This window comes from Azolla caroliniana, unplaced genomic scaffold, assembly GCF_043228905.1.
Source record: "Azolla caroliniana isolate FFs.n. ecotype wild unplaced genomic scaffold, voAzoCaro1.0.p SCAF_17, whole genome shotgun sequence".
NCBI lineage: Eukaryota > Viridiplantae > Streptophyta > Polypodiopsida > Salviniales > Salviniaceae > Azolla > Azolla caroliniana.
In genome coordinates this window covers 13,513,155-13,583,024 of record NW_028230452.1, presented here as the reverse complement: position 1 = coordinate 13,583,024, position 69,870 = coordinate 13,513,155, and the positions used below count along the sequence as shown (strand labels likewise).

The following is a 69,870-nucleotide window of genomic DNA, read 5'->3' as shown; positions in this document are numbered from 1 at the left end:
CGTGAGGCAACCAATAACATGCCATATGAACTAGAGGCCATATTAAAGACACAAGTTCGTAGAGGGAGAAGACACTACCTGATCAAGTGGTAGGGGCGATCATTGGCGGAAGCTTCGTGGGTTATTGAGGAGGTGCTACGGAAAGCAAGTTTCGAGTGGTTAATGGAGCCACTAAACCATAGTTAACACGGGGGGCTAAATGTTGTCACCATGCATTAGTTTCGTGGTCGAAACTCTCACCCCTGGTGATAGAGTGTTACATTCGTTAGGTATACCTAAAATAAAGAAATTGTTATAAATAAAGAACCTTGGAAGTACAAACGTTTCAATTAGTGAACGTTTGACATTTCAATGATTCCTATTTAATAGGAGCATAGGAGCCTATTTTTTCTCGAGGGGCAGACCCCAATTTTGGGAGTTAGTGATACTTATGAAACTTCTGTAATTCTTACTTTAATTAAACAATGTTTTTTAGTTAATTCATGTTGGTGGTGGTAACACACTCACTAAAACCCATGACATTAACCAAGGCGCGATTAAGACTTGGCTACCATGAAGGAGAAAGTAAAAGTGCAAGTAGAAAGCGAAAGGAGATATTTCATTTTTGGAAGCTCAATAAAATAGGTTGGGGAAGTGCATTAAAGAAGGGAGGGATGCTTAGGGTTTTATCTTATTGGCTTGCCCTACCCTTTCATTATAGAAAGGGAAGATAATACAAAAAACAAGTTTTCTTGTTTTGTATTTTGGGTTTTTTGGGGTTTGAGGAGAGAAAGGAGAGGAGCAAAGTGTTTTACGTGACTGAACCTTACAAAAAGAACCACAAATAGAGCCAACAAAAGCTGCAAACATGTGAGGATGAGCCCATGAAAATTGCCAACACACAAAGACAAGCCAACAAAGGGGGTCAACGCTTGAAGAGAGCCCATGAAAGGCCTCAAACACACAAGGGCCAATACACAAGAGAACGGGCCCATGAAAAAGAGCGAAGTCACCACAAATCCAAGTTCATGAGCATGAGTACCAAAATGGAGTGAACCCAAATGCATCACCACCACCAGATCAATGTGGGTGTTGACCTTTATTAAATATATGTTATATTATAGTTTCATATTTTATAATGGGCAACTCTAGGTTAATTGATATAATGTAGCCTAGAGGTACCTGTCACAATATGTGAGGAAATGATGACAAAAATTAAAGTTTTGAAGAAACTTCTCATGGTCATGTTAGAAGTTCACAGTCAAGACGAGCTCCATGAATTGGAACAATATGTATTATTACATCTCATACATGTTGGTCACATAATAGAGACACATTGGGTGTTTTTGGCTTTTGGTTAAGGATTGTCCATAGCATAGGATCTACATGTCCTTGGCCATTAGAAAGTCATATAAATGTCCTTTATACGTGGACTACATGGTATTTATTAGCTCAATTCACTAGAAGCATGGAAACATAGTCTTTGTGCGAATGTCACATCCCTAACAAAGCATGGAGTGGAACATAGATAGGGTGAACGAATATATATAGATGGGAAATTGTACTCTTGAGGGAATATAGTTGGCCTCGTCAATCACAGTCGAGGGAGACATAAACGACCTAATTGTGTCTTTATAGAACAAGTATTTGAGTAATAACCATATACATGAGTACATGAGTCTAGATGTAAATGTGTATGTTATAACGTCAACCACTAGATCATTAAGTGTTGGGGATGAGATTGTGACTAAATACCCTTGATGATGAGTAATAACCATATACATGAGTATATGAGTCTAGATGTAAATGTCTATGTTATAGTGTCAACCACTAGATTATTACATGTTGGGGATGAGATTGTGACTAATTACCCTTGACGAAGATGTGATTGACCTCTGAGCTAATTACATCTATTGTATCTAAACTAATACATGTTCCACTTGTAATTTAATGGAATACAAACTTCTCTTATGATCAAGATATCACCTATTAATTATTTTAACGTCTTTATATGTGTTTTTAAAAAATGTAGCAAAATTGTATTATAGATTCTTACAGACATCAACATGGATTATTTTTAACATTCTAGTGTTGAGTATATGATTCCACTACCCAAACAATACATGTCTGTCGTGAAAATGATAATGTCATTTACACTAGATTAAAGTGATAATATACAAGTAATGATGATGGTGGGCTAACATTGGCTCGAGCCTTGGTCTGGAAATTTGGCCAACTTTTATCTATATGTTAAAATGTTGGACAATCGACTAGAATCCACATGATATCATCGTATTAACATTAATGGAATGCCAACACTATATATATAATACCATAATCATCATAAGAAGGTCATAGGGAGACTTGAGCCCATAAACTTTATTATATATAATAAAGTTTTAATCATTAGGTTATCACTTATACTATTGAGAGACAAGCTCAACATTGGTTGCGTAAACGGGTACGTAACCTAGTACGTAGACTGGGTGTGTAAAACCGTACGCAAAATATGAATGTGGCGGTATTTAAATTGAAAGGCCATTAGAACATTATTCCTCGTAAGGAATAGTTTTGGGAGTTAGTGTAGAAGGCTCATTTATGAGCGGTCAAGTACTGTCAGTACTTGTGTCAGCCCAATAGTCGGGGCTTGTATAAAAGGTGTTCACTGAGTACGAAATATGCATAGAGAACATACAGAGAATTATTTTGAATATAGTTTTGTATTTTCTACTGTCTCTGTCTCTGTCTCTCCCTCTCCCTCTCTATGGTTTCTGTGTTCTACCGAAGTGTCGTACTACCGAACCGTGTACTCTATGTTCTTACGCATACGCTTCCGCACACGTATTCCTTTTCATGGTATCAAAGCGTGAGGGTTGATACTCCTGTGCAACTGATAGAAAAGCTTGCGATAAAGACAGAGTTAAGTTATTGTTTTTTGGAAAGGATAAGACATCAATATGGACAAGGGAATGGGAAGCTCGCTACCGACTAAGAAGCTCGACAAGGGCAACTACGCATCTTGGTCGTACAAGATGCACCCGTATCTGCTTGGTCATGGCTACTCGAGTTATGTCGATGGAGCTAATGATGCAACACTCGAATCGACACACAGAGACTTTTCGACTTGGGAACAAGCGACAAGCAGAGTTCTTTATTACTTTGCGTCCTGTGTGAGCGACCAGCTCTTGAGCTACATTCGGGATGCGAATACGCCAAAGGACACGTGGGTGAAATCTCAAGAGGATTTTTGCCGCTAGCACAATGGCCAGGAAGCTGCAGCTCAGATAGGAGCTCAGTAATGTCCGATAGAAAGATCTGTCTGTGGCCGATTACACGACCCGAATAAAGGAGATCTGCGACTCTCTCACCTCCGTCAACGTGAAATGGTCTAGGTTTTTCTTGGTGGGTTAGCGTCAAAGTTCGGAGCGTTCTGGACAACGGTCTACACAAGGGAGATTATGCCTTCGTTCTTCGAGCTTCAGTCGATGTTGCTCGAGGAGGAAAATCACGCAGGTGCGTGAACGAGTACGCGCACCGATAGCAAGATGTTGTACACGGAGGAAGATAGGCCCCGTAGTTGTGGCGGACGAGGTGGATCAACGCGCAATGGAGGCGGTTGAAAAGAGCAGAACATGAGGCATAATGGAAATTCCGGAAGCAATTCCGAACCCTCTGGAAGCAGGGGGAGTCATAGTGGTGCTGGAAGTCGGCATGAGAAGACCGCGACGGATGTTGGTATTGTGGCAAGAAAGGCCACAGGGAGAGCGAGTGTTGGAAGAAGAGAACCGATTTGGACAAAGCCAAATCGAGCGGAAGAGAGGCAAGAAGGCGTCAGAAATCACACTACGCCGAAGGCTCCGAACGAGTCGGAAATGGATCGGGCCTAGCCTTCGTAATGAAGCACAAGGCCAATTTGATGGCCATGAACACCTCGAAATCGAGCGAGGTGTGGTATGTTGATTCCGCAACGTCAAATCATATGACGAGTCATGAGGAATGGTTCTCGTATTTGGAGAAACCGGAAAAGCAAGGAGCGGTGAAATGGGAGAGGACACTCCGCATACCATCGAACATGTCGGAGAAATTCCTCTTAGCCACATCGGGCAAAAGGGAAACTTATGAACGTGTTTCACGTCCCCACAATAACCAAGAACCTGGTGTCAGTCAATCAGATCGTCGATTCACGCACCTCAGGTGCTACATTGAAGAGGAAGGGCAAGTTATTGTGCAAGGGCGTCGTGAAGGGAGGATGTTTATCCTCGACACCAATCAAGTTGGAACCACATTGTTTGCGAAAGGATAGAAGGTCGAGTCGGACATTGACCTCTAGCACAAGCGGCCATGTCAACTTCCCACGGCTTCGTGAAATGCAGACGAAGAATATTGTTTTCGGCTTGCTGAAATTTCGGGCCCCTAATGGCCAAGTCTGCGAAGCCTGCCAACTTGGTAAGCAGTGCCGACTTCCATTCCCCAATGAGCGTAATCGTAGTCGAAATCCGTTGGATTTGATCTATTCGAATGTGTGGGGACCGACATAGAATGTGAGTCTCGGTGGAAGCCGTTACTTCGTAACCTTCATCGATGACTTCCCTTGGCATACTTGGGCATGCTTGATCGCGAAAAAGAGCGAAGTCTTCGCATGGTTCCTGAAGGTGAAAACCCTTGCAGAAAGGGAAATTGGGCATAAGATCAAGTGTCTACGGTTCAATGGCGGGAAGGAATACTTCTCCAACTAGTTCACGAGTTATCTACAAAAGGAGGGAATTCGACGCGAATTCTCGTGTAGATATACGTCGGAGTAGAACGGCGTAGCTGAGCGGAAGAATCGGACAATCGAAGAAGCTACTAGGGCAATGCTTGAAGAGAAGCATATGCTGAAGTTGTACTGGGTTGAAGCTGTAAGGATGGCTATTTACTTATAGAATCGGACCTCTGCTAATGGAGGAGTGTGGCCACATGAGTTGTATTATGGCAAGAAGCCGAACATGGCACACTTGAGGATTTTCGGCAGCATCACGTACGTGCATGTGCCGAAGGAGAAACGGAGGAAGCTGAACGCCAAAGCTGAGAAGTGTATCTTGGTTGGCTATCCAGATGAGTAAAAGGGGTATAAGTGCTATAACCCCCGAACGAAGGAAGTTCACGTAAGCCAAGATGTCGTGTTCGACGAGTCCACTTCGTGGTACTTGCCTTCACCTCCAACACCTCAAGAATCCATTCTGAATTTTGAAAAGGAGGTCATCGAGGCTGAGATGCCTCTACATGATGAGGAAATCGGAGCTCTGACAGAGAGTCCGATCTCATTTTGGCTAAGCGGCCTGAATGAGGAGTTGGGCCGAAATGGCCAACCAAATGAAGAGGTGGCGAATAGTGGAGACTCGGCCATGTTGTCCTCACGTAAAGAACCGAGGAGACGGTTTAAGCGTAAAGGAAAAGGGAAGAAGAAAATGTCGGAATACGATTTCGGTAGTGCTGAGTCTGATCGGAGTGAATATGATTTTGGGGCAATCGGGAAGGAACCTCCATGGAAGGGGTCGAAATTGACCGAAAAGGTCATGAAATCGGGTAATCACGAATTACGCCGATCTACCCCCCTAAAGAACCTCGTAAAGAGGTATGGGTACAATGAATACATGAAGCACCATTACGTGTACATGACACGAGTGGCAGAAGTGCATGAGCCGGAGAGCTATGCAGAACCGGCGAAAGACGTCAATTGGCGTGCCGCGATGGAGGAAGAGATGTGTGCTTTAATGGACAATGAGACTTGGGACCTGGTTGACGTACCGAAAGGTGTAAAGCCGATCGGATGTAGATGGGTGTATAAGGTGAAATACAACACCGATGGCTCCGTCGAGGGAGAATTTTGGCGGCGGTGGCGGGAGGAGAGATGGAGAGAAAGAAAGGAAATTAAGAAAGTGAGGGAGGGAGAGAAAGAAAGAAACATAGTTAAGAATGAATGAATACGGAAAAGGAAAAGGATAATTGGGTTAAGTAGGAAAGTTTATTTTCTTTAACGAGAATCAAAATTACCGCCTCGCAAAAACACACACACACACATACAAAACATAACACACACAGACACTACGACTTGAGAGACCGATTCCGAAATTTGGTTCTTTTTTTCCTTGCATTTCTCTCTCTCTCTCTCTCGTGTGAAACATACAATTATATTAGTAAATGTGTGTGTTGGGTATTAGGATCGAGTATAGTCACCATTACACGGGTATTAGAACATGTTTTGTGAGTTTTTTCCTCAGATTGAGGGTTCCCAACAAATGCATTAACAAAAATAGAATGGTTGTTCTCTTCATTTTTATTTTAGATTTTAGCTCAAGTCATCAGTTAAGTCTCTCATCTCATTCCTTTCACCACATTGAAGCCAACAAAGAGTTGCATGCGATGCATTTGGAATTAAATAGTTCTCAAAAACTTTCGCAAAGAAAATTACTCTATCATGCCCTTTTGGAATATATTCTTTAATGGTATTTCACTTCTCAAAAATCAAAGATTGAAAGAACCGAAAGCTTACCATGGATTCTTTAGGAATGTTTTAAAAATGGCTTATATTGTATATATTTCCTAGTTTGATTGTATATATTGGTGTTGCCTCTACTTGTGCATATTTTCTCTTGCTTGAGATCATTCGAATCTAGTAGTTTTTGTGAGCTTTTTAACTTGTTTGCATTGTATTTGCATAGTACTTACAATGTTGTTTACTATTGTTATTAATGGCATAGCCTTATGTTAGTATGGTCCTGGTTGCCTATGCAAAAGGAGATTGTCTATTTTGATTATCTAAACCATGTATTCCTATTATGTTCTATTGCCAATTTTCAGCACTAAACAAATTCATGAAGAGGCAATTAGTTATTCCTACTTCCCAATTTGATATGAACATGCATGCACATGGCTTATAGGGTGTGATAAAGAATATGTAGATGTGTGTATGCAATATGACCATTTTAATTAATAAGAGGATGCAATCATGCATATATGAGTCATAGTCATGGTAGTTAGTAAGTTACTATCTTATGGACAAAATATGTGTATTATATACATAATTATGCTTTCTTTTTTATGTTTTATAGGGACAACATTAAATGGAATCATCTTCTCAAACTCATGCAGCGATGGACTCATCATCAATTAATGTTAACCATGGGCAAACAAGCATGTCAAGAAAAAGGCAGCGTACATCATGGACAGATGCTCACATCATATCTTATATGGATAATGGCACACCTCGACGACGATACCATCATTGTCATGTTTGTTGGTCTTCAACAACATCCACAGGTACTATAGCTAAACATTTAACGGAAAAACATCATCTATTAGAGGAACCAAATCAAAATTCAGGTATTTCGAAGATTATTCAATCTTCTATAGAGTCTACTAAAGTATCTCGTGTTTTAGAGAAGAAAATTGATTGTTTCATCACGAAGTATATTATCAAGGGAACTTTGCCCCATGCACATGTGGAATCAGATGCATTTAAAGAGTTCGTACACCATCTTGTACTTGGATATCAGATGAAGACAAGGCGCACGATTAAACGTTCCATCTTAGAAATGTATGTGGTGTTGCGCCATCAAGTGATAGATTTGTTATCAAAAAGTCAATCAAGATTTTCTATTACTTTTGATGGTTGGTCAAATAGTAGTCTAAAGGGCTTCTACTCAGTGACACTTCATTGGGCATGTCACGAGGCAGCAAGATCAAGGTCCATGCTATTGGATTTTGTGCATGTATTTCCAGGTGTTGTATCAGGGAAACATTGTGCACATGCCCTCTTTTGTCGACTTGGATCTTTTAATATTTCAAGTCGATTATTAGCTACAAATTTTGATGGAGCTAGTGATTCACAAATGGCTGCAAAGGAATTGAGCATGTTGTTACAAAATGAACATGGTAAGGAAATTTTAGCTCCCTCACACATGTTAAGGTGTATGTGCACACTTTTCAATTGGGCGTAAAGTCAACATTACAGATTATCTCACCCTCAACGGAAAAGTTGAGAACAGTGCTCCAAACTATTAGATCTAGCAAGGTTCAAAGGGAGGTTCATAGGAAGTATGCTATGATGGTTGAACATCGTGAAAAGGAACCTCCAAGGCTTGATGTTGTTACAAGATGGAATTCTACTTTGGAGATGTTTAGGCAAGCTATCAAGGATAGAGATATATTGAAATTTACAATTTCAGATCTAACAATTTCAAGTGATTTCAATGGTTATGTCTTGACCGTAGAAGATTGGAGTCACATACATGCTATGGAGGAATGGTTAGAAACACCTGCAGAGGTTTCTACCTTTCTAGGAGGATCAAGATATCCTACATTATCATTAGCATCACTAGCTTATAATTGTTTACTTAATCATTGTAATCAGTTTTTAGATTCTTCACTTCCGAGATCATCTAGATTCACACAAGAGGTGCTTCAAAAAGCGTCTGAGAACTGCTTACAATATTTAATTAAGTATCAAGAATCGTTAAAGTCTATTCCATCGCGCATTGCAATGTTTCTTGATCTCAGGTAATACTCTCCTTTAAGTTTTACAATTGTCTTCATGATTTTTGATATTTTATTTGAGTTTAATAATATTTTTCCTTTATAGATTGCCTATTCCAAATGACCATATCGAAAGAGAGTTGGATATTAAGTTGGTTGAAGGCATGATTGAGTCCCATTACCACTCATTCTCGAGTGGTGTTGAGCCACCTTCAACCACAATACAACCTATTGATAATAACTCTAAAATTTGGAGGTTAATGGGTGTACACAATAAAAGTCTTGTTTCTGATTCACGATTAGAAATTGAGCAGTTCATAAGACTTCCTTTAGCTAGCACAGACAAGGATCCTTTACAATGGTGGCATGATAATAAATCTGCAATGCCACAACTGTATAGGATGGCATGTGATTACCTTGCTATACTAGCATCATCAGTACTTGCTGAAGAGGCAAATTCAGCAGCAAAAATGACCTTTGATGATAGGATCAAACTACATTCATGCACATTCAAGGCCGAAATGTGTATTCGATCATAGATGCAAGTTTTGCAAGAATCGGATGTTCAAATAACAGATAACTTTCACATGGCTTATGAAGAACTAAAATTTAATCTAGATGATCTTGTTGGTGAAGACGAGGTAATAGATTACATGTTACGTGATAATCATGGGAGATCAGGTGTGCATACCTTTTAATTCATTCTTTAAGTTTATTTTTCATTACTAGTTTTTTACTTATTTGATGTTTTTTATATGTACATGGTATAGGAATCATGATACTTTTTCACAAGTCCATGAAATGCAAGTTGCAATTGGAGATCCTCGAAGACATTGTAATTTGTTATTACTTTTATGAATTTGTTATTATTATTTTATTACTAATTACTTCTTTTACATATTTTATACTTCCAGGAATCCGTAATTCAAGCTGAAAGTAAACATTGGAAACTAAAAGAGGAGCATTAGTTTATGTAGAGGTTTTTCACATTTTTCTTATATTTTTGACTTTGTTGTAAATGGTGGATACAAATTTAAATGTTGACGTGAACTGTATATGATCGATTGTTGGTCATAAGCTCTAGGATTTCATTCCAAAAAACTTTTAGTTTTTTGTGTATTATCTATACATTCTCCACAAAACTTTAATATCAAAAAATTTCTGATTATTATGGTATTCTTCTTCAAAAAACATTTAAAATGTCTAAATTTCTGTTTTTCTTTCTCTAATTCGTTTTGTTTATTATTATTTGTCTTTGGTTTTGTTTTTATGTTTATCTAACCTCTACTTATGTTTATTATGTCTAACGAATCTCTGGTTCTAGTTTAGATGTTGCAATGTCTTTTGTTACATTTTTTTAAAGTGGTTTGGTTTGATTTAGTTTTGGTTTTTTCGTAAATGGTTTTGTTTGGTTCTGATTTTTTCATAAATGCTTTGGTTTGGTTCTAAATTGTTCCTAAACGGTTTGGCTTAAATGGTTTGGTTTCTCATACTTCTTAAATGGTTTGGTTTAAATGGCTTCAAAATGTTCAAACGGTTTGGTTGGGTTTTTTTTCTTAATAAGTGATTTGGTTTGGTTTGGTTTGGTTTCAAGGCCAAAAAACCGAACCGGGCCCATTGCTACTGACAACAACGAATCAGCTCACTCACTTGACAGTGAGCTCAATGGCTTTGATGTGCCTATCACAAGGACACTTGGTGTAAAGAAATTCCTTGCCATAGCAAATGAAAAACTCCGACACTCTACCCGTGAGAAGAATCTAGTTAGATGATTCACCTACAATGACTACATTGCATACTACTATGCCTTTATGATGAAGGTGGCAGTTGTTCATGGATCGGAAACCTTGGCCGAAGCCACTAAAGATCCGTGATGGGTCAAAGAGATGAATGAGGAGATGCAAGCTCTCAGTAAGAATGAGACATGGGATCTTGTCCCCCACTCACCTCAGCAATCGGTTGCAGATGGATATACAAGGTGAAGTATAATGTTGACAGCTCCGTCAACCGTCACAAAGCTCGTCTCGGAGCAAAAGGTTACATACACACATGGAGTCAATTATGAAGAGACATTTGCACCGGTGGCAAAGATGACAACTATGCAGATTGTGATAGTGCTTGAGTAGTGAAAGGGTGGCACCTCCATCAAATGGATGTAAAGAACGGCCTTAAGCAGCATGGCACTCGAAGATAACACAATACCTTCACCAAATTGGCTTTCAAATGTCTAAATTTGACAACTCTCTCTATGTGAGGAGAAATTCCGGAAGCTTGATCTTCATCATCTTCTACATGGATGGCTTGGTGATTGGTGGAGAACACATAGCAGACATCAATAAGATCAAGATGCTTCTATCTGGAAAATTAAAAATGAAATATATGAAGGGGCTCCATTACTTCTTTGGTATAGAAGTAATTTGAACTCCGAACGGTATCGTGATCTCCCAACGACACTACATTTTGAACCTACAGTATAAGTTCTAAATGATTGAGTGAAAATATGTGGCAACTATTACCCATATAGGTGTATGGGAGGGTTAGGTGTAATGTGGAAGGTGGTGTGTAAGGTGTAATATGAAATGTGAATGTGTGAGTGTTAGGTGGGGTAAGTAGGTGTACGTCCATTCGGATTTTGTAATGATTAGATCTTATTCTATTTAAACCCCACCCATGGGGTATGAAAAAAGAGGAAAAATATATTGAAGTTACCCTCAAACCGTGTTTGTCTCAATTCTTTCTCTCTCTATCTCTCTGTGCATATCTCCCTCTCTCCTCTCTCACATTCAAAATCCCTTGGGAGGGGGGTGGACCCAAACTTGGCTCCACCCCCCACCCATAAACAACAACCCCTCTCAACCGGAACCTAAAGATAGTTGCAACCTTTGTCACAAAAGAGTGTGACCTGACTCATTATCGACAACTGGTCGGAAGTCTGATCTACCTTACCATTACCCGGCCCAACCTCAATTATCTGGTCGACCTCCTTAGCCAATTCATGCAAACACCTCGCGACATTAATTTCGATTGTGCTAAGCGAATGTTAAGGTATGTAAGTAGTATGATGGATTACAACATTCTCTACAAAACAGTTACTCCTATTCGACTCGAAGGGTACACACATGCCGACTGGGCCGGCTATAAGGCGGATAGACGATCGACCTCCGGATTTGTTTTCTCCCTCGGCAACAGAGCAATATCGTGGAGAAATAAAAAGCAGTTGACCATTGCACTTTCGAGCACAAAGGTAGAATACAAAGGCACAGTTGTGGCTATATGTGAAGCCATATGGCTTAAGCAAATCCTGAAAGACCTTAGCATCTCCATCAACGACCCAATTCTAATCTATTGTGACAATCTTAACATCCACTTGGCTTAGAACCCAGTATTTCATGCTCAGACAAAGCACATCGAGGTGCACTACCACTTCATACGGGAATGTGTCATTGTAGGGGATGTCGACCTTCAACATATCAATACCAATCCTCAAACAATTGACATCTTCACGAAAGTTTTGGGGACCAACAAGCTTCGACAATTTTCGATTGAGCTTGGCCTTTCGACCTACGACTTGTAAAGCTTGAGGGGGAGTGATAGCCGACCTAACAGCTAACTCAGTCATGACATAGTTGAGCTTGAAGGGGCGTGTTGAGAATCAAACTCAACCTAAGTCTAGTGTGTGAACACACCTTTTGAGAATGTATGAACATTCAAAGGTCACCACTACTTTCTATGACACATAACTAATGAGTTTCTATATTCCCCATGACACATAACTAATGAGTCTCTAGAGAGAGAGATAGTTCTAGTGAGATAATGTAGAGAGAGGGTGCCTTTATATAAAGGGAAAAGTACCAAGATACCCCTAGAAGTTCATCTATTTACCAGAATGCCCCTGGAAGTGACAAATTTACCAAACTACCCCTATATCCAAAAAATTACACTTTATAAAGTAATTATACACTCAAATCTTTGGTAAATAGGGCTAGTTCGGGTCCATTTCTTCTATCTTTGGTAAATAGGGCTTGTAGATTTGAGTGTATAATTACTTTATAAAGTGTACTTTTTTGGACATAGGGGTAGTTTAGTAAATTTGGAACTTCCAAGGGTATCTTGGTACTTTTCACTTATATAAAACACCTCCCCCCTTCCTTTGTATTTGGTTGATTGTTAGTTTGTTTTCTTATTCTTTGATTAATATACATTTGAGTCTTTTGTCTTCTACCTATCTTTTGTGTCTTCTCCTCTCTCTCTCTCTCTCTGCGATATGTTTAATGATGCATTGCAACATGGTATGCCGTACGATTGGACTACAAATTGGATCAAACCTTTACATAAAGGTGGAGATATAAATAATGTAAACAACTATCGAACCATCATGGTTGGCTCATTAATGGCAAAACTATTTGGATGTATAATGGAATCAAAGATAAGTGTATGGGCTGAAAAAAGTGGTAAGAGAGCTTATGGACAAGCTGGCTTTCGGAAACACCATAGCACCATTGATCACCTTATCACCCTTCGAGTATTAACGGAGGAAAGTCGCCTTAGAGGTAAAGGTTTATATTGTTTCTTTGTAGACTTCAAGAAAGCTTTTGATATGGTACCTCGTGAGCATCTTTGGAGGCGAATGGAAGAACTTGAGGTGCCAAGTGAATATATGCTTGCAATTTCCCGAATTTATGAGAAGGTTATATGTTGTGTGCGCATGAGAGATAAACTTTCAGATTTTTTCAAAAGCACTATTGGTGTTAAGCAAGGATGCCCACTCTCACCAACACTATTTGGTCTATGCATTGATGAATTGGAAGAAATGGTTACCAAGTTTGTAAAGGAAGAATGTGTTGAAGAAATTGTCATTGGGAATGTTGTGATTATGCTTTTGCTATATGCAGATGATGTAGTGCTTTTTGCAAATACTTTAGGAGATGCACAAAAGCTTATGAAGGCATTGGAAAAATTTTGCATGCATACTAAATTAAGTGTCAATAGCTCTAAAACAAAGATTATGCTTATGAAGAGCCAAAAAAGAGATAAACCATGCATTATGTACAACAATGAGCCACTTGAATGTGTGGAAAGCTTCAAATATCTTGGCCTTGAAGTTCCTTCAAATCATAGATGGAAGGAATGTGCTACACGCCGCTTAGAGGCGGGCAAGCGAGCATACTATGCATTTGAGAACACATGCAATCTTGGAGATATTAAGTGTTGGGTCCTCAAGAAATATCTTTTCGACACTTTGGTGACACCGGTTCTTCTCTATGGGGTGGAAGTATGGGGCGGTAGCATCCCTAAATCTATGTGGAAAGAGTTTGAAAATGTCCAAAAGCATTTTCTTACCAAGTTTCTACAAGTTAAGAAACAAACGCCCTACCCCCTCCTCCTCCTTGAGACGGGATCGCTTCCCATTGAGATCATGGCCATGGAAAGGGTTGTTGAATACATGCTTAAGGTTCAAAAAAGTCCCTCACATCGACTTCCTAGAATTGCGTGGGAAGCAAGCAAAAAGATCCAAAAGACGCATAAAAGCAAAATTTTGTGTTCCGGTTGGATGCAAGATATAGAAAAATGGTTTGGTAGATGGGATGCGAGACACTTGCTTCATGATGCATCATTAGATTCCTCTGTAAATGAGGCATTTTTGCAACGCCAATGTATCATGACATGGGACAAATGTGGAGGCTCACGCTTCACACATTATACTACACATGTCGCACCTAACTACAAAACCATATTCTTCGCGGAACGGGGAAATCGTACACATCCATACATGTTAGAGCCCATACCGTTATCTTCCATTCGAACCATTGCTTCCATGCGACTTAGCTCACATGCATTGCGATGTGAAACAGGGCGTTGGGGTACAAGTGATGAGAGTGGTCGGTTATGCGCACTTTGCCCTAAACAAGTTCGCGAGTCTGAGTATCACACTTTGATACAATGCTCTGCCTTTGATCATATTCGACCATGCTTTACACATCTCTTCGATCGAGCCCAATCTTTGCATGAATTCCTCTCACAACCACAATGTGCACTCTCGATTGCAACATTCATTGGTAAAGTTCTTGAACATCGAGAGTCACTACTCACTTTCACACATATCACGTGAAATGTAATATTTTTGGTCTCATAGGTCATATTTGACCTCCGAAGACGATAATATAATCTATCTATCTATCTATCTATCTATCTCTCTCTCTCTCTTACATGTAGAAAACATAACGGAAATAGTGTGATTGTCTATGTGCTACTTTCCGAAGGTATTTTGGATTGTATACATAAATTCTCACTTGGTGAATGGACACCGGAATCCAATCGTAGGCCAAGTTTATGTATTGATCTCAAATGTATGCATAGGTTTGATTGTGAGAAGGCTATTGAAGATAATAAACAACCGCACTTGAGCATGAACCTTAAGCAAGTGCCCATGTATTCCAAGATGGTTGAGGATATGTTACAAATGACCAAGACACAACATAGTGCCACACTAGAATGAAAATGGGAAGCTTTCAAGAAAGTCATTCTCTCATGTACAAACAAATGTTTTTCGACCAACTGCACATCTTGGAAATGCACCAAGAAACTTAGGAAAAACTGGTTTGATAAAGAATGTCGTGAAGCTCGAAAGTGCCTTATGGTTTTGGATGTAGTTAAGGATAAAGAGAATTACCAAAAGCATTTGCATGTGTATAAAAGGCTTATTAAAAGAAAGAGAAGAATATGGGAAGTTACTCAACAATTTATCGAAACGCAAGAGAAAGCACATGCATGTGCTAAATTTTGGGGAAATCTAAAGGGGAAACGTGTTGAGAGTTATGGTGACTTAACTATTCACGACTTGTCTATGCATTGTAAGAATTTATATGAGTTATCTCTTGCCGGAAAGATGATGTGTTATGGTTCTCTTTCACATATGTCTCCCTTCTTTACAATTGAAGATATATGCATAGGAATTAAGAAATTGGCCTCTCGAAAGGCAAGTGATCTTCAATGTATAAAGGTTGAAATGCTAAAATGGACAGGAAAAGAAGCACATGTATGGATAAGCGATATGTTTAATGATGCATTGCAACATGGTATGTGGTACGATTGGACTACAAATTGGATCAAACCTTTCCATAAAGGTGGAGATGTAAATAATATAAATGTTGAGAGATCAAGCTCAACTTAGTTTAGTTAGTTAGTCAACCATGTAACTACGTAGTTACCTAGATAGAATCTAGTTAGAAGTGTTGACTATAATGCCTTAAATAGGACCTTGTACTTAAGTGGGATATTCTAGATCCTCCACTCCTAAGTACATTTAATATAGGACTTACACCTTAGTACCTATATTCCACTCACACATGTGCACTCTTGCACATGAGATGTATATATACCTCATTGTGGGTATTTTTGTATTTGATGATGATAATGCTAATTTAATATAGTTACTCATCCCCCAGCTTGTGTTCTTCATAAGTGTATCTCTCTCTCTATCTCTCTTCCTCTCACACATATACACACACATATCACTTAATCTTCTGCTTATCAACTAATCACATAATTAAGTACTAATTAACCCATCCTTAATTACCTAATTCTTAACATGGTATTAGAGCGTGTGGTTTAGAAAATCCACTAAGCCCACCCGACTCCGTAATTGTGTGTTCGAGACGCTGACGAAAAAATCTAGCTATTGGCCACCATAGTGCCGCTATGTAGCACATGTACGCGATCGAAGGAAGAAAAGCAAAAGAAGAGAAGACACAATCAACATGAACACACAAATGGGTAGCTTGCTCCCTAGTGAAAAGCTAGATCGGAGCAATTATTCATCTTGGGAGTACAAGATGACCTAATACCCCGTCGGCCAAGGGTATTGGAGCTACATCAACGGTACTCAAGAAAATCGACCCGACTCAAAGAACGCCGACTACGCAACATGGGAGCAAGCGGTGAGTCGAGTCATGTATTGCTTAGCAACATGTGTCCACAACCACATGCTTAGCCACATTTGAGACGCCAAGACACCTAAAGAAGCGTGGGCGAACTTAAAGAAAATGTTCGCCACCAACACGACCGCTCGAAAGCTTCAACTCCGACAAGAGTTGAACAACATTCGGCAAAAAGACATGTCCATGTCGGACTACACCGCCAAGATCAAGAGCATTTGCGACTCACTTGGCTCCATCAAAATAAATGCCGACGAAGACGAGATGGTTCAAGTATGCTTGGGTGGCCTCACACAATGATTTGATCCATTACGGACGGCAATCTTGGCGAGAAAAAACCCTCCTTCATTTTTCGACCTCCAATCAATGCCATTGGTCGAAGAGAACCACGTCCAAACCAAAAGCAAGACGTCGGAAGGACAAATGTTCTTCTCGAATTCGGACGGTGGCCGAGGAGGAGGTCACGGCAGTAGAAGAGGCCAATTCGGCCCATCACACGAAGGGAATTCAAACCTTCACAGAAGCCATCGAGGAACCTTCAGAAGAAGGGGGAGCTTCCATGCCGAACATGCTCAACAAACGAGGCCCGCAACTTGCAAATAGTGCGGCAAAATCGGCCACTACGAGGTGGAGTGTCGGAAAAAAAGAAGTGAGTCGGCTTCAACAAGTCGACAACTCACAAACTACGCATCGAACTCCAACTACGACAATCATAGCGGAATGTTCACGAATCACGCATCGAATTCCAACTACGACGATCGTAGTGAAATGTTTACAAATTATGCCACGAATTCCAACTACGGCGATCGTGGCGGAATGTTCGTAATGAGGCATAGAGCGAACTCTATGGTGGCCTCTAACTCCGCAAGCACCTCCAATTCGGAAGACGTGTGGTTCGTCGATTCCGACGTCTCACATCACATGACATCCCACAAGGAGTGGTTCAATGACTTGCATACACCGGATTGACTCGGCTTCATAGAGACGGGAGATGACATCACGCACCCCATTCGGCACATTGGCAATGTCCCATTCGGGAAAGAAGGCGAGAAAACTTGCATCAAGAATGTCTTGCACGTGCCCACAATAACGAAGAATTGGTCTCGGTCGGCCAAATCGTGGAGCAAGGCATGCAAGTCCGCTTCAACAATGAAGGTTGTTTCATTGAGAAAGATGGCCGACTCATAGGTAAGGGGCGGAGAGACGGCCGAATGTTCATCCTTGATTCGAACGAGATGAAATCGGCAATGTATGCCAAAGGTCTCAAAACTGAGACAAGCATCGAGTTGTGGCACAAGAGAATCGGCCACATAAACCTCCAACGGCTTAGAGCGATGCAAACCAAGGGAGTCGTCCTCGGACTTCCGGCATTCGAGTCTAAACAAGTCGACCGAGTATGCGAAGTGTGTCAACTCGGCAAACAACATCGACTCCCATTCCCGAAGGAGAGCTCCGCAAGCAAAGGCCTCCTCGACGTCATACACTCGAATGTATGGGGATCGGCTCAAACGCCGACGATTGGCAGATGCCAATACTACGTAACCTTCATCGACGACTACTTGCGCTACACATGGATCTACCCAATGAAGAAGAAGAGCGAAGTGTTCTCCCACTTCCAAAAGCTCAAGGGGCAAGTCGAAAAAGAAACCATTCGGCACATTTGATGCCTACGATCAGATGGAGGCAAGGAGTACTTCTCCGACGAATTCACCTCCTACCTCCAAAGTGAAGGCATTCGGAGAGAATTCTCATGCCGACACACACCCCAACAAAATGGAGTCGCCGAAAGGAAGAATCGGCAAATATTCGAGGTAGCACACACCATGGTGCATGAGAAGCACATGCCAAACTTCTATTGGGCCGAAGCGGCATCCACGGCCGTCTATCTCATGAACCGGTGCACCACTAATGGAGTGCATGAGCTAACTCCATATGAGCTCTTGGTCAGAAGGAAGCCTATCCTGTCGCACCTCAAGGTGTTCAGAAGCATTGCGAATGTACGCATCACAAACGAACAACGACAGAAGCCCGACGCGAAGTCGAAAGAATGTATCCTCATAGGATACTTGTCTGAGAAGAAGGCATACAATTGCTACAACCCTTCTACCCGAGTGGTTCGGGTAAGTCGAGACGTAGTCTTCGACGAGTCCGCATCCTGGTACGCACTAGAGACAACTTCAACTCTGACTACGCTCGACCCGGAATCTGCCGAACAAGAGGTAGAAGATGGGCATCACTTCGAACAAATGTTCGAAGAATGTCCGATTACGGCAAGGCCTAGTGGGCTAGAAGAGCCCCCACGCAACCCAAGCACGTCGCAGCCAAGTACGAACTTGGACAAAGGCAAAGGTAAGATGCTCGAATACGAAGTCGACCACCCCGACGACAGTGATTCGGATGTGTCTGCTCCCTCACTAGACAGTGAGTTCGGTGTAACCATCATGCAGACACCCAGAGCAAAGAAGGCGCTCACATCGGCGAGCGAAAAACTTCGACGCTCATCTAGAGCTGAGAACCCCGTCACTCAGCACGGCTACAACAGTACATGGCCTATCACTATGCCTTCGCGATGAAGGTGGCGGCCGAACAAGAGCCCAAGAGCTCCACCGAAGTGACTCGTAATCCACGATGGGTGGAAGTAGTCGGCCTTCACCCACACACTACAAGCCTTCTTCACCGGCTTGAGGGGGAGGACCCGAGATTGTCACAGCAAAGAAAGCTGAAGGCCGGACGGAAGCCGCACAGAAGCCGACATCGAAAGCCGGACAACGCCAAAAGCCAAAGCGGATGTCAGACGCCTCACACTTGAGCTTGAGGGGGCGTGTTGAGAGATCAAGCTCAACTTAGTTTAGTTAGTTAGTCAACCATGTAACTTCGTAGTTACCTAGATAGAATCTAGTTAGGAGTGTTGACTATAACACCTTAAATAGGACCTTGTACTTAAGTGGGATATTCTAGATCCTCCACTCCTAAGTACATTTAATATAGGACTTACACCTTAGTACCTATATATCCACTCACACATGTGCACTCTTGCACATGAGATGTATATATACCTCATTGTGGGTATTTTTGTATTTGATGATGATAATGCTAATTTAATATAGTTACTCATCCCCCATCTTTTGTTCTTCATAAGTGTATCTCTCTCTCTATCTCTCTTCCTCTCACACATATACACACACATATCACTTAATCTTCCGCTTATCAACTAATCACATAATTAGGTACTAATTAACCCATCCTTAATTACCTAATTCTTAACAGTAAACAACTATTGAACCATCATGGTTGGCTCATTAATGGCAAAACTGTTTGGATGTATAATGGAATCAAAGATAAGTGTATGGGCTGAAAAAAATGGTAAGAGAGCTTATGGACAAGCTAGCTTTCGAAAATACCATAGCACCATTGATCACCTTGTCACCCTTCGAGTATTAATGGAGGAAAGTCGCCTTAGAGGTAAAGGTTTATATTGTTGCTTTGTAGACTTCAAGAAAGATTTTGATATCGTACCTCGTGAGCATCTTTGGAGGCGAATGGAAGAACTTGAGGTGCCAAGTGAATATATGCTTGCAATTTCCCAAATTTATGAGAAGGTTATATGTTGTGTGCACATGAGAGATAAACTTTCAGATTTTTTCAAAAGCATTATTGGTGTTAAGCAAGGATGCCCACTCTCACCAACACTATTTGGTCTATGCATTGATGAATTGGAAGAAATGGTATCCAAGTTTGCAAAGGAAGAATGTGTTGAAGAGTTGTCATTGGGAATGTTGTGATTATGCTTTTGCTATATGCAGATGATATAGTGCTTTTTGCAAATACTTTAGGAGATGCACAAAAGCTTATGAAGGCATAATTTGGAAAAAATTTGCATGCATACTAAATTAAGTGTCAATAGCTCTAAAACAAAGATTATGCTTGTGAAGAGCCAAAAAAGAGATAAATTATGCATTATGTACAACAATGAGCCACTTGAATGTGCGGAAAGCTTCAAATATCTTGGCCTTCAAGTTCCTTCAAATCATAGATGGAATGAATGTGCTCCACGCCGCTTAGAGGCGGGTAAGCGAGCATACTATGCATTTGAGAACACATGCAATCTTGGAGATATCAAGACTATGCTGATGTTTTCGACAAAGTCAAAGCTAGTGTTCTTCCAAAGCATCGGCCGTACGACTGTCCTATTGATCTCCAACCAGGAAAAGAGCCTCCGTGGGGTCCGATTTACAATTTATCACCCATTGAGCTTGAGGTTCTTCGAGAATACATCGAGGAAAATCTTGCACATGGGTTTATTCGACATTCAAAGTCTCCAGCTGGTGCTCCTATCTTTTTTGTGAAGGAAAAGGACGGCTCCCTTCGTTTGGTCGTGGACTATCGAGGCTTAAATAAAGTCACCATAAGGAATAGGTATGCTTTACCTTTAATCTCCAATCTCTTAGAACGCATTGGTGGGGCAAAGCATTTTACCAAAATTGATCTAAGGGGTGCATATAATCTTGTTCGAATTCGGCCAGGAGATGAGTGGAAAACATCATTTTGTACTCGGTATGGTCATTTCGAGTATACAGTCATGCCTTTCGGGCTCACAAATGCACCTGCCGTATTCCAACATATGGCAAATGACATCTTCCGGGATTTCTTGGATATTTTTCTAATCATCTACCTAGATGATCTATTGATTTACTCTAAAACACAGGGGGAGCATGATATACATGTGCGGCAAGTACTTGAATGCCTAAGGAAGTATGGTCTTTACGCCAAACTTGAGAAATGCAGTTTTGATTGCAAACAAGTCGAATTTTTGGGATACACTATTTCATCCCAGGGTGTTTTCATGGACCCGGCAAAAGTCCAAACAATATTGGAATGGAAACCCCCATGCTCAGTTCGGGATGTCCAGTGTTTCCTCGGATTTGCGAACTTCTATCGCAAATTCATACATAATTATTCAAGCATTGTGTTGCCCCTTACTCAACTCACCAAGAAAAATCAAGCATTTTTTTGGAGTATCAAAGCGGACAAGGCTTTTACGCAGCTAAAAGAGGCATTCACATCAACACCCATCCTAGCACATATTGATCCTGAAAAGCCATTTACTATTGAGGCGGATGCATCAGACTTTGCATTGGGGAGTATCCTATCGCAACCAGGCGAGGACGGGCAGATACATCCAGTCGCGTTTCACTCGAGAAAGTTTACTGTTTCGGAGATAAACTATGAGGTGCATGACAAGGAGTTACTAGCTGTGGTCGACTCATTCGAGCAATGGCGTCATTTTCTAGAAGGATCACCTCATCAGATTATCATTTATAGTGATCACAAAAATTTGTCAAAGATTATGTTCGCACTTGTGACACCTGCTGTCGCGCCAAAATACCCCGACATCACCCTTATGGCTTACTACAACCATTACCCCCTCCCAACAAGCCATGGCAGTCTATTTCTATGGATTTCATTATGGATCTGCCACCTTCCAAAGGCTTTGATACTATTTTAACAGTAGTGGATCGGTTCACCAAGATGGCACATTTTGTACCATGTGTAAAGACCATCAATAGTGAAGAAACTGCAGATCTCATTATGCGTGAAGTGTTGCCATCATGGTCTCCCGAATGATATTATTAGCGATCGAGGTCCTCAATTTATCTCACACTTTTGGAAGCACCTATGGGCAGGCCTCAAAATCTCTTGCAAACTCTCTTCGGCTTATCATCCACAAACTGACGGACAAATAGAGCGCACAAATCAAACGCTCGAGCAATATCTTCGATGTTTCATTAGTTATCAACAAGATGATTGGAGTAAAATTTTACATCTTGCTGAGTTTGCATACAACAACACGGTCCACTCTTCTACCAAAGTTACACCTTTCTTTGCCTACACCGGCAACCACCCTCGATGGTGTATACTGGATCTTCCCGAGGTGTCACGAAACCCTAGTGCGGCGCATCACCTCCACCGACTACAACAAATCCAGTTTGAGTTATCGTCACATCTTCAGAAAGCGCAAGCACACCATAAGACCAATGCCGATCGACATCGTCTTAAGTCTCCGTTTAAGGTTGGTGACCGTGTATGGTTGCTTCGTCGTCACATCAAGACTACCCGACCGTGTGCTAAGCTTGACTATCAACGCTTAGGTCCTTTTGTCATCACGGCGCAGATTAATGATGCAACATTTCGTCTTAACCTTCCTGCACATATGCGGCTTCACCCTGTCTTTCATAGCTCTCTTTTGGAACCTTGCCACACCTCTTTAATTCCTGATCGTGTCGTGCCACCATCGCCTTCTGTACAACTTGTGGACGGCCCCGAATACGAGGTAGCTGCTATTCTCGATTCTAAGATTGTGTGCAATAAGCTTTATTATCTAGTTGATTGGCTTGGTTATCCTCCGAGTGATCGCACTTGGGAACCCATCGATAACATTTGTAATGCTGAAGCTCTGGTCAACGACTTCCATCGTCACTATCCAAACAAGCCCGGCCCAACAATGTTAACACCGACTTCCACTCGGCGTTCTCGAAGGAGGGATAGTGTCATGAACACATGACCATTATGGCGTCACCCGGACTTGAACCTCGAACCTTGTAATTCATACTTGAAAACCTCAACCATTAAGATAACTTATTGTTATATGAAACAATAAAAGCTACTTCTTGTATTACATTGATTATTGTAAAAACTCTAGATTATTCTAGAATGTTCTAGAATGTCCTAGAGCATTCTAGGTCTAGAACATTCTAGAACATTCTAGAAATCTCTAAGCTATTCTATAGGAACCTATAAATAAGCGCATACATGTATTCTCAAATCAATTCGAATCAACACCAGTCTTTAGCTCTCATTACATATCTTGTATCCATTCTCTTTCTTTCTCTATCTTATACATCCATTCTTCTCTATCCTTCTTCCATCACTCTATCTTTTATCCTTGGTTCTGACAGAAATATCTTTTCGACACTTTGGTGACACCGGTTCTTCTCTATGGGGTGGAAGTATGGGGCGGTAGCATCCCTAAATCTATGTGGAAAGAATTTGAAAATGTCCAAAAACATTTTCTTAAAAAGTTTCTACAAGTTAAGAAACAAACGCCCTACACCCTCCTCCTCCTCCTGTTGTAGGTTTTAGGGTTAGTCCTCCTTGAGACGGGATCACTTCCCATTGAGATCATGGCCATGGAAAGGGTTGTTGAATACATGCTTAAGGTTCAAAAAAGTCCCTCACATCGACTTCCTAGAATTGCATGGGAAGCAAGCAAAAAGACACATAAAAGCAAAATTTTGTGTTCTGATTGGATGCAAGATATAGAAAAATGGTTTGGTAGATGGGATGCGAGACACTTGCTTCATGATGCATCATTAGATTCCTTTGTAAATGAGGCATTTTTGCAACACCAATGTATCATGACATGGGACAAATGTGGAGGCTCACGCTTCACACATTATACTACACATGTTGCACCTAACCACAAAACCATATTCTTTGCGGAACGGGGAAATCGTACACATCGATACATGTTAGACCCCATACCGTTATCTACCATTCGAACCATTGCTTCCATCCGACTTAGCTCACATGCATTGTGATGTGAGACAACATTGGGGCACAAGTGATGAGCCAACTATGCACACTTTGACCTAAACAAGTTTGCGAGTCTGAGTATCACACTTTGATACAATGCTCTACCTTTGATCATATTCGACCATGCTTTCCACATCTCTTCGACCGAGCCCAATCCTTGCATGAATTCCTCTCACAACCATAATGTGCACTCTCAATTGCAACATTCATTGGTAAAGTTCTTGAACATCGAGAGTCACTACTCACTTTCACACGTATCACGTGAAATGTAATATTTTTGGTCTCATAGGTCATATTTGACCTCCGAAGACGATAATATAATCTCTCTCTCTCTCTCTCTCTCTCACACACACACACACACACACACACAAACACAAACACAAACACAAACACACATCTAATCTATTCCACCTAACATAGATACTCAACATAATTATTTACAGGAATATATTGCATAATGTGTTGAATGTTCATGGATAATGCACAACACAGTCATCAAGAATTGACTATGGTGCAGTTAGATTTGGAGAAAGGTTATGATCATGTTAATTGGTCCTTTGTTTCTGGGTTAATGCATACAATGGGCTTTGGACCATGTTTGTCTCGCCTCATATTTTTATCAAGACAAGATGTAGTGTGTTGAGTCATGCTTAATGGGGGAATTACATAAGATATTACCGTCACAAGATCTTTTTGTCAATGATACCCATTTAGCCTATTGTTGTTTGCTATTGTTACTCATCCCTGGTTAGTGATGTTATCAAGGCTTGCAAAAAATGGTGACATTGTGGGTTTACGCCTTCCATCTGGAGGGCAACTAGTAGCACAAGCTTCAATAAATGATTCTTTCATGTTTCTACAAGCCTCACGAGAGAATCTTGAGAGGGCGATGCTTGTATGAAACAAATTTGCATTGGCTTTCGCATTATATATTAATTGGAGGAATTCTAGTCTCATCTCATGTACTGAAAGGAATTTGGAATGTTTAGGATGGCAAGGATTTGTGGTTAGGAAAGGCTCCATTTTTCGACACTTGGGATATCCATTGGGGATGAATGTTACAAATGGTTAATTGATTGAATAGATGTCTAGTAACTTAAGGGATAAGTTCATGTATTGGAAGTAACAATCTTGGCAATTTCATGTATGCTTGAAGGTTGTACATTGTATTATGGAACCCATGATATTATATTACATGTCATTGTTGCCATGGACAAAGAAGGCTTTGCAATCTGTTTTGCAACCTCTTTGATATTTGTTGTGGAGGAAGAGGGATAAGATGGGAATTGCATGGGTTACATGGAATCATCTAGCAACCCCTAAGCGCTTGGGCGGAGCTGGAGTATTGGACTTATCTCCCATTTATCTGGATGCATACGATGATTTGTGGATTTTCATTATTGCAAGACATGTGTTCAGACTCACAACCATGGATATCTATTGTCCAATACTTCATTGTGAACAAGGGTTTAACACATGGGAGGACAACAATTAACGCTTCATGGTGACAATTACTGAACGAATGTATTTCACTTAAGATTCTTGCCTCTTCATGTTTTCAACACTTGGTTATCTCATGGCAAGAAGCACTCTTGTTATGTATATAGAAACCAACATCTAGTAGAGAGCATTGTAATTCCTTGCAAAAAGATTTACTTGTGTCTTCTCAATTATATTATGTTGGCTTCGAAAGGAGAGATTAAGCTATTAGTTTAATCGTTTCGGGGTCAATGAGGTGAGAGATATAGTTGAGGTTCCATCTCAAAGAATTTGGAGTTTGTTGACGCGGAACAATTATTACTCATATCGCCTAATTATGGGTTTATCGGGCAATAACTACAACATATTGCATTGATCCAAGGTTCTTTACCTTTACAAAAAAAAGAACAATTGTGGATTGATTGGTGTTTAGGGGGTTAGACACCGGTTTACAAGTGACTACTAATATTCTGTATCATTGCACCATTGAGTCTCTTGGATGACTATCATCGACGACTGAAAAATAATGGAAAATACATAACTCTGATCATGGATGGTGGCAAATCTTAAAACGGAGTTGGCATTCTAAATTGCCACTTGCCATTGAACATGTTCCACTACCCATATAGTTAGTGGGTGACCTCTCTCTCTCTCTCTTATATTGTAAGTAGCTTACCCTAGTGGTAAGTTGTTACACAACAAACACTAGGTCTTGGGCTGAAACCCAATTTTCTCACCTCTCTATTATATATATATATATATATATATATATATATATATATATATATATAAATTAGCTTACACTAGTGGTAAGTTGTTACACGATAAGCACTAGTTCTTGGGTTGAAACCCAATTTTCTCACCTCTCTATTACTTCATACATATCTCTTAATTCAATACATGTCACTCTATGGAATTAGGGGTTGAACCCATGACTTCTCGGTCTGGGCATCTCTCTCCCTCCCTCTCGGTCTTTTTTTATTGTAATTAGCTTACCTTACTAGTAAGTTGTCACACTACAAGCACTACATCTTGGGTTCGAAACACAATTTTCTCACCTCTCTATTACATACTTCATACATATCTCTTAATTCACTAGATGACCTCCTGGTCTCCATTGAGCAACCTTACCAATTGAAGCGCTCTCTTGCTCTCTCTCTCTCTCTCTCTCTCTCTCTCTCTCTCTCTCTCTCTCTCTCTCTCTCTTACCAGGTTATGCTCTTGGAAACGGGTGTTCGACCCATAAAACTATTGGCACTCCAAAGAGTATATAAATACATTACAAAAGTCAAGAATATGCCGAATCATCGATTACCACATCTTGCTTGGAATGTTGGATGTAAGCTACAAAAGAATCATAAAAGTAAGATTCTCTCGTCTGGTTGGGTTGTTGACATAAGGAAATGGTTTAGAAGATGGGGTGTGGATGATCTTTTAGAGCTTTCGGGCAATGCTATGCAGTATGTAATGATTGAGGAAAGGTTGGTGGAATCATTAAGGATGAAGTGGGAGGATGCTAAGAGGACAAAGCTAGAATACTACATTGCAAATGTCAACCCTGAATGTTAGTCTCAATATAAAGCAAGAATGTCTATTGATCGTATCCAACCTTATCTCATTACCAATATGAGGAGTAATGCTCGTAGAGCCCTTACACTACTTCACACTCGATCTCACAAGTTAGATATTGAAGTTGCATCATGGCATCAAAATGTAACGAATTTGAAGACATGTAAAGTATGCAACGAAGGCATGGTAGAGGATGAACGTCACTTGCTCTTCACATGCTCGACATATAGTGCAATTCGTTCAAGATATGCTGACATACTAAGAGGGAGTGATAATTTAAGTGCCATACTTAAGACACCACCTAGAAGGTTGAGCTCATATGTGTATGCTTTACTAACACATAAAGACTTTGTGCTTCAACGTATGAATACCCCTTCTTAGGAAGGAGACATATATCAAGAACACATGTATACTTTGGTCCCATAGGTCAAAATTGGCCTCTTTATGGACGATAAAAATTCTAATTCTAATTCTAATTCTCTCTCTCTCTCTCTCTCTCTCTCTCTCTCTATATATATATATATATATATATATACACACACACACACACACATATTGTAATTAGCTTTGATCATATTCGACCATGCTTTCCACATCTCTTCGACCGAGCCCAATCCTTGCACGAATTTCTCTCACAACCACAATGTGCACTCCCGATGGCAACATTCATTGGTAAAGATCTTGAACGTCGAGAGTCACTACTCACTTTCACACGTATCACGTGAAAATGTAATATTTTTGGTCTCATAGGTCATATTTGACCTCCGAAGACGATAATATAATCTATCTATCTATCTCCGAATGAAGCAGAGATGTCTGGGACTCATCTCTCCGTCGGTCAATCGATCGGCTCCTCCTCCGACGAAAGGAAACTAACATGTAAACAAAAAAGAATAAGAAAAGCACACAAAACTATAACTAAAAAAACCCTACACACTCTTAACTCTCAATGAACACTCTTTTAACTTTTAATCAGAGAAGAACAAAATAGAAGGAAAGAAAGAAAGAAAGAAGAAGAAGACGCTATTACGCCTGCAAATCGATCCATCCATCCATTCATCGGCGGCGGCACAGAACAGAGTCCTCTCCTCTCCCTCCATCGCTCCCTATCTCTTTCTGTCTGTAATTTGTGTAGGGCTCCTGCAGTAGCCAGCACCTCCTGCGATGGCCTTCAGGTCCTCCACCAACACCCTTTGGCGCTCCCTTCTTGGCCGCCTTCAGAACCACCACCAGTGTCATCATCATCACCAACTCCTCCTCTGCCGCTCCATGTCTTCGGGAGTCTCCCACAAACTCTTCATTGGAGGTTAGTTCCTCTCTCTGTTTCAGGAGGACTCCGTTTACCATACATACAACCATAAATGCATACATACATACATACATACATACATACATACTGTTTCAGGGGGACTGCGTTTACCATACATACAATCATAAATGCTTACATACATACATACAAGGAAATTGGTATGCGATTATATCGACCATTTTGAAGAGGGGTTCAGTGGCATTTTCTTACAGACACACATACAAGTAAATTGGTATGCAAATATGGTGACTGTTATATGGAAGAGGGATCAGTGGCATTTTCTTGGATAAGATGAATCTTGCAGCAGCAAAATCTGCATCAGCCACAGAAATATAGATAAATAAAGAGAAGAAATGAAAAAAAGAGTGAAGAAGCCAAAGAAAGAGACAAGGAATGAAAGGACACAAATGAAATAGAAAAGGAATGAAGGGAAATGAATGATAGCAATAAAGAATGAAAGAAAATGAACGAAAGAGAGAAAGAATGAAAGGAAACAAACAAAAGAGAGGAGAAATCAAGGGCAATGAAATGAAGTGGATTGAAGAAATAAAAGGGAAATGGAATGAAAGAGAGAAGCCATTAAATGAATTGTAGTATCAATGTTTGCTAAAAGCTCAAAAGGTCACATGAGAGAGAAGAAAGGAAAGGAAATACAGAGAAGAAGTGAAAATAAATGAAATAAATAGAAAGAAGAAATGAGCCAAGTTATAATATTAGTATCGGTAAAAGCCAAAACTGGAATATGAGAATGCGAAAGGGGGTAGTTCAGATAAGGCTGTCTGGCAGGAACTGCAGGATCTTGACCTTAATATACGACTTACAATTAGAATATATATGTGACAGAGTGAGAGATTTGTTGAATTTAATTTTGTTTTGAAATTCAGGTCTCTCCTGGTCTACTGATGAGCATTCCCTGAGAGATGCCTTCTCATCATACGGTCAAATATCTGAAGGTATGCATGTTTTCTGGTAATTTCAACCTGTGTATTTGTTTTGTTTGTGTTTGCTCAACTAACGTAAGTACACCATCTTTTTGGAACGATACAGTCAAAGTGGTGCAAGATAGAGAGACGGGGCGGTCTAAAGGCTTTGGGTTTGTCAGTTTTATGTCTACAGATGATGCTGAATCGGCCAAGAAGAGCATGGATGGACAAGTAGAGGCCCAAGACTCTTCTATTATAGTGGGAAAAATACCAAAGTACCTCCTAATGTTTTGACTCCTTATGAGAATACCCCTTATAGTTTCTGGAAACTGTAAGGGATTTTCTGGTAAATAGCTCAAAAGTTAAGGGGATTGGGATTTTTTTCTCTTTATTGTATTAGTGCTAAAGTAATCTGGGTGAAATCTCAGAAATTCCCGGGGGTTTTCTGCATTTCCTTAAATGCCCTTAGGTTTTTGTTATTACTCACTTGAAGAAAGATGAATGGCCATATAATTGTGCATGTGGGGAGATCAGGAAAAAAACAACTTAAATACTTGGGGAAATAAAGTAAATTTCATGAATGTGTCCTATGGTTAATGGTCATTTGTCTTACTCAAATGAGTTTTTATATAGACTCTGAATGGTAGAAATGTTCGGGTGGATTTTGCGATCGAGAAAGCTCCTTCTGGACGATCTTTTGGTGGCTATGGTGGAGGAAGCATGGGATATGGAGAGTCAAGGTCTGGCTCTTCATTTGGTGGCGGTGGCAGTGATTCATCGTATAGCTCTTCATTTAGCAATGCATCTGCATTTGGGTCTGGAGGTTCTTCTGGTAGCCTTGGCACGGACTCTTCCAAAGATAGTTTTGATAACGACGACTCCTTCCAATCTTCAAGCAAAGACACTTTTGACAGTAGTGATTTTGGGAGCTCTGGTTTTGGAAAGAAATCCGAGAAGGAATCTTTTCCATTTGAGAACGATTCATTTGGAAATGCATTTGAGGATGACTCTTTTGGGGATTATAGTGATAGCAAGAACAAATATTGATACATACATGACAGGAGATAATTACTAAAGAAGGAAATGAGCCACCCCTAGGTATAAATGATCAACGACTTCTGTGATAATGAAGTCGATATGATTTGTAATGGATGTTGAAGTTTGTATCATTTTTGTGTGATCTTATGATATTCAATACTCATTAATGTGTTGGTGAAAATATCCGGATCTTTTTATTAAATGTTTTCTTTGTAATTCCAGAAAATTCTCGTAGATCCGAGTAATGAAAGCTTGTTGCATTGCTGTTTGGACCTTCAAAGTTTGATATATACTGTGATTATATAAGATTCTAATCATTAAGCTGGTCATGCCCAGCTTAGTTGTGTAGATGCCCTTGCAAGTTGTTTCAAAATGAAATGGTGAACCAAGACGAAATCATTCATTGTATTTGACTATGGATCTAAATCAAATGGGATTGCTTGTTGAACATCAAATTTTGAATGATCTCCTCTTCCTCCATCCGTTGGTTGGTTTCTCTTCTCTTCACTCTTGGAATGTCTTTCTCGTCGTCTAGTTCTTCACTAAATTCTGTTACTTCTGGCTAGTCTTCATGATACGTTTCAATCTTTTTGGATCATTTTGAATTAAATATAGCTACGTCTATCTAACCTTAATGATCTTTTTACCTACTTGGACCTCGTTGGTCTGTGTGGAACTTACCTTCAAACTCAACAAAAGGGAATATAACAATGGTCAGGAAGTTGTTTAGTTTTCCTGAACCTTATCCATGAAAAGGTGTTGGAAGGAGTTAAAAAAAACTTGGCATACATAGAGCATGAACCAAGAGCGAAGTCAGGAACTGAATAATACAATGCCCAAAATTTTCAATTTTAAAGTCAGAAAAGGGGAAACAGTATGTATTTGGGGAAATTTCCTACAATTTACCTTGTTCATAGATAATTGCTTTTTGTTAGTTTTATGTATGTATGTGTGAATATATCAAATCGAGCTATGAACTTAGTGGTTTCAATCAATGGTTTCCAAGTTCAAGCCAAGGAAAGAAATACCAGATTTTGTGTGGTCTGCGTATCCATGTCGACAAAGTAAATAAGATTGCTGGTAAGATCAGCAGAATACTTTTACTGTTCCGTTTCACTAATTTGTTCAGGATGTGGTGTGCCCGGTTTCTAGTTCATGCATTTGGGCACTGCTGCTGTTACCTGTATTGTGACACTGATACTCAGAATAAAATTGCACAACCTCATACCTGCTATTTCAGTAAAAATTCGCAATAACATTTTCCCATAAATAGGCATAAAATGAAACTAAATTGGACTTCATGGCCACAAGGATGACCGCTCTGAAGTAGATACAGAAGATATGACCAAGGTAAATGTACTGCGTGAACTCCATCCTAAACTTTCATGGAATACTAAAACTGGATCAAACCATAAGAATGAAGACCATTGTTCAATATGGGAAGTCCCCTTATTCGAAATCCTTGGCTTTGAAAAATTAAGCAACTGGTTTACATTTAGCAGTCTCTCTGAAGATGTGCCCCAAAAAGGGCATAGATTATGTTAAGTTTTTCTATTTACTTAAATACTAATGAAGGGTGCGAGAAGAAAGAGCAGTGGTGATTCTGTACTCCAGATGTTTCTGTTTGATGCATATCTGGAAGAGAGGGATCAATATGATATTATATAGTGCAAGAGAGGGAATCATTAGCAAAAAGAATCAGGGAACTCTGTTGGTACAATACTGTGCACACGCTATTACCACTTCAATCAAAGTGTACTCAATCCAACAAAGGCTGGAAACTGAACAGCACTATAAAAAGGCAACCACAAACTTGTATGGATAATGAACAAGATGACATCAATGATAAGGTTCAACATTCTTCTTGCTAGCCATAATACGCTTCAAATTGAATCAGTAATCAATGAATAATTAAATATATTATTCATATACTCATCGTTCATGAATTATGCAAGTTTTACAGGTAATTAGAAGTCTTGAGAGGGATACATAACAGATAAAGCATTCACATGTAACCCAACAACATCCTTATATCATTGATGATTTTGGAAAAATACATCATCTAATCTCATTCTGCCTTTCATTTAGCTACCCTCTTCCTTCATCCTATAGTCACATTTGGATTTCTGAATGACATCATCATAACATGTGCACGACAAGAGCTGCATGATGCAAAAAATGAATATAATCACCAGGTAACGGGAGTAATCTTCTAAAATTACTCAGGGAAATTATATTTGACTAATGGAGAAAAATGACCAAAGGAAAGATGTCACATCACAACTTTGCTTCTGAGTAAAAAATAACTGGTTTTATCTATAAGAGAAAATCCGGAATGACAGCTGCTTGAGGTGGCAAACTAACCGGACTTTTAGCCCTTTGTCGTGTTCTTCCCTTTCTACTGTTCTCCCCTTCAGACGTCACAGAAGAGGAAATTGATTTTCGTCTACTTTTCTTCTTCATCCCTTCTTCTACAATGTTCTCGGCACCGATAAAATCTTGAGCTGATCCATTCTTATCACTTCGTTGACCTTTACGATGACTTCTTCTATGATGATGTGAAACCATGCTCATTACTTTACCTTCACCTTCTGATAATTTCTTGCTTTTTTCTCCCACAAGAACATCCCTGATGGCACTAGATATAACATCATCCTTCAAGTCTTTCTTTGGTTTAATTGACGGGATCATTAAAGCTTCCTCGGAATCATCAAGCCTAATGATTACAGGACGAGGTGTAGTTCGACGAGTTTTCGACCAGAGAGATGGCTGATCTGCTAGCTTCATTATACCCTCAGATGCTGTTCCTGATGTATCAGGAATGTCGTCTGAATTCACCATTTGAGGCGGAGGATATTCATTACCTCTTGAGGATTCCTTCTCAACTGGTAAATAAAAGGTTCCATGACGCTGGCGGTGCTCAGTTAAGAGGGCCGATGACTCTTCATTCTTGGAAGAAACCTCACGTTTTCCCACACCAGATATAGAAGCCAATTCCCATTCTTGTATTAGTTGTGAATGTTCACCAATGCTCCAATCTTTCCAGCTTTCCCTGAGTTTCTCCTCATCTTTAAACAACACATCTAAGCTATTCAAATTCTCTTCTAGAACCAAGCCATCAGGTAGAGGGACTCGGCTCTGAGCAAACACTGATACAGGACCAAAATCCTGAGAGAAAACCTCCTTAAGAAAATCAAACAGCATATATGCCTTCCGAATTGAGTCCTCTCTGTTCAAAGAATTTCCCTTCACCTCTGAAAATATCATCTTTTCTCTCAATGCCTTCGTGACACCCTGAAGATTACAAGCTCGTTCTTGTACTTCCACATCATCATCACACAATGCAAGTGGGCCTACATTCATATCTAGGAGCTCCAATACCCTTTCAAGAGAGTCATTCACCACAGGTTCGCCATTCATACACCTGTTCATAGGCAATGCCTCATTTTCTTCCTGTTTAAGAGCCACATCGATTTTTTCCTCTGGCTTAATGTTATCTGGATCGCTTCCTTTATCAGAGAAAGTCGATGCGAGACTTTCTGTCATAATCGTCATTTCACTTCTTTCAAGGATGTTTCTCAAATACAAGAATGTGAAATGGACAAATACCTTCAGAACTGATTGGAGATAGACAGCACGGACTGATGATGGCAAAAGCTTAGTTCGCGGCTGAAGCAAAGCTTCAATGAGCTCAACAGGATTTGCAGAGTATCCAACATACTCGCCTGCAATCCAAGCAACAGCAGATAGAACTCTGTGCAAAGAATCATGCTCTAGCAAAGTTGGGTCAAGTAATATGCATCTTGAAACTGCAAGCAAATCCGCCCTCACCTCTTTAACTCTCATGCCGATATCCACAAACTGTCTCTCTATCTCTTTTCCATGTGTAGAGCCAGGTATCCGAGCAATGTTACCGAGTATAGAAACATACCAGCCAAAATCAGGAACAAGCTCATATAGGCCTCTGCTACAAGTTGCAAGTATGGCACCGATAAGCTCATTGCAAAACAATGGATGTGACTTCTCTGCATACTGCATTAGAATTTGAACAGTCTCTATAATATTAGTGTCTGTGACCATTCCTAGTATTAATTGAAGCGAAGCCATCTGAATGTTCTGATCTTCATCATTTAAGCTTCTTACAATGATGGACTTATTCTCTGCAACAGCCCAAGGATGAGACACCATCAGGGCTGCCAGTGTCTGAAGGCCTAAATAAATCAAGTTTGGATCATTCTCTTCCAATAGTAATCCTTTCAATTTCTCGACTGCGAGCTTCATAGCTTCGGCATGATCAGGGAGCCCTGAAATTATAGTTCGGATGCATTCTAAAAGCAATGATTTGGCATTTGTTTTTTTCATAAGCTCACAAAGAGGCTCGGCAATCTTCTTAACAAGCCTTGGCTCGAGAGGAGTCAAAACACCGAAGATCTTCACGATTTTGATGGTAAGCCAATTGTGCTTTGAATCAACAAGAAGCTTGTAAAATTCTGGAGCCAAAGGTATACAAGACCGAGGGTCTTTCAAAGCCATTTCACAAAAAACACAAACAGCAGCACACACAACCGTAGGGTCAGAATCTTCTAGTTTTTCCACTAATCGTTTACAAGCAATTCGGACGGCCTCGGGATACTTTGCAAAAAGCTTGAAGATGACTAGTGTGGCTCTCTTGCGGACATAAAGTCGTCCGTTAGCCAGCAATGTGAAAACCTCTGGGGTGAGTTCTTGTGCCAAGTCATGGGTAGCTATACATGACAAACATTCTAATGCGAGACCTGCCTCATACTCATTGGTGCTACAAAGATCCTTACGAATCTGATTCGTGGCGAGCAAAATCACGTCTATTCCTTCATGGAAGCTCTGCGATGCAGCCAAATACCCTATCTTCTTATGCTCAAATTTAGTCATACTCATCACTTCTATGACGTGAAAAGCTGCCCATTCCATATCCACACCTTGAAGCATGTTTATGTATGTAAGCTTTTGCAATGCAACCGCTTTTGTGTTTGAATCTGTGGATTTGATCTCTTTCCTGATCTCATCGAGATGATTAGAAATGTACCTGGATTCTCCGATCATTTGCACTCTTAACCCTTTCACAAGGTCTTCTAAGGTTCGTTGAAACAAGGATTCCATGATGGTGGAAGCCATGCCGGAATTATATAGTTTGATATTCAGCTTCTTTCCTTTTTTCCGCAATCCAGTCTTTTTCTAACAAACAAGAATCAATCTTGCATGATGTGAAGGCTAAAGGTTCTTACATGGGAAAAGTGTCCATGGATTCTCTGATCGGATCAAACCAGAGCGATGAGGAAAGGATCAAGGGGTGGGGGAGGGGGGGGGGTGCAGAGAGCCATGGATAGAAATTGAAGCAGGTGGAAACCTTACATGCGGGGGGAAAGCTCTGAAGTGGGCGATATACATGGCATGAGTCAGATCTACCTGATTCACCACAGTCAGGTCTTATATATGTATTATGTATATATACTGTTATACATATAGCTCTCATTGATTATGACTGCAACAAGATGGAGCCCTTAAAACTATAAAGAGGAGGCACACAAGAGAAGAAGATGTGAAGTGGTAATGCCGACGAAAGAAAGACCCAATCTTCGGACACAATTCCACAATACAATAATAGCCCATGGGCAGGGCACAGAGAGCCACTCGGGCGATGTTCCTAAACCTCAAGGAAAAACCATACTAACAGTGAGTGGCTGCGGATATACGAAGATCTGTCGCAGTTCGTAGAGTCGTACACGGCTTGCCAATATATGCTTAAATCCGAGACACGAGGATGAGATTCACCCAACCTACTCACTAGTAGTGTGCTACAGATGCATGGTGAACACAGTGGTTAGTGCCCATTCATTGGAAGACATAAGTGGTTAGTGCATAGGATTGGGGATTGGACCTTACGAACCAAGTTGAAGGGAGAGTGCTGAGAAACAAGACTAAAACATTTTCTACCATTCCGTATCAAAAGATGTCATTTGTCAAGGTCGATGTGTAGGTAGGGAAAATTGTGGATAATGTGGGGAGTTGAATAGTAATGAAGGAACGGAACTCTTCACACAACTAGGCGTCAAGCTTTGCCTCACTACAACCTTGTGGGAAGGTAGAAAAGAGGCCAAATTTGTTGTTTTACACCTTGTGCCAAGATACCACCACCCACACCACAATAACTAGGTTCATGGCAATAGGTAGGTAGTTTGTTTATTTGACTTGTGAGTTCATTTCTACTCATGAACACCAATTTGACTCAAACAATCAAATTGATTCTAAACCTATAACAAGGAAGTGTGGGCCCTTTAATGTCCATTATTGCCTCATTAACAATTCATATTAAGTTTTCAACAGAATCTTTAAATTCTTCAACTCCCGACATGTACTTACTACTGCTCGGTGGGTGAGGATCAAGCAGATAGCAACTAAGCGTACAATTAGGAAACAAAAATGGTGTTTAATCAAAAATAACAAATGCAAGTAGGAACTTGGTGCACATCATATAAAGTTGTGGCTCAAATGAGCAAAATTATGACCATTCCTAAGGAATGAACCTTAATCAAATTACATGATCCTCTCCCATAAGTACCATCATTTTTCAGAAGTGATGATATAGGGACTTGATCCATAAATGTATGGAAAAACATTTACCGACGCATTATCAAGTAAAAACAATATGTGGTTGAATATCTAGAAGAATTGTTTTTTGATTTCCCTACACTCAATATCCGTCTTCCACATTAACAACCCCTACATTAACAACCTGTTGTAGAGATAATCTCGAGGACATCCGAATTTTGACAAAGATGGGAGAGACAAAGGGGGAATACATAAAAGAATAAATGCATATAGTTTTCTTTTTCTTGTTCTCTCAGCCCACCCCATCTTAACTCAATGAGGCTCAGCTGGGAGAAGCTTTAGACTCCGCATCCATTCGCAAAAACTCAAATCATCCACATAGTAAAACTTGCTTTTTAAATTTGCCCTTTTCTCTGGCGTCAAAGTCCGCAATTGTGGAAATCTTGCTTCCTAAAAGAAAACGAGGAACGTGCATATTTCAGTAGAGAATTTCACACTGAAAGAAAAACCTTGAAACTAGAAACCCCAACTACAAATAAGCAAAAAACATAAGTAATTTCCTGATTCTCACATTAAACAAATAAAACCTCAAATCATGAGAAGATAGTTAAAAAATGTGAACAATTTTTAACCTGCCAAAGGACCTCACTTACCTGTTCATAAGGGGGATCTTTATGTGCAGGAATAAGTCTTGCTTGAAGATATCTTGCTTGTGAAGTACCTTCCTGCAAATCAAAGAACAGTATTGACTCTCTTAAATTATTATTCATGCTAATGTATGAAACAAGAAAAACCCATATTAGTTTCATCAAAGCACCGGCACAACAAAAAGTAAAAGAATTTAGTAATGTTTGCAACATGACCCTAGAAGGTAAAGCTAATGCATGATGTGAAAAAATGTGAACAATTTTTAACCTACCAAAGGACCTCATTTACCTGTTCATAAGGGGGATTTTTATGTGCAGGGTGACTGAATTGCCATTCGGCAATTGAATGGGGACCTAGCTGATCCTGCCCGTTGCCGAGTCAAACTGTGCCACCGGCTCCGGCCGAATAGTCCAAAAACCATTCGATGTCGGGGGTCATGTGAAATGTGGCCCAAAGTCCAACAGCCACGTTCGTGCGTCTTGCACGCTGTTGAGGACTTAACCAGTCAAGGAGTCTTCCAAGGAGAGAACTTCTCCAGACCGGGATTCAACAACATTGACTTGGTTGCCAGTAGGGGAATGATTCGAATCGGATTGTCCTTGTGTCCGATCGAATCGCCGACTGTTCTCCTTTCTCTTTATCAACCAGCAGTCGGAAACATTGTGGCCGGCCTTTTTGCAATGTGTGCAGAAGGTGTTCGACCGACTATTTCTCGACTTCGACCGCTGCCAATCTTCCTTCCTCTTTGGCCGACTAGTACTTCGGGCGGCTCTTCCGACTTTGCTCAGTTGAGTGGTGAACTTCTACCGAATCATCGATGGTGAGACCCATCGATCGTCGCCGAATGTTCTCAGTCAGGACTTGTCCGATTGTTTCATCCAAATTGAGATTTGGACAACTATTGGCGAATGTTGTGCAAAATACCTCCCAGCTCGCCGGCAAGCTCGAGAGGAGGGCAAGGGCCTTAACTTCTTAAAAGATGTTACATCTTTTTTTCTTTCCCTCAAAGAATACATTACATTATGTACTTTTTTCTGGAAATGTCTTATCGAAATCACGTCACAACTTGGTTATGTCTATCAGGTGCCTTTGGCAAGAGAGATCACAAAGATTGACACTTTGTGGTTAGCCTCTGGATGTGGCATAGGTTCCAGAAAATGCACATGTCTTAGCTTTAAATAAATCAGTCATCAATCACTTCCCTCTGGGGAAACAGTCATTTCAAACAGCTAGGATAGATTTGTTTTAGGTTAGATTTTCTATAATTACAGCTAGGGTAGACTTTATACTATGGCTAGATTCACCACAATCCCCTTCCTTGCACCAAACATTTCCAAACAGCCAACGTTTTCCTGATTTTTCCCATTCTTATCATTAGTGATCTATTAATTTACCCTCTGTCATCAATTACAGCAGCATATTTCTATAATTACTTCAATCTTGAATCGAATATTTGAAGCTACCGTAAACTTTATATGACATACTTGAATTTCAATATGTATTACAAATTGATATGTAGCCAAAAAAAGCTCCCAATTCATGAATATGTCTCCCTATATATACACCACATCCTAAACTCTAGCATATGCATCCTTATTCAAGGAGTTTCCTTAACAAAATCAGTTGTTCATGAAGAGATTAAATGACTAATATCATTCAGCAAATAGTTAACATCTGAAAATGTTGTTCCGCATTGGAACCATTAAATAGGTAAAGATTAATAAATGTTAAAACGTTCCATGATACCCTGGTTATCCATCAAGCAATTGGGTAAGGATATATATATAGGTATTCCATGGTCTTGCAAAAATATCGATATTTCTGTTAGATAATCATGTAGCGTCGTAAAGATTAGCTTGATTGAAACTTCCCCCGGTGACATAACTCCACTATAGGTCAGTGCGAGATGGGGAGGGCTCTGAAGCAAGGAAAGAATTTCAGTGTTGGGTGATAATGCTTGTCAATGAAAAGGGTGATGAGATCATGGTTCAGGTGGGCACAGCTTTGCTGAATGATAGATTGTTAATGCTCGGCTTATTGTAACCCATTCTAGAATAGCAAAGAAGTGCTAAACAAGTACAAATAAGATTGCAACCTACACCTTAGATACACTCATATCTGTAGCTAAATTACTATGAGGAAGATGAAATGTTGGAGTTTGTGTACATATGTCTATATTCTCATCATTCATGATCATTTTACATCTCTTTCCTATCCAAGAGAAGGGCGCTCAAGGGTGACAATATATATTTACATGATGATCTCATTCCAGCTCAAGTAGCACCCCCACAAAGAAACATGCCATGAGTGCTCAACACAAAAAAGGCAGAAAAATGGGCTGTATATAAAGACACAAAGATCATTTTATTATCTGTATGGCCTATGAGATGCATGACTATATGGAATTGCAATGGATCTCTAAGGACAGATGCCAGGTATTTGAAGATACCTTCAAGAAAATAAATATCGCTATATAGATGGGAATCAGTATGGCACCCCCAAACACGGATACCACAAAATACTAGAGGCTCGAGGGAATCTTAGAGAATTATATATTGCAATTTGCTACTTTCCACCTGCCTACTCGAGGTTTGCACCTCTCAGAGAATCACCATGTCTACCATGATATGATGATATCACAAAGTTTTGCTACTATGGGCGGATTTTGTACTATTAGGAGACTTCAAAGCACAAACTAAAGACAAACAAACAATTATGTTTGACACATGAGAGACTATGTATGGAGAAGTTATGGCAGAAGTTGATCTAAAGCACCAAACTCAAGATATGAGAGAAGTAACAGAATATGACATACACTTTCTAGCCTTGGGAAATGCACATGCATTTGTGATATATACTGGCTTGTCACAATGGCCCAGATCAGATGCTTTGACATTTGGAACCGAAAGGGAGATTCCAGCACAATGGATTACCTGATTTGATCTCCATCCCATATACCCGAAATAATGGAGTTCAATATCTCTGGTAGATCTATTGGCTTGGCAGCAGATCATGCATATCTATGCTTTGAGGTGAAGGATAGATGCACAACAGATGCATATGCTAAGAACGAGAGTGGGCTGTCTAAATACCAATTTAACTGGGAGACAGTTGATGCATATAGTTGTGGAATATACAATGGCATCCTAAATTTGGATCCTTTCACACCCCTAGAGGAAGTCACACAAGGATAGTCATTGCATAATGCACCCACAAATGCCTTTTCCCACACGATAAGCATTGAACCGAAACCTGGTAGAGTGATGCAGAATGTCATATACAAGGAGACGCTTGCAAGAGAAACCTTCCAACACCTTGTGAGGAAGAACAAGATATTATATTTGGCGAAATTTGAAGCACATGTGCATCACTTGTTCCAGGGCACCTTGTAAATCCATCTGCAGCCAATTGTCTTCTTGTGCGGTGAGTGGGGAACGAGATCCCATGTCTCGTTCTTGCATACGGCACGCATCTCCTTGTTCATTGCTTCGATCCATCGCGGGTCCTTCGCGGCTTCGGAAAAGGTTTCCGGCTCCCATACAATTGCTACCTTCATCATAAAGGCGTAATGGTACGCCATATACTCATCGTAGCCGAATCGGCTTACGGGGTTCTTTTCACAGGTGGATCGGCGGAGCTTCTCATTTGCAGATACTAAGGCTTTCTTCACTCAATTTGTCCGGATGTCATTACGTGTAACCATATGGGCTCAATCCTAGAGTAAGAATTGAGTTTATGAGCGGAGGGGAATGGCTGCCATTCAACTAGACAAGCAGGTTTTCTTTCGAAAGGCATTCCTGTCTTTTTTCAAATATGAACCCGACTCTCTGAGCCTTTATCGAGGGCAGCCCCCTTAAAAAAAATATTATTGCTACTTTGTAGATTCTGAAAAGCCTTTGACACTATCGCACGCTCCGTCATTTCAGCAGCTAGATGTTTTGGCTGTCCCCATAGATATGCAATGGTAAATCTATGCACTGTATGAATCTGTGTCAACAAAAGTGCGATCTCCCAATGGGTTGTGGAAGGCTGTGGCTAGCAGAACTGGAGTAAAACACGGATGCCCACTCTCTGTGGTCTCTATATAGAAGAGGTATCGCATTACATGGAGAGAATCCGCGGTTTGATGCCTAGCTGATATACCCATACAAATATTACTATAAGCTGATGATATTGTGTTCATCTCCAACTTTCCTAAGGTACTACAAAGACATCGAAACGCCTTTAAAAAAACATTTTGTAGCAACAAAGTTTTTCGGCAAACCTACATAGCAATAAAGTGATGGTATGTAATACTGCTCAAGCATGGGTAACAAGATCAGAGCTAGAATTCTTATTGGGAGAGGAAAAGGTGGCATACACACAATTCTACACATAACGTGCAAAGTACTGATGCCCCATGATATAATTTGGGTGGAGATGGGAGCAGCCCCAAGAATCACTGAGTCATTATTTTGATCAATGACCGGTATCGAACGGCTTTGGGAGTCAAAATAACTTGCTGAACATAGAGATATTCATTGTTGGTATGCTGAAAGGCAATATTTTTCGAGTCACGTGGCATAACCATAAATGCACTACCCCTATTCCAATATAGCTTGGATTTTTGTTGAGTCAAAAGGGCAGACGAGGATAAGGGAAAAAGAAAAATAAATAAAAATGTCTTCAAGCATGCTAGCTTGGTTGGTAGAGTGTCTTGTCAACACAACATAGGTTCAAATACAACATGGGCCAAAAGTGGTCATTTGCACGATTTGCAAAAGGGAAGGAAAATTAAGGTGTCTTACAGTCGATCTTTTGAGGTCTGGAATCAACCTAAAATGCTAGAATCAACCAAATTGACAAAAGGCTAGATGAATGTCTAAAACAGGGGGAAAAGCTGAAATTATTTTAGGAAAAATGCAAAACACCTATTCTTCAGGAATCATTTGAACAAAAAGAAGATTAAGGAGCACTAATCCAAGAGGATTAGCAAGGTTAACTACACAATTAGCACAAAATTAATTTGGTTTTCGATTTCTTGCTCTTCAACTCAATCAGCATGAAGCTAATTTATCTCTTCCTTGTGAGGATTAATATGCATATATCCTGTACAGATGCAATATTTGTGCATATTTAAAATTGATATTTTCATCATTCATGACTATTTACATCCCATGGGGAGCGAAACTCTATTTAGTATGTCTGAAACATTTACATACACTACATGATTATGAAAGTACTCATCCTAGACAACTCTCTCAAAATTTAAGAATGCAATTCCAGAACTGGTGGTTCCCAAGTTTTTCCATGCCTGATTGCAACCTATTTGACAGTCACAATCCAGTTGCTTGTTGCCCACATCATGATTATCAAGCCCACAATTAGCAATATAGATAAAAGAAATAGAGTGGAAATATTCAACTCTCCGCAGAAAAGAAGAAACTATAGATGGGCAAAAGAAGACATGGGAGTTAAAATGCATTGTGTCAAAGGTTCCTTCAAAAATGAAGATAATAGGAATCCCTAATATTTGAGTATATGTACAAAGACTTTCAAGAAACCCTATCTTGTGAATATTCTTTTTAAAGATATAGACATGAAAGGTATTACTTCCGACCTTATTTTCTTAAGAGAAGTAATAGGATACAACCAACATGTCAATCATATCTTATATAACTACTTGAACAATAATCCAGACTTCAAGAGGTGTAATTGAATCACATTTAAGCGGATCAAATTTTGGAATTAATAAAGTAAATTGACATTACCTTAAAGGAGAGAATCCGGGGTGCCGGGAATCGTTGTTCTGTGAGCTCCTCAACAAGTGTCTTGCATGCTGCATAAGCAGATGCACACAGTGTTTTGTCTGCAGCTAGTTCAGAGCCCTACTCAAATATAAAAAATTTATAAAGCCTATTAGAGATACAAAGAAAGCACAATCAATCCTCAAGATGATAGAGACTAAGCTGGATAAAAGAAGGATTACCATCCAGATAAAAACATCTGTGCCATGATCAAGAACAATAGCAGCATCTGACTGCATTGCAAGATCATATGCCGGCAGCTCTTCGAAAGTACCACCATCACGATGCATAAGAACTCGAGGAGATATTATACGCAAAGACATATCAAATGAGGCATGCAAAAACATGTTTCTAAGAACAACTCTTTCATCCTCGTGACCAATGATGCTTCCCAACAAAGGACCTCGTCTCAAGTGGAACAGAGTCTCTCCTAATTTGGGAAATTCTCTTGGAAAACTACGCAAGGAGGTCTTACTTAATGATTTGCCAAACTTCGCCGCAATCTGTTTCATCCTTTCATCAATGGAACCTTGCATATCTAAAGTGTCTGAAGCATTCTTTGCAAATGCTGCTGTTCGCTTGCCAATAATCACAGAAGCTACTTCATCATCAATGCTCTGTATATAGCTCGCCAAACTGCTTGTTGTTGGCAGCCTTACAGTGATCACACGTGTAACATTCATTAGATATGAGTTGGTGTACTGAGCTGCAAACTGAAAGTAAACATTTTCTTCCTTTATATCTTTTTTCAGTTCAAAACACATAGTAAAGCTCTGACACTCTTCCATTGTGGGCACCTCCATGGAGACTGACTTATCATTTTTGGCAGTCTCATGAGTGCTAAAGGTAGCTGCTTTTCCTGGTCCTATGACATGATTAGCTGTAAAACACTCTGAAAAGCGCGATTCAAAAATACCACGGAATCCTGATGTTCTTTTAGCTGCTCTCTGTAAATTGAGACCAAAGGACTCACCAAAATCATCATGCAAGATAAGCACACCCCCTGAAGCAGTAGCCAAAGGTTCAACAACTGGCACTCTTACAGGGCATGTCCCTGCACAAAGTATATCCACAATTGCATCCTGTCTCCGAGCTTCTTGACCTAAATGCTCCATCTGCTTGATAGCTTTTCGCTCCAAATATGTGTAGTTTGGATGGCTTTGAGAATGAGGCACAGAACCTTGACCTAAAGTGTTAGGTCCACCAGCACAAATCAGCAAACGACTACAGCCCCCAGACCTTTTCACCATGCTTCTAGGCATTTCCATAGAGGGTCCTTGGATCAGAGAAAGAGCAACTTCTACTGCTGTTCCCATACAGCGGTCTCTTGATGCTTCTGACAAACTCCCTTTATATGGGCGTAACGATGATACAATAGAATGAGCCACAGACAAACAAACATGCAAAGGAGCAAGATATACTCCTGTCCCATAGAGTAAAGTCTTCTGAAGTTCATGACTTCGAAGCGCATTTCCTGGGAAGACATCAGCTGCCGCTACCCCAGATTGAGAGAAATCATATACTGAAACTGTCTTTCCATATGTGATAATCCCAAGTCGAGTGGCAGGTGCTAACGAATCGAGCAACCCATGAAGTGAGCTTTGCAGGTGCTGCAAATGAGCTTCATCTAGACTCTCATCGATAAGGATCATCAATGGAGCTGCCATTATTGTTTCAGAAACTGGTATAAATCCAGGGCGTCGGGAGCTAACCTCGACATAATCCACAACAGAAGTAACAAGTTCTGGCCAGTTAACAAGCTCTTCTTTGCTTGCTGCCCTGTATTCCCCAGAGCTACTATTCATCTTGTCACAAAAGGGGCATTTCCATTGTCCTGTGTTAGGATCTATACTACAATACAAGTTAGAAAAAGCACCACAGTTCTGGCACCGGAAAGGGCTTCTTCTTATGATGGGCGGGCTTGGGATCACCTCCCTTGCAGGGCAGATGATCGCACCGAATCCGAGACTTGGAATATTCAATGTCTTCTTCTCCTTCAATGCCTGTCACAAAATTAAACGAAAGAACCCTAGGATCATGAGTATGGAAAAGAGTTGGGTCAATAAACAACTCTAGTTCAAAAGCAGACATTAAGATAAGTAGCTATCTATGTTTTGGTGTGAGATCAGTTTAGCTATGTGACTTACTTATTGCCAATGGAAGCACAAGATCTTCATTGATTGATCCACCAATAAGTCCTTTTATGCAATTTACTTTGTGACAAAAAACAAAATCCTACTTTCCTTCATGTTTCCTAGTGAGTGCCCAACATTATTATCTTCTTACATGCAAAGCTCTGCGAATCTAGCCAATCTCTGCCATGAAAACAAAGGATACGTATCCGAATACAAAGGTTTGCAACATTTTCCCTGTGTCAGAAAGAGACCCCTGTCTCTGATCCTTCCTCACAGAACTCAGACATTACAATGTCTTTTACAGGAGAAACGAACCCATAAGACTAGTAGCACAAATGTTTGCCTTCAATTTTAATGAAGTTTCCATATCCAGAAAAGGCAACCATACACAAAACATAGATCCAAAAAAACAAAAAAAGTAAACAACCATACAGGATTTCAGGCTACTTACAGTGTGGGCGGAGAAGAGAACAAATGAGGAAGCGGCAGACCAGCTCGAAGAATCCATCTGTGTATCAGAAAAATCGGTGCTTAACTGTTCATTGCCATTCATTGTCATCGTCATCATCGCTGCTGCGGCTGGATGATGCTGCGTTCCCGAAGCAACAGGGATTTCTCGAAAAGAAGCCGGAGAAGAAGCCAAAGGGGATGCAAACGAAGGGGGAGGGGGAGGGGAGGTGAAAGAAGGAGAGGAATAGAGGGCGGCGATGGCAGCAGGGGAGAAATCAGGCGGCGGAGGAGGAGGTGGGGGCAAATACATCCTGCCAATCGTCGATCCTGATCCCGATCCTGTCTCTGGTGTAGCAGATTGATAGTGTGGGTCCATCCAAGGACCATTTGACAGAGGGATCTCTGCAGAGGAGGAGAATTGGCGAGCTATGGTGGTAGGCGAGTGGGGATTAGGTTGGGGATGGGGGTGGAGAACAGGAAAATTCTTCTTCTCCTGTGCATCCCCCATGGCTTCTCCTGCTCCTGCTCCTGCTCCTGCTCTTCCAAGACCATATGTTTGTCTCTCTAAGACTCTATACTGTATACACACACATATCATGGGTATAGTATATACATAGCATTATGTATGTATGTATGTATGTATGTATGTATGTATGTATGTATGTATGTATGTATGTATGTATGTATGTATGTATGTATGTATGTATGTGTCTGTGTGTATGTATGTATGTATGTATGTATGTATGTGTGTGTGTGTGTGTGTGGCTCGTGTCTATTCTGCATCAAATCATAAAGAGGGCTGGCGAGGGAATCGCGGCCACAGACGGTGTAGGTCGCTTAGAGGAAGGCACGTGCGATCTGCACCGTCAGATTTCGATAAGGAAGAACACGCGAAAAAAACTGTTGTCAGAGGTCGCCCAACTCTGACTGCCCAACTCTGACTGTTGCAAGTCGCCCAGCCAAATGTATCATTTCGACCAAAATCTTCAAATAAGCTTGTTCATTACCCTTAAAACTTACAATAACATATCAAACAGTCACAAAATCCAACGTTAAATTATTCAAAATCGACGATCTTTACCATACTTATGTTAAAACAAATAATCATATTAAAAGATAAAAGTTAAAAGTTGAAAAACATAAAACTTAAAACAGAGAACGTAAATCCACTTTAAACACCGTAAACCCAAATCAAAGGATGACATACTTGAATAAGGAAACTTAAAACATAAATCAACATATGACATACTCCCAAATGCACTCATAAATCAACATAAATCCACTTGAAACATTGTAAACCCAAATGCACCGGTTCGCAAAACCACTCAAGCTATGTTTATGGCTCATCCGGAGATGATGGCAAGATGCGACCACAATTCTTGCAACAATCAACATTTGAGTCCCTTGATCTAAAGGTCAAGGCATTGCAATGCAAGCATTGCATCTTCTCTGTTGCACATATTGGCAACCGCCTCCTAGCTTGACTTGCGCCTCTTTGCATTTTTCCTGTGTGTGCCTTGCAAGTGTTTGGGGAGCTGCCAATAAGATCTTGTGAAATGTTGATTGATGCTCCCCTTTTGGCACCAATTGCTTGCTTACGCCCTATGGATCCACGGTCTTCTTCGGTGCACCTAGGTGATACACCAGCGTCTGACCTATTTCTTCAATTACAAATTTCAGCATTGCATTCCATTGATGACTCACCATTCATGTCAACATTTTTACAACCAGATACCATTTTTTGTACTTCAGCTTTTATAACAGCATCAATTTGACGGCATTTGTCAACACCTAAACCTTTCAAGTCCAACAAGTGAGCTCTAATTCGAAAGGGCCACCAACAAATACACGGTGACAATGTTTGCATTGAACAACAGGCATACCCTTATCATGTTTTCTCAAAACAGACACATGATTCCATTCGAAGCTCTTTTGCTTCACCATTTAGTAAATTAACCTTCAATTGATCCTGAAAGAGATTAATTTGATACCTAAAAATGAATTAAAACCATCGTTAGCCGAAATCTTCATTAATCCTACCTCTAATTAAAATCTATTATGATTGCATAATCCTACAATGCTAGCATGAATAAATCACAGAAGATTGGACAACATTGACATGAGAAGAGAGACTTAATGAGCTTTGGCAAAACCCTAATTTTCAGGGAATAATTTTAAGAGACTTTTTGATCCAAAATCTTCATTAATCCGGCCTCTAATTAAAATCTAATTAAGTTTGGATGATCCTACAATGCCTCTAATTAAAATCTAATCTTATGATCATTGCATGAATAAATCATGGATTATTGGACAACTGAGATGAAAAGAGAGACTTACCGAGTTTTGCCCAAACCCTAATTTTCAGGAAGCAATATGTAGAAAGAGGTCTCAAATAGAATGCCTCCACAACCAATTTACTCAGGATACTATGACTAAATTATGCAACAAAATACACTATATTAAATGACCCAATTGATAAAAAACCCACAACATATTCATAATCCATGCAATTATTTTCAATATGTTTTCATCACCATAGCTCCTAACATCTTCATAATTCCATGGATTTATTTCCATATGATCCTCATCATTACCAAGCATAGGTGGGGAGATAGGATACCTTTTTCTCAAATTTGGTTCAATTACACAACTTATCATTTTCTTTATATGCCTTAGTAGGACTGTCACTAACCAAATTGTGTGGGGTTATATGCATTCAAAGGAGTAAAAAGACTAGAAATTCATTATCTAGACACAATTATCAATAGCAGGAGGTTGGGACGTCAAACATCACAAAGTATGAGGAAATGTAGAAGAGAGACAGTCTTAGTGAGTTTTGCCCGGGTTTTGCCCAAACGTATGTATTACGCAGGAGGAGGAAAGGACGTAGGCGAACCCTAAATTTGAAGGAGCCGATGTTTGATGGTGTTCATTGTTCCCTATTGATTGCTATTCCCTGCAAAGCTCTTCCCTATTCGCTACTCGTTGAATACATTTTTTCAAAAAAAACATTAGGGAAAAAAAAAAGTTAACGAATATTGGAAGATGTATTCTTATGTGTATTCATTGGTATCCGTGGAGGAGGCCCCACGAATGCAAATATGTCAATCTATGTATGTATGTGTGTGTGTGTGTGTATGTATCCATATATGTATCTATGCTCTTCTGTAATTGTTACCAAATCATAAAGAGGGCTTGCGAGGGAATCGCAGGCATGGATGGTGCAGGGTGCATCACAGAGGGCGCATGTGATATGCACTGTCCGATCTAGATAAAAAAAACTACGCGTCACCAAAAAAAGCTAATAGCCTATATCACTGGCCTGACTTTGATAGCCTCTGTCACTAGGAGCCCGACCCGTTGTTAGCCTCTATGTATCACTAGGAGGCCGACTGTCTTAGGGCAAGAATCCAACTCAAATCAAGAGTCCGGCCGACTCGGGATGGGAACCCGACTCAAAATTTGACATCAAAAACTTCAAAAAATCCCAATTGTAAAACAAAAATTCCTCAAAAAAATCTAAAACTTCTGATTAGATAAAACTTAAAATTTCAAATTACACTTACCTTAAAGCATAAAACTTCAAGTTACGCAAATTTCCTTCCACAAAATGTTTATGACATCCCAAGCTATGTAGTTTTGATTTCAAAGACAAAAAATGTCCAAAGTCCAGTCAGAAAACCTAAAGATGAAATATGAATACACACATAAGCAAAGATTATGGCTCATGTGGCAATGATGACAAAAGGCACCCACAATTTTTGCAACACTCAACATTCGAGTTCCTTGAAGTCAAGGTCAAGCCATTGTTATGCAAACACCGAACCTTCTCGGTCTCCCATATTGACAACTACCTCTTGCCCAACTTGCACCTCTCTGTAGTTTTCCGGTGTGGATTTGGAAGTGTTTGGGGAGCTGCCAAAAAGTTCTTGCGAGATATCAACCGTCGCTCCTCTTTTGACACCAATTTGTTGCTTCCGATTTACGGATCTTGCGCCTTCTTCGTTGGTTGATTTTGATGCATCTAAACCGTACATCTTCTACCACAGATCTACCCTTTGTTGCATACAATCCTCAACAAGAAGCTCTAAATCTTAACCCTTGCTCGAGCCATTGAATAACTTCCTTGGTTGTTTATATTTGAGACTTCCACGATTCCATGTCAAATTTAGTAAGGTTTATCTCTACATCTAGTTCTGCCTCTGTCTCCACTTCTATTTCTGTGATATCTCGCATTTGCATTTGGGCATCATTATCTATAAATGGTAATGACCCACATAGTGTTGGCATATGTGTCTCAATGATCATTCAAATTTTGAGTCAATGCTTACATTTACTTGCAAGGTCTTGGCAATCACAATATGAGCATTGGAGTGAGACATTATACCATAGAGTGGGAATCTTCATACACAATATTCTAAACCAATATTGGGCATCATCCACAATTTGCATGTGTTGGTATCAATCACATACCTTTCAATATCCTCTCGTTCTCTTTAAGTCTTGACATTTGATCACTACAATTTACACGAGGTGTAAATCTACCACTCTCACATATTTCTTGTCGTTGCATGTACCATCCTATGACAATCCCTCCAATGCAAGTGTTAGATTCACTGTCCCCAATTAAGACATGCACAAGATCAGTAATAGAATGGTTTATTCTTCCTCTCAAGGCAATATACTTGATAAACTGCCAATGTCTCTCCAAAATATTGGTAGTGTCAACATGTCCGTAGTTTTGAATAATCTACCAAACTTGAGCCATTGTTTCCTCCAAACACATGTCAAGCCACACCATCCTCCTATATATTGCCAAACATTGGGTTTGTCCACATATTCTAACTTTAACTCCTCGCACATCGCATGGAACGTGAATTTCGCAATGCAATGCATGAGTTGGCACATCTGTTGATAGAGATGATTTCTCTCGGCAACGCTTACTTTGGGCAACAAGTTGTCCATCCATGATTTTTTTGCATGGAACTAACACAACAAAAGGCGACAATGTGTTTGGAACCGTTGTGTTGGGGACATGGCCGTCAATGCGGAAGTGCAAGCAACATTTGTGATGAAGAAGAACCAGTGTATGCGCATAAGCAAGATAGACACACACATAGAGAGAGAGATAGGCACAAAACAAATGTTATATTCCAATAGCAACAGTTACAAAAAGAATGACAACCAACAACCACCTTAACTAAAGGTTACAAAGTCACTTTATATAGTGACTATCTTAGGGCAACTTCCCTTTATGCTATTTACAGAAATAGCCCAAACTTGGGTTGTCCAAAGGGATAGTGTGAATACGGCCATTATACACTCGTATTCGACACTCCCCCGTAATGGGCGTATACATGGGTTATCTAAAAAATTACAGGTATATACAAGGTTTATCGGACATATCGGTTTTGTTAGAGTCGGCAAGATTTGAAGACAGAAGACCAAACCAGTCGGGTTGGAAGAGCTGAAGCCGATCCTCAAAGAACCGATGTCGGTGATTCGAAACCATCCTGTGATGTGTGTCCGACTTTAACCGGACCGATTTTTCGTTACGCCCATCTGGTGCCGAAGGGACCGGAAATGATCCGCCAAAAGACACTTGGTCATTCCATTTGCGACATTATCGGTTGTGGATATTTTCTCGAGACCGATTTTCCCTGAAATGACGCAATCTCGAACGAAGTGATATCGAATGTCGATATGCTTGGAGGCGTTGTGGTGAACCGAATTCTTTGACAAAGCAACAACACCCTGACTGTCGTTGTAGACAACTGGAGCCGAGTCGGAGTCGACATGTTGAAACATGTGTGCTAGCCGACCAAGCCATAAAGCTTCTTTTGCCGCGTCGTACGCAACTACATATTCCGCTTCGGTCGTTGAGGTGGTTGTGCACTCTTGAAGTTTCGACTTCCACGAGATTGCTCCATTGCCGAATTTGAAACAGTATCCTATTGTTGATCTCCAACTGTCCACACAGCTGGTGAAGTCCGAGTTGGTGTAACCGACTACGCTTGAGGTTGAGTTCGGGCCGAAAAGAATGTCGTGGTCTTTTGTGCTAGCTAGATATCTGAACACATGCTTGACTGCGTTCCAGTGCGATCGGCCTAGGTTGTGCATGAATCTGCTGACAACTCCTATGGCGTGAGAAATATCAGGCCGTGTCACGACCATCCCGTACATAAGGGAGCCAACTGTCGGTGCGTACAATACCGACTTCATATCTTCCCCCTTCGGACCAGATGTCAGGCAGTCTCGTTGAGACAGCCGAAGGTTAATGGGGAGCGGGGTCGAAGCAGATTTGGCCGAGTGCATGTTGAAGCATTCCAATACACGTCCGATGTAGTCGGTTTGAGACAAGAAAAGTTGTCATTTATCGCGATGCCGACTAATCTTCATACCAAGTATGTGTCTTGCCGGACCGAGGTCCTTCATGGCAAACTTCAACCGCAGTTTCCAAACGAGTTCGGTGAGCTCTCCGGCATGTCGGCCGGAGAGTAGCATATCGTCCACGTAAATGATGAGGAAGATGGGAGACCCATCTTGAGTTGTTTTTGTGAAGAGACAGTGGTCCTCATTGCTCTTGGAGAAGCCGACCGACTGGATGAAGTTGTCAAACTTCTTGTACCACTGTCAAGGTGCCTGTTTCAGGCCGTATAAGCTCTTCCTGAGTTGGCAGACTAGATGTTCCTGACCGGATGCCACAAAGTCTTTCGGCTGCTCCATATAGATTTCCTCCTGTAGGTCACCGTGGAGGAATGTCGTTTTTACATCTAGCTAAATCAGCTCCAAGTTGTCGGCGGCCACAACACCAAGCATGAAACGAAGGGTTGTCATTTTCACCATTGTTGAAAAGATTTCGTCGAAGTCGACGCCATATTCTTGTCGAAATCCCTTCGCAACTAATCTGGCCTTGTACTTTGGGTTGGTCGAGTCAGACGTCTCTATTAGTTGATAGACCCACTTACACGGAAGAGCACATCGAATCTTCGGTAATTTGACCAAGTCCCAAGTCTTGTTTGTGCGAATGGAGTGCATTTCCGACTCCATAGCCAGATGCCAAGTGGCTGAGTCGACAGATGTCGATGCTTCTTCGTAAGACGTTGGTTCGCCGGCGTCAGAGAGTACCTCGCCGGAGGTTGCAACAGTCTCTCGGATCTGTGGGGTATGACTGGACTAGTCGCAACGGGTGTCGATGTTGGATGGTCGGGAGCCGAGCCATTCGGCTATGCCGAATCGGTGGATTCGGTGCCACAGTTGTCGGTTACCCATGAAACCGATCTCGTGTGGTGGGCTAGGCCGTCATGAAGGGTTGGCACTTCAGAAAATATTACCCTTCGGACTTCAATAGGCCTTTCGGCCGTTTTATGCATAGCCAACTCGTTGAACACAATGTCCGAACTTCAGACGATTTGTCTGTGCTCGGGCCCAGAGTCGGTATCCGATCTCGCCATCGGGTCCATATCCAAGGAAAATGCATTTCCTTGATCTTGGTTCGAGTTTCCGGCGATCGTCTTTCGGTATGAGGGCATACGGCTTGCAACCGAAGATCCTCAGCTTGTCATAATTCGGCTTACTGTTGGTCCATGTTTCCTGAGGTATTTTAAGTCCTAGAGGTCTACTTGGCGACATATTTATTATGTGTACTTCCGTAAGTAGAGCCTAAACCCTTAACTAAAGGTTACAAAGTCACTTTATATAGTGACTATCTTAGGGCAATTGCCCTTTATGCTATTTACAGAAAGAGCCCAAACTTGGGCTGTCCAAAGGGACAGTGTGAATACGGCCATTATACACTCGTATTCGACACGTTGCCCATTTGTAACTTGCCAAGAATGACGGAATTGGGCAACCACATTAGATATGACATTATATGATGTCCGACATTTTATTGATCACCATTGCATTTGGTCTCACCTTCTACATCCTTGCGAATATGACTCTCAAGCAAGTTTTTAATGCAATTTGTTCACGGTTTGACCCCTTTGTCTATCTACAAATCATGTACCATAATGGGATCCCAATTCCCATGGCGTTTGGGGCAACCACTACATATATTGACAACCCAAATTGGTTTGTTTTAAATGTGGAGTCAATTGCCCAAGAGTTGTTTTGCAACAACCTCTCACACATTTCCAACATCCATTGATCTTGAAGTATCACGATAAATTGTTGCTTGGCTAGAGATCCACATTCACAGGCAAGTAGGGTTGGACATGAGCCACTTTCCCAAGATCTCGTAGTGTATAGGCAGTGTGCATCATCAAAGATCAATCAACCTTTGACATGGCACTCCCAAATTTTAACACATTTGTCATGTTATTAACCTCCTTTGGTATCATAAAGAACATATGACTGACAAGTTCTAATGGACTAGCCTTTGACTTGTGATATGCTTCTTTGCGCTTGCTCATCCGTGCAACGTGCCTTGCACAACCAACATCAAATAGGTCATCTTTGCGACAACTTATGACATTTGGGTGTGTTGGCAAATGTTACACATCCGGCCTCCTTTTACTTCTTGGAACATGACCATTATGAGGTCCATATATTGAAATGGTCATGGTCCCATGGTCAACCCCCACGTTCCTTCTAACTCGGACATAGAAGCTACACCCACACCGCGATGAACTCCTTTGCTTGTGAGTGCAAGAATGAACCAATGCAATGACAATTATACCTCGTCACACACGCACCCTTTTGAACTCCTTTCCAAAAGTGTGATACTTGGTTTAAACATCAGTGAGTGCATCATCTGAATTAGGGGATTCTACATAGATCACTTCTATGGGACTAGTCTTGTTATATTTGACTATGCTCATTCCCAAAATGTAGTTTGTTGTTGCCTTGGACACCGATTGGCAACCACAATGTTAAATGAGTTCTTTTATATATGCACCATGATCACAAAGATCACTCACCCAATGTCTCCTTAATTCTTTAAGAGTCTCTAGCGATGGGTGATGGGATGCGCCACCATGTGATGTCAATACCACATGGAAGGGGAGGAGGAAACAAGTGTGAGGAAGTTTAAAAAAAATGATAGCAAACATTACAAGTAAAATGTCCTATTTTTCACAACCAAAATGAAATATCCATATTTGGCATGATAACTAGTTTCTTTAAATGTGTTCACTTATACTAACTTCTTCTTTTTCTTTATAATGTGTTCATATGCATATTCATTGTTTTATTCCACTACATTTACTTTCATGTTAAAGTCTCCTTACCAATTTCTTTGAAATTTCAAATTTCCATTACATATCGTTATTACGAGATATACCGAGATAATTTCTAGCCTCTTTAACCATTGTTCTTTGGACATATGTTCACATTTAGAAGGTTTTGCCTCAATATATCCACAATTTGATCAACTAGTTTGCAATTTGCTCGACCAAAAGTCTTTGCCATTGTTCAACGCATACATATTTAATATATCAAACCAAGTGATTATTGTTTTGTTGCAAAAATCTAGTATAGATAATGTGAATAATTTTTATGACATCATAATGTAGCAAACAACTCAAGAGGTTCAATGAGGTGGAAGGATTTAGGATTGACATGTGTAGAAGTCCATACATCATGTCTTCATGTCCTTGAAGCTCAATTGTTCATGTGGTATCACAAGTAGCATTGTTATGCACTTGAATTGCTTTCAACAAGACCGATTCACTAGTTAGTGCTTCTTGGATTTCTTATTTTACATGATTTGAAGTTAACCATGTAGTGACTCGACCTACAAACAATCTTCTAACTTCTGTTGGGGCTTGTCCCCTCAAGTGGAGCCCACAACATGGAATCGGCTGAGAGCTGAAGGGCTGATTGAGAGTTGATTGTGTGTGTCAGCAGTCGGCTTAGCATAAAGTCGATTGGTAGTCGGTTGAATGTCGAATTGGCTTAGGGCCAAAACAGAGCAAAGTTATAATTATTTATAATCATATGTGTGTATATATATATATATGCCCTTTTTCTTTTGTATGTGTTTTTTTGGTTTGTCTTTTATGTGTGTGTGTGTGTGTGTGTGCGTGTGTGAACACATGTATATAGACGTTGGACTACAAGGAGAAAAACAAAAAAAGAGAAGGAAGAAACACAACGTGACCTATTTTTCTGAGAACACATAGTAAAAACAGAAAACAAAGAGAAAAACAGAAAACCAAAGAGTGACAGTAAGAGGAAGAGTGTTCTACCAAAGTGGAGATAGAGACCTACGAGGGGTTGTTCGTGCTATCAGAGAACCACGATTGAACAACACCTATCCTGTCTACTTGCATCAGGTTTCTTCGTTTCGTGTTTTTCTTGTTTCCATTTTTGCTAGCTTTTCTATCCACCTAGTTGGGTGAGGAATTGTAATCAAGGTTGTTGCCTTAGCATATACATCCCTCTAATCAAAACTAGAGAGGTTGTATTCAGTTGTACTAAGAAAAATAGTGAATTTGTTTCGAACCCTAAGGGGTTCCCTGATTTTTCCCTATTTTTGGGTTTTCCACGTTAAATTTCGGTGTGCTCTCATTTTTGTCTTGTGGTTTCATCTATTGTTACTTGTATTGGTAGTCCAAATCATCCCGATTCAATCCCATATTCCTAATAAGTGGTATCAGAGCCGAGGTTTATACCCTCCGCAAAACTTGGAATATGGATGAATCATTAGGGGGGATGATTAAGTTGACCGAACCCAACTGCTCCATATGGAAGTCCAAAATGAGGGACATGCTGGTATGTAAGGACTTGTGGTTGCCCATACTACATGGCATAAGCAAACCCGAGAACATAGAGCATTAACTTGGGAAGTAATGCATCTAAAAACAACATCATACATACGTTGTTTTGTAGACATGAGTTTATATAATAATTTCGGTGATGAAACCAAAGCACACAAGTTAGGGGGGGAAATCGAAACTATGTTTCAGACCAAAAATGCCTTAAATAGAGTCTCCGTGTTTATGAAACTTGTAAGACTTAGACATCAAGATGGCTCTAGTATGGCAGAGCATCTAAACACGTTTCAAGGACTAATAAGTCAAACTATCTCTCTAGATATACGCTCCTCTAGCAAATGTGGTGTTGACCTTGTTATTGTTAGGCTCTGTCCCAGATAGTTGGGAAACCCTTGTTGTGACACTTGGGACTGCAACACAACAAAAAGAGCTAACATTGGACATGCTTAAGTTGAATCTTCTACATGAAGAAGCACGACGAAAGGAGCATGAGTTCAACTATAAGCACAAAGTCTTCGTCTCAGGAAAAGCCTCGAATAGAGGAAGAAGCCATACTCGGGTCGGGGCCCACAATATAATAGGAATAACTCTAAGGGGAGGTCTAAATCTAGAAATAGGAAAGACTCTAAGAAAGAATTCACATGTCATTATTGTGGTGGTCCAAACCACTTTGAAAGAGATTGTAGGAAGAAAAAGAGGGACCAAAAGAGTGGAACTACTGACAACAAGAAAAATGATTCCATGACAACCACATGTGATGGGGATATTATCGTTGTGTGTGATGTAGTTTAGCATGCCAACAAACCGATTGGATTTTTTATTCGGGAGCCTCATACCACATTACCCCATATTAGGAGATGTTCTCGTCATATGCTGGGGGTGACTTTGGTAAAGTCAAAATGGCTAACCACGGCATGATAGAGGTCGTTGGCATAGGAAACATAATTCTGACCACAAACATGGGTTGCAAACTAGTATTAAAAGATGTTAGGCATGTACCAGACATTCAGCTAAATATTATTTCAGCCGGTAAGCTAGATGACGAGGGTTACACAAATTCCTTTGGTGAAGGAAAATGGAAGCTTATCAAAGGCTCTCTAGTATTAGCAAAATGTCTAAAACAAAATTCCCTCTATGTATTGCATGATGTTGTGTCCAACGGAGAGGTAAACGTAGTCAACAACGATGCCTTGATTGAGCTATGGCACGAGAGACTTGGGCACATAAGTCAAAAGGGACTCGATGTTCTAGCAAAGAAGAACATCTTGCTAGACATAAAAGGTATGCATTTGGAGACTTGTGTTGATTGCTTGGCCGACAGACAACACATAGTCGCTTTGAAGGGGAAACATGGAGAAAACTTAAATGTATATGTGTAGATAATGGGGGTGAGTACCAAGGACAATTTGAACAATATTTTCATGAGCATGGTATTAGGCTTGAGAGGAGCGTTCCAAAAACACCTCAACACAATGGTGTGGCTGAGAGGATGAATAGGACAATTTGTGAGCGGATAAGATGTATGTTATCCCACTCAAAATTGCCTAAATCTTTTCGGGGTGAAGCAATGAGGACTGTCGTTGACCTCATAAATATGTCCCCATCAATCACTTTGGATGGTGATGTACCCAAGAGGGTGTGGACAGGTAAGAAGGTGTCCTACAAACACTTAAGAGTGTTTGGTTGCAAGGCTTATGTCCACATCCCGAAAGACGTGTTGGGAAACATGTCCCTCCGGATGGAAAGAGAGAAGAGCCGAGTTGATGAGTAAATCACCCGAGGCCGATAGGCCGAGGTCGAAACCGAAATCGTGTAGGCAGCCAACTCGGGAGACTATATCTGTAAATAGTCGAAATAAGCCTCTGTGGGCTATACTTGTAAATAGTCCGAAAGTTGTACTAGTATATAAGCAATTAGGGCAAATCTTATAATGTTAGTTAGTGATCATTAATTAAAAGTAAAAATGTGGTAGTTGCCTCTATACACACACACACACACACACACACACACAGAAGTGAAGCCGCCGGTTGGTGAAGATACAAAGCTCGAGGTCGTTGCCTCTGAGTCTTCTATTGTACCTCCTTTCTCATATAGTGATAGTTGGAGTCTGTGGGCTCTCATGGTTTTTCCCTATTAGGGTTTTCCACGTAAACATCCTATGTCGTCTCTTCTGTGTAAGTGTACGAACCTCCATTTCTGTTTTTGTTCTTTCATAAAGTGTTTGAGTCTCGGTTGTGGCCGAGTGCTATTCCCGTACAAATTGGTATCAGAGCAAGGTTGAAAATAGAAGAGTCATTCGGAAGCATGTTCAAGCTCACCGGCTCCAACCACCCAATGTGGAAGTCGAAGATGAGGGACATGCTCGTGGTCAAAGATCTTTGGTTGCCGGTACAATTCGGGGACAAGAAACCGGACAAGATCGATGTCACAACATGGGAGGTGATGCACATGAAGATGACGACATACATACGATGATTCATCAACATGAGCCTGTTAGTGTGGGATTTGGGCGACAAGAAGGTGTTCCGGAGTTGAGACATAGTCTTCATGGAACACAAGACTATTGCCGACTGGGAGTCGGAGAAGAAGATAACGGACTCCGGATTGACCAACAGAGATCGGTCGAAAGACACAAGGACTCATCCGGCCGGAAGCAGGAAGACACTCGAAGAACCGGTCAGAGTCAGACAAGAATCCGAACTTACTGAAGAAGAAGTTTTGGACACCGGAACCAGACAAGACCCCGAATCGGATTCGGATGAAGAACAAACGAAGGAACCGGTAGCCGAGAACCAAGGAAAAAGATATCCTCTCAGAGAGAGAACAGCCCCACGGAGATTTCCGGATGCAGAGCACGTATTGCTGACCAATGAGGGGGAGTTGGAAAGCTTCGAAGAAGCAAAGAAAGACACCCACAACCGCAAGTGGTTGAGTTCCATGCATGACGAGATGGATTCCCTGCATGAGAACCACACATACGAACTGACGGAGTTGCCAAAAGGAAAGAGGGCACTTCGGAACAAGTGGGTGTACAAGCTAAAATCGGGAGACGCCAGAAATCCACCGAGGTACAAGGCCAGGATCGTGGTGAAGGGTTTTCAACAGAAGAAAGGAGTGGATTTCGATGAGATCTTTGCCCCGGTAATAAAGATGGCATCCATCCGGACAGTGTTGAGCATAGTAGCAAGCATGGACCTCGAAGTAGAGCAACTAGACGTCAAGAAGGCGTTCCTACATGACGACCTCGAAGAAGAGATCTACATGCAACTGCCGGAAGGATTTGAGAAGAAAGGGAAGGAGCACCTAGTGTGCCGGTTGAAGAAGAGCTTATAAGGACTGAAGCAAGCTCTCCGGCAATGGTACTAGAAGTTTGACTCCTTCATGATCGACCAAGGGTACCACAAGACGCAAGCCGACCACTGGGTGTTCGTGAAGAAATTTGATGGAGGTGACTTCCTAGTACTCCTATTGTATGTAGATGATATGTTGATTGTCGAACCGAACTGAACCAAAATCTGAAATCTGAAGAAGGCTTTGAACCGAACCTTCGCAATGAAAGATTTGGGTCTAGCAAGACAGATACTGGGGATGCACATAAACCAGGACTGGTCGAAAAAATTGCTACGGTTGTCATAGCAGAAGTATGTGACAAAGGTGCTTGACGGTTCAACATGTCGTATGCGAAGCCTATCGGGTCGACACTGCCGATGAATTGCAATCTAAGTAAAGACCAATGTCTGAAATCGAGAACAGAAAAGTCCGACATGGAAAAGGTTCCTTATGCCTCGGCGGTTGGAAACCTCATGTATGGTTTGTACGAGGCCGGACATAGGATACGCAGTCAGAGTGGTTAGCCGATATATGAGCAATCCCGGTAGAGAGCATTGGGTTGCTATGAAGTGGATACTTCGGTACCTGAGAGGCACCTCGAATATGTGTCTTTGTTTCGGCTCAAATAACCCCACATTGGAAGGTTACATGGATTCAGACATGTCGGCTGATGAAGATACCAGCTGATCCACATCCAGATACGTAATGACTCATGTCGGGGAAGCTGTCTCGTAGCAATCGAGGTTGCAGAAGATCGTGGCTCTATCGACCACAGAAACCGAGTATATGGCCGCAATGGAAGCCAGTAAGGAAATCATATGGATGAAGGAGTTTATAAGTGAACTGGGAATTCGGCAAGAAGAATTCCGACTCTACTATGATAATCAGAGTGTCATCCACCTTGTGAAAAATGCCGCCTACCACTCGAGGACCAAACACATCCAGAGGAGATACCATTGGTTCTGAGAGAGAGTAGAATAGAAGGAGTTTGCTCTTACTAAGGTTCACATGACCGAGAATGGATTGGACATGCTGACGAAGGTGTTGTCAACCGAAAAGTTGAACGCGTGCCGACAGAGGGTCAGACTGGTGAAGTACCCCATGCCGGCGTGAAGGGGGAATTTGTTGGGAAATAGGTCCCTCCCTACAGAAAGAGAGAAGAGCCGAGTTGATGAGAAAATCACTCGAGGCCGATAGGCCAAGGTCGAAACCGAAATCGTGTAGACAGCCAACTTGGGAGACTATATCTGTAAATAGTCGAAATAAGCCTCTGTGGGATATACTTGTAAATAGTCCGAAAGTTGTACTAGTATATAAGCAACTAGGGAAAATCTTATAATGTTAGTTAGTGATCATTATTGAAAAGTTAGAATTTGGTAGTTGCCTCAGAGAGAGAGAGAGAGAGAGAGAGAGAGAGAGAGAAGTGAAGCCGCCGGTTGGCGAAGATACAAAGCTCGAGGTCGTTGCCTCTGAGTCTTCTATTGTACCCCCTTTCTCATATAGTGATAGTTGGAGTTTGTGGGCTCCCGTGGTTTTTCCCTATTAGGGTTTTCCACGTAAACATCATGTGTCGTCTCTTCTGTGTAAGTGTACGGACCTCCATTTCTGTTTTGTTCTTCCATAAAGTGTTTGAGTCTCGGTTGTGGCCGAGTGTTATTCCACACAAGATGAAAGATCCAAGCTTGATGAAAAATGCAAACCATGCACATTTTTAGGATATGGCCATGAGGAATTCGGCTATAGACTTTATGACCCAGTAGAGAAGAAGTTCATTAGAAGTAGGGATGTGGTATTCCTTGAGGATCAAACCTTGCAAGATCTGGAGTCAAAGGAGATGCCAAAGTTCACCCTTGATTTTTCAGTCACCGAGCACCCTGTTGGGTGCGTCGTCATCTGATGCGGAACAAGATCAACACTCCTCTTTTGGAAGATCATAAGTAGATACAAGATCACAATTGATTGATGACAACATAGACAGAAAAAAAGGGAATGCAACTAGTCGTTAGAAAGAGAGAAACAATTAAACACAACTCAGAATATATTGCAATAACCACACGGAACAACAACTCCATAACTAGGTTACAAAGTCAATTTATATACTAACTGACTTAGGGAAACTACCCTTCTCACTATTTACATTGGTAGCCTAAGCCTAGTGTGTACAAAGGAGACAATGTAAATACGTCGATTAGAAGCCTGTATTCAACACTCCCCCATAATGGGCGTATACATCTGAAATCTATAAACCGAAATGAACATACAATACAACTTGATATAAGGTTTCCGAACAATCGAGAATTCATTCGAATCGGTAAACTCCGAAGAGCAGAAGGTTGGATTGGTTGAGTTCGGAGAGACTGAAGCCGAAGTTCAAACTTTCCAGGTCTATTGTCCGAGAAACATCTTGAGTGTCCGATTTATTCGGACTGATTCTTCATTATTGCCGAAGGCATCGAGATCGATCCGCCGAGAGACACTTAGTCATTGCATCCGCAACGTTATCGGCTGTAGGTACCTTCTCAAGGCCGATTTTCCCTAAAATGGCACAGTCCTGAACGAAATGATATCGAACATCGATATGCTTGGAGGCGTTGTGATGAACCAGATTTTTTGACAAAGCAACAACACCCTGACTATCATTGTAAACAATTGGAATCGATTTGATTACGGCTTGTCGAAACATGTAGGCCAGCTAACTAAGCCATAACGCCTCTTTTGCAGCATCGGACACGACTATGTATTCGGCCTCAGTTGTAGATGTGGCGGTGCACTCCTGAAGTTTCGATTTCCATGAGATCACTCCATTACCAAGTTTAAAACAATATCCAGTTGTCGATTTACGTTTGTCTACGCAACCTGCACTGTCCGAGTCAGTGTATTCGACTATGCCTGAAATGTCGTTCAGGCTTAATAGAATACCAAGGTCTTTTGTGCCCACCAGGTATCTGAACACATGCTTGACTGCGTTCCAATGCAATCGGCCATGATTGTGCATAAATCTGCTGACGACTCCAACAACGTGAGCGATGTCAAGCCATGTCGCGACCATCGCGTACATCAAGGAGCCTGTTGCCAATGCATACGGTACTGAGTTCATAATCTCCCCCTCCGGACCAGATGTCAGGTAGCCTCGCTGAGACAGTCTTGTACTAATGGGGAGCAGGATTGAAGTAGATTTTTCCGATTCTATGTTGAAGCGTTCCAAGACACGTCCAACGTAGTCGAATTGAGACATGAACAATTTTCTTCGATTTCGATTCTGACTTATTTTCATGCCAAGAATGTGTCGAGTCGGACCAAGATCCTTCATGGTAAACTTCAACCACAGTTGTTAAACAAGTTCGGCGAGTTCTCCGACATGGTGACCTGAGATGAGCATGTCGTCCACATAGATGATGAGAAAGATGGGTGATCCATCCCGAGCTGTTTTCATGAAGAGATAGTGGTCCTCATCACTCTTTGAGAAGTCGATCGATTGGATGAAGTCATCGAACTTCTTGTACCATTGTCACGACGCCTGTTTCAGGCCGTAAAGGCTCTTCCTAAGTCGGCAGACTAGATGTTCTTGGTCGGATACCACGAAGCCTTTCGGCTACTCCATGTAAATTTACTACTCAAGATCACCATGGAGGAAAGCCGTTTTGACATCTAGCTGAATCAGCTCCAAATTCTCGGCGGCCACTACACCAAGCATAAAGCGAAGGGTGGTCATTTTCACCACTGGTAAAAAAAAATCGTCGAAGTCGACGCCGTATTCTTGTCGAAAACCCTTCGCTACTAATCTGGCCTTGAATTTCGGGGTGGCCGAATCGGACATCTCCATAACTCGATAGATCCACTTACACAGAAGAGCACGTTGATTCTTCGGTAATTCAACCAAGTCCGAAGTGTTGTTTGCATGAATGGAGTTGATTTCGGATTCCCTTGCCAGATGCGAAGAGGCCGAGTCGGCTGATGTCGACGCTTCTTCATATGACGTCGGTTCTCCAGTGTCCGTAAAGAAGATACCATGAGAGTATCTCTCCAAGGGTTGCAACAATCTCTTGGAGCGTCGAGGTATGACTGGACTAGTCGCATCGAGTGTCGTGATCGGATGTTCCAAGTCCGAGTCATTTGGTTGTGTCGTTTCTAACGTTGCCGAGTCGGTGTTAGAGGGTTCAACTACCCGTGAAGCTGACCGCGTGTTGTGAGATGTGCCTTCATGAAGGGTTGGCACATCGGAGAAAATTACCCGTCGGACTTCAATCGGTTTTTCGACCGATCGATGCATGGTTGACTCGTTGAACACGACGTCCGAACTTCTAATGATATGTCTGTGCTCGAGGTCCCAAAGTCGGTATCCAATTTCGCGATATGGTCCATAACCGAGGAAATTACATTTCCTGAACCTTGGTGCAAGTTTGCGGCGATCATCTTTCGGGATGAAGGCGTACGCCTCACATCCGAAAATCCATAATTCCGGAGGGATCCGAAGTCCTAGAGGCGTACTCGGCGACATATTGATTATGTGTACTGCCGTAAGTAGGTCCTCTGCCCAGAAGCCATTTGACAGTCCGGAGTGTTGGAGCATGAAAACCATCCTTTCTTGAATTGTCTGATTCATTCGCTCAACGATTCCATTCTGCTCCAGACTGTGGGGTGTCGTAAATTCACGTCTTAGGCCGCGTTGTCGGCAAAATTTGACGAATTCCTCTGATTTGAACTCTCCCCCGTTATCGGTTCAAAAGCATTTCAGTTTTTGACGGGATTGGTTCTCAACCATAGCGAGCCAATTAGAGAAGATCGAGAACATTCGATCTTTGGTTTTGATCGGATAAGCCCACACCTCCAAGAGACTGATGTGGCATAGGACCACAAACATCCGGTGGACCAAATCGAGCGGGCTTGATTCTCTCGGGGCGGATGACGGGTGTGTCGCGACTGTCTATTTGCCGTATTGGCAATGCTCGCAGTACTGATGATCCAAGAAGGAGAGTTTGGGGATGTATCCGGCTCTAGATAAGTGTGTGTGATGTTGGCCTTGCTGAGGTGTCCGAATTGTCCATACCATAGTGATGACACGAGGATGTCAACCAAAAATAGGTCACCCTCTCTGAGTGTGACGTGCAATGGATACAATTAGTGTATCTTTAGTCCTCAAGCAAGCAAGAGGTTCCCCCTGTGGAGCGTCCACCCTCCTTATGAGAAGCCAACACGAATACCATCTTCATCCAATTGTCCGACTGAGATCAATGGTCTGGAGAACTCAGGTACATGTCAGACATTGCGTAGTACTAATGTAGAGCCACCCGCAAGGTTGAGCTCTATCGTGCCAATTCCAATTATGTCGCAGTGTTGCGAATTTCCTACTCGAACCGAGTCGGAATGTCAGGCCGTGTATTGCCAGAATTGGGATCGATGAGGAGTCACATGAAAGGACGCACCCGAATCTAAGAGCCATGCGCTCGATTCTTCGGTCGTAATCAAAACTTCTGATTCGACTGGGTTCTCAATTAATAATATGTTTGGGTCATTTGATAATACTTCGGCTGTAGAGCCGACGTAGTTGATCTTCTCGTGTCGGCCTTTCTTCTGATCGGCTCATTGAGCCTTATCGTTTTTGGCCTTGAGTGCACGGAAATCGGCTTTGATGTGTACGGGTTTCTTGTTGTAGTTGCAGACTCGATTATCCTGGCACTTGCTCCGACTTCGCTGATTGTTTGGCTATCGTGAAGAACCTCTTCCACGGTTGTTCGATCGGTCAATCAAACCTTGTACTACGTAGGCGTTGTTGGCTGAATCATTTGCAAATGATTTTCTTTGAGCTGCTTCAATCAAATTTGCACTCGTGACTGAGGAGTACTTGATGACAGCTATCGACGCATTGCACATGATTGTAACGAAAGTTTCCCAAGAAGGGGGCAGACTACTCTTAAAAAACATGGCTTTTAGTTCATCCTCAATTGTCGTCCCCTGGGCCGCAATTTGGGAGCTTAAGTTTTCGTACTCGTTCAGGTGTGCTTGGACCGAGTTAGACTCTTTCATCCGAAGGTTATAAAGGCGTTGAATCAGGTATATCTTGGTGGCGGCGACCTTCTTTTCATAAGTGTTTGAAAGTGTCATCCACAGTTGGAAGGCAGTCGAGCACAATTGCATTGTGAAGTACATGGACTCCGATAGGTGCATTCGAATGGTTACTCGGACGATTTTATTGAGCTTTGCCCATTCAAGCGGCGTGTATCCTTCTGGAGGGTCTTCATTCTCAATGGGGTCAATTTACCCCTTGACTATTAAATAGTACTGCATCTGCTCCTTCCAGAAGTTGAAGTTTGATCCGTCGAACTTCCTTAGACTCATCTCTGACGAGCCGGATGTTGATGCCATCTGTGTTGGTTTAATAGACTTTATCCGGAGTCAGCTACAAACCTTGGTGGAGTGCAGCAGTCATGCTCACTCTATTTCGTTCTAGTTGGAGTTGGGCACAAGTCGTGTCAGTTTCGAATATCGATTTCCCGAGTTTCCCAACACGGATTATGTGTGATTCTCCAAGCCGATCCTGTTTCAGGTAACTTCACCAATGAGAGGGACGGAGCCAACTGGTCCTCCCGAAAGTCGTTCAACCGAATGAAACACAAATTGGGGTTGCCCCTAGAGTCATGTTTGCTTCGAGTGGTTACGATGAGTGAGGGGATAGCGTCAGAGGACCTATTCGATTTCTGCCTAACCGAGTGAGGCACAAGTGTGGCTTCAAGAGTGATTTCGAACAGTGGAGTGCAAACCTTCATGTGTCTCTCTCGTCAAATATGATTTCAAGAGGAGTTGCCAATCAAGATCTTCAAGGTGTACAGGAGAAGAGTTGTTGATGGAGGTTAGATAGATGGTGGCGGCAAAATCAAACAAAACCATGCTCTAATACCAAATGTTGGGAGCGTCTTCATCTAATGTGGAACAAGATCAACACTCCTCACTTGGAAGATCATAAGTAGATACAAGATCACAATTGATTGATGGCAACATAGATAGAAAAAAAGGGAATGCAACTAGTGCATTAGAAAGAGAGAAACAATTAAGCACAACTCAAAATATATTGCAATTGCCACACGAAACAACAACTCCATAACTAGGTTACAAAGTCCGTTTATATACTGACTAACTTAGGGCAACTGCCCTTCTCACTATTTACATAGGTAGCCTAAGCCTAGTGTGTACAAAGGAGACGGTGTGAATACGTCCATTAGAAGCCCGTATTCAACACACCCAACTCCTGCCCTAGACACACAACGTCATGGGGGAGATACAAAGGAGTATGATGATATGGCTGATGATGCAACCAATGATGATGATGGGCAAAATCATGATCATCATACTCTAGGTGACTAGTTTGATGCAATTTCAGCAACTCCTTCGAAAGAGGAAGAGGTTAGAAGGTCTATGAGATAGAGACGACCTTCTACCAGATACAACCCACAAGAATATGTGATGCTTTCATATGGAGGAGAGCCAGAAACCTTTAGATAAGCTATGGCAAATGAACATAAGGAGGAATGGCTTGAGGCCATGAATGATGAGATGAGGTATTTGCAAGACAAACATACTTATGATCTGGTAAAGTTGTCTAAGGGAAAGAGAGCATTGAAAAACATATGGGTTTACAGGCTAAAGATTGAGGAACATTGCTCATAGCCAAGATACAAGGCAACACTGGTTGTGAAAGGGTTCAACCATAAAAAGGGAATTTTGTCAAGGAGATTTTCTCACCAGTGGTGAAGATGTCCTCCATTAGAGTTGTACTTGGGATCGCAACCAACCTCGATCTAGAATTCGAGCAACTCGATGTAAAAACTACCTTCCTCCACGGTGATTTGGAGGAAGAGATTTACATGGATCAACCCGAAGGGTTTCGAGTCAAAGGTAAGGAAAATCTGGTATGCAGGTTAAAGAAGAGCTTGTACGGCCTAAGACAAGCTCCTAGACTTTGGTATAAAAAGTTTGACTCCTTTATGTTGAATCATGGGTATAATAGAACAAACACAAACCATTGTGTGTTTGTTACGAAATTCTCATATGGGGATTTTGTCATTCTGCTCTTGTATGTTGACGATATGTTGATCGTTGGTCAAGACACCAACAAGATTGAGAAGTTGAAAAAGGAACTCAACAAATCTTTTGTCATGAAAGACTTGGGACTAGCCAAGCAAATCCTTGGGATGAAGATAACCAGGGACAAGGAAATCAAAAGATTGTGGTTGTCTCAAGAAAAGTACATTGAGAAGGTACTTGAGAGATTCAACATGGCTAAGTGTAAGCCGGTCAACACTCCACTCGCGGGCCACTTTAAACTCAACTCAGCTCAGTGCCCTACGAGTGAGGAAGAGCAAGAAGGAACGAAACAAATATCATATGCCTCTGCAGTCGGTAGTTTAATGTATGTTATAGTATGCACGAGGCCGGACATTGCCCATGCAGTTGGTGTAGTGACCCGTTTTCTCTCGAACCCTGAAAAAGATCATTGGGAAGCAGTGAAATGGATCTTGTGATATCTGAAGGTTACCTCAAGAGTCTGTCTAAAATTTGGTGAGAACCAAACTATATTAGATGGATATACACCGAATGGTTGGTGATATTGACTCCAGAAAGTCTATATCAGGGTATCTAATGATCTTTGTAGGGGGAGCGGTCTCTTGGCAATCGAGACTACAAAAATGTGTGGCATTATTCACAACAGAGGCCGACTATATTGATCCAAGAAAGGTACATTTTGTATTGTGATAGCCAAAGTGTTATACACTTAAGCAAGAATTCTTCCTTTCACTTTAAGTCAAAACACATTGATGTTAGATACCATTGGATTAGAGAAGTTCTTGAAGAAAAGAAAATGCACATTGAGAAGATACATACCAATGAGAATGGCTCAACATCATGACAAAAAGTTTGTCAAGGGAGAAGCTTGAAGTTTGCAAACAAAAGGCAAACTTGGTTGTGCCCCCCACTTGAGATGGAGGGGGAGAATTGTTGGGGCTTGTCCACTCAAGTGGAGCCCACAACATGGAGCTGACTGAGAGCCGAAGGGCTGATTGAGAGTCGGTTGTGTGTGTCAATAGTTGGCTGAGCATACAGTCGATTGGGAGTTGGTTGAGCGCCGAATTGGCTTAGGGCCAAAAAGGAGAAAAGTTATTATTATTTATAATCCTCTATATATATATATATATATATATACATATGTATGTATGTATGTATGTATGTATGTATGTATGCCCTTTTTCTTTTGTATGTTTTTTTTGGTGTGTCTTTTATGTGTGTGTGTGTGTGTGTGTGTGTGTGTGTGAACACATGTATATAGACGTTGGACTACAAGGAGAAAAACAGAAAAAGAGGAGGAAACACAACATGACCTATTTTTCTGAGAACACAAAGTAAAAATAGAAAACTGAGAGAGAGAGAAACAGAAAACCAAAGAGTGAGAGCAAGAGGAAGAGTGTTCTACCAAAGTGGAGACAGAGACCTACGAGGGGTTGTTCGTTCTATTAGAGAACCATGATTGAACAACATCTATGCTATCTACTTGCATCAGGTTTCTTCGTTTCGTGTTTTTCTTGTTACCATTTTTGCTAGTTTTTCTATTCACCCAGTTGGGTGAGGAATTGTAATCAAGGTTGTTGCCTTAGCATATACATCCCTCTAGTCAAAACTAGAGAGGTTGTATTTGGTTGTACTAAGAAAAATAGTGAATTTGTTTCGAACCCTAAGGGGTTCTGTGGTTTTTCCCTATTTTGGGTTTTCCACGTTAAATTTCAGTGTACTCTCATTTTTGTCTTGTGGTTTCATCTATTGTTACTTGTGTTGGTAGTCCAAATCATCCCAATTCAATCCCATATTCCTCACAACTTCCTCGTGAAATATC

General features: G+C 41.1%; 3 protein-coding genes across 3 annotated transcripts; 1 reads left to right on the top strand and 2 right to left on the bottom strand.

The window, feature by feature from the left end:
* The first annotated feature begins 28,148 nt into the window (after positions 1 to 28,148).
* LOC147853200 (uncharacterized) lies at positions 28,149 to 30,602 on the top strand. Its single transcript, XM_087333617.1, has 4 exons — positions 28,149 to 28,374; positions 29,262 to 29,330; positions 29,425 to 29,531; positions 29,934 to 30,602. Exons 1-4 carry the CDS (start codon positions 28,233 to 28,235, stop codon positions 30,345 to 30,347), a joined length of 732 nt encoding a protein of 243 aa, XP_087189743.1. The 5' UTR covers positions 28,149 to 28,232; the 3' UTR covers positions 30,348 to 30,602.
* A 1,636-nt stretch (positions 30,603 to 32,238) lies between these two features.
* Positions 32,239 to 35,685, bottom strand: DELTA-ADR (delta-adaptin). Its single transcript, XM_087333117.1, has one exon. The coding sequence runs from the start codon at positions 35,487 to 35,489 to the stop codon at positions 32,655 to 32,657; it is 2,835 nt and encodes a 944-aa protein (XP_087189243.1). The 5' UTR covers positions 35,490 to 35,685; the 3' UTR covers positions 32,239 to 32,654.
* Positions 35,686 to 36,847: 1,162 nt separating this feature from the next.
* On the bottom strand, positions 36,848 to 46,497 carry LOC147853198 (Sec23/Sec24 protein transport family protein). The gene is made up of 5 exons (XM_087333066.1): positions 45,944 to 46,497; positions 43,540 to 45,360; positions 43,322 to 43,438; positions 37,577 to 37,648; positions 36,848 to 37,373 (listed from the first exon to the last, which is right to left on the bottom strand). Exons 1-5 carry the CDS (start codon positions 46,448 to 46,450, stop codon positions 37,236 to 37,238), a joined length of 2,655 nt encoding a protein of 884 aa, XP_087189192.1. The 5' UTR covers positions 46,451 to 46,497; the 3' UTR covers positions 36,848 to 37,235.
* Positions 46,498 to 69,870: the final 23,373 nt, after the last annotated feature.

Excerpts from the sequence above, each read along its gene's own strand:
- LOC147853200 (XM_087333617.1), top strand. The coding sequence starts at position 28,233 with ATGGCCTTCAGGTCCTCCACCAACACCCTTTGGCGCTCCCTTCTTGGC. Across the intron at positions 29,331-29,424 it reads ATACGGTCAAATATCTGAAG|TCAAAGTGGTGCAAGATAGA; the intron begins GTATGCATGTTT and ends GGAACGATACAG. Across the intron at positions 29,532-29,933 it reads AGAAGAGCATGGATGGACAA|ACTCTGAATGGTAGAAATGT; the intron begins GTAGAGGCCCAA and ends GTTTTTATATAG.
- LOC147853198 (XM_087333066.1), bottom strand. The coding sequence starts at position 46,450 with ATGGGGGATGCACAGGAGAAGAAGAATTTTCCTGTTCTCCACCCCCAT. Across the intron at positions 45,361-45,943 it reads TTCTCTTCTCCGCCCACACT|GCATTGAAGGAGAAGAAGAC; the intron begins GTAAGTAGCCTG and ends ATTTTGTGACAG. Across the intron at positions 37,374-37,576 it reads AAGATCCCCCTTATGAACAG|GAAGCAAGATTTCCACAATT; the intron begins GTAAGTGAGGTC and ends GTTTTCTTTTAG.
- DELTA-ADR (XM_087333117.1), bottom strand. The coding sequence starts at position 35,489 with ATGGCTTCCACCATCATGGAATCCTTGTTTCAACGAACCTTAGAAGAC.